This window comes from Ahaetulla prasina, chromosome 2 (genome assembly GCF_028640845.1).
Source record: "Ahaetulla prasina isolate Xishuangbanna chromosome 2, ASM2864084v1, whole genome shotgun sequence".
Taxonomy (NCBI): Eukaryota; Metazoa; Chordata; class Lepidosauria; order Squamata; family Colubridae; genus Ahaetulla; species Ahaetulla prasina.
This window is the reverse complement of record NC_080540.1, coordinates 103,411,063-103,483,151: the sequence shown is the minus strand read 5'-3', so window position 1 is coordinate 103,483,151 and position 72,089 is coordinate 103,411,063. Positions and strand designations below refer to the sequence as shown.

The 72,089-nt window shown below is 40.9% G+C and overlaps 1 protein-coding gene across 1 annotated transcript; it reads right to left on the bottom strand.

Annotated features, from left to right (window-relative positions):
- Positions 1-32,382: 32,382 nt before the first annotated feature.
- Positions 32,383-70,330, bottom strand: LOC131190533 (uncharacterized protein K02A2.6-like; the record flags this gene model as incomplete). Its single annotated transcript, XM_058167869.1, has 4 exons — positions 32,383-32,501; positions 35,777-35,805; positions 67,755-67,998; positions 68,608-70,330. Coding segments are annotated over 4 exons (2,115 nt in total), but the record flags the coding sequence as incomplete, so codon positions are not given.
- Between the last annotated feature and the right edge of the window lie 1,759 nt (positions 70,331-72,089).

The window sequence follows — 72,089 nt, the reverse complement described above, 5'->3', positions numbered from 1 at the left end:
CAGCGATGTCACGTGGGAGCCACGAGCGGCTCCCGTTACTACTCGCGCAGCCGCATTCTGGACTAACTGCAGCCTCCGGGTGCACCTCAAGGGCAGCCCCATGTAGAGAGCATTGCAATAATCCAGCCTAGACGTAACCAGAGCGTGAGTGACCGTGCATAAGGCATCCCGGTCAAGGAAGGGATGCAACTGGCGAACCAAGCGAACTTGGTAAAAGGCCCTCCTGGCGACGGCCGCCAGGTGTTCATCAAAAGACAGCCCTCCATCCAGGAGGACGCCCAAGTTGCGAACCACCTCCTTTGGGGCCACTAACTTGCCCCCAACAGTCAGCTGTGGGTGCAGCTGACTGTACCGGGATGCCGGCATCCACAGCCACTCCGTCTTGGAGGGATTGAGCTCGAGTCTGTTTCTCCCCATCCAGACCCGTACAGCTTCCAGGCACCGGGACAGCACTTCGACCGCTTCGTTGGGGTGGTCCGGGGTGGAAAAGTACAGCTGAGTATCATCAGCGTACAGATGATAACTCACCCCGAAACCACTGATGACCTCACCCAACGGCTTCATATAGATGTTGAACAGGGTAGGCGAGAGAATCGACCCCTGAGGCACCCCACAAGTGAGGCGCCTCGAGGACGACCTCTGCCCCCCTGTCAACACCGTCTGCGACCGGTCAGAGAGATAGGAGGAGAACCACCGATAAACGGTGCCCCCCACTCCCAATCCCTCCAACCGGCGCAGCAGGATACCATGGTCGATGGTATCGAAGGCCGCTGAGAGATCTAATAGGACCAAGGCAGAGGAACAATTGAATCATGTTAATTGAATTATGCTTAATAATAACCTGGTTAAATTGGTTAGAAAAATATTTATTTATTTATTTATTATTTAAATTTGTATACCGCCCTTCTCCCGAAGGACTCAGGGCGGTTCACAGCCAAGTAAAAAATGAACATACATTATAGATACAATTAAAATACTAGTAAAAAACTTACCGTATATACTCGAATATAAGCCGAGTTTTTCAGCACGTTTTTTGTGCTGAAAAACGTCCCCTCGGCTTATACTCGGGTCTATACGGCTTATACTCGAGTTTTTTTTTTTTTTAAAGCCCCTCGGCTTATACTCGAGTATATACGGCTTATACTCGAGTTTTTTTTTTCTTTTTTTCACATTTTACCGGACGGCTGGGAAGCCCTGCGGTGCAGTGAGAGGCGGGCGGGGAGCCGCCAGCCTTCTCAGCTGAGGGAGGGAGGGTTTCCCCAACCGGTAGGTGCCTCATTTCCCACCCTCGGCTTATACTCGAGTCCCCAGTTTACCCCAGTTTTTGGGGTAAAATTGGGGACCTCGGCTTATACTCGGATCGGCTTATATTCGAGTATATACGGTATTCGAATTGGCCACAATTAAAATTTAGAGATAAAACCCATTAAAAACCCATAACTTAAAAAAAACTAACCCAGTCCAGCGCAGATAAATAAGTAAGTTTTGAGCTCGCGGCGAAAGGTTCGGAGGTCCGGAAGTTGACGAAGTCCTGGGGGGAGTTCGTTCCAGAGGGCGGGAGCCCCCACAGAGAAGGCCCTTCCCCTGGGTGTCGCCAGACGACACTGTCGCTACCGACGGCACCCTGAGGAGTCCCTCTGTGAGAGCGCACGGTCGGTGAGAGGTATTCGGTAGCAGCAGGTGGTCCCGTAAGTAACCCGGCCCTATGCTATGGAGCGCTTTAAAGACGTTCACCAACACCTTGAAGCGCACCCGGAAGGCCACAGGTAGCCAGTGGAGCCTGCGAGGATAGGGGTCACTCGGGAGCCACGAGGGCTCCTCTATCACCAGCGCAGCTGCATTCTGACCAACTGCAGCCTCCGGATGCCCTTCAAGGGAGCCCCATGTAGAGAGCATTGCAGTAGTCCAGACGAGACGTCACAAGGGCGTGAGTGACTGTGCACAAGGCATCCCGGTCTAGAAAGGCGCAACTGGCGCACCAGGCGAACCTGGTGGAAAGCTCTCCTGAGACGGCCACAAATGATCTTCAAAAGACAGCCGCATCCAGGAGAACACCCAAATTGCGCACCCTCTCCATCGGGGCCAATGACTCGCTCCGACAGTCAGCCGCGGACTCAGCTGACTGTACCGGGATGCCGCATCCACAGCCACTCTGTCTTGGAGGGATTGAGCTTGAGCCTGTTTCTCCCCATCCAGACCAGACGGCTTCCAAACACCGGGACAGCACTCGATAGCTTCATTGGGGTGGCCCGGTGTGGAAAAGTACAGCTGGGTGTCATTAGCGTACAGCTGGTACCTCACACCGAAGCCACTGATGATCTCACCCAGCGGCTTCATATAGATGTTGAACAGAAGGGGCGAGAGAATCGACCCCTGCGGCACCCCACAAGTGAGGCGCCGCGGGGTCGACCTCTGCCCCCCCGTCAACACCGTCTGCGACCGGTCGGAGAGATAGGAGGAGAACCACCGATAAACGGTGCCTCCCACTCCCAATCCCTCCAACCGGCGCAGCAGGATACCATGGTCGATGGTATCAAAAGCCGCTGAGAGGTCTAATAGGACCAGGGCAGAGGAATAACCCCTATCCCTGGCCCTCCAGAGATCATCCACCAACGCGACCAAAGCCGTCTCAGTGCTGTAACCGGGTCGGAAGCCGGACTGGAACGGGTCCAGATAGACAGTTTCCTCCAGGTGCAGGGGGAACTGAAATGCCACCATACTCTCTACAACCTTCGCCGCGAAGCGAAGGTTGGAGACCGGACGATAATTACCTAAAACAGCCGGGTCCAGGGAAGGCTTCTTGAGGAGGGGCCTCACCACCGCCTCTTTCAAGGCGGCAGGGAAAACCCCTTCCAACAAAGAAGCACTCGTAATCCCCTGGAGCCAGCCTCGTGTCACCTCCTGAGTGGCCAGCACCAGCCAGGAGGGGCACGGGTCCAGTAAACACGTGGTGGCATTCAATCTACCCAGCAACCTGTCCATGTCCTCGGGAGTCACAGGGTCAAACTCATCCCAAACAACATCACCAAGACCGCCCTCAGATACCCCGTCTGGATCGCCACAATTTTGGTCCAGGCCGTCCCTAAGCTGAACGATTTTATCGTATAGATAACCGTTAAACTCCTCAGCACGTCCCCGCAACGGGTCATCCCGCTCCCCCTGGTGAAGGAGGGAGCGGGCCACCCGGAACAGGGCAGCTGGGCGGTTATCTGCCGACGCAATGAGGGAGGAGGCGTAGGAACGCCTCGCTTCCCTCAGTGCCACTAGGTAGGTCCTAGTATAGGATCTAACTAGTGTCCGATCAGCCTCTGAACGGCTGGACCTCCAGGAACTCTCTAGGCGTCTTCTCCGGCGTTTCATCCCCCTCAGCTCCTCGGAGAACCAAGGAGCCGGTTGGGATCTGCGCCGGGTCAGAGGCCGCAAAGGCACGACACGGTCTAAAGCCCCAGCCGCAGCCCGTTCCCAGGCTGCAGCTAGTTCCTCTGCCGTGCCGTGAGCCAGACCCTCAGGTAGTGGCCCAAGCTCCGTCCGAAACCTCTCTGGGTCCATCAGGCGCCTGGGACGGTACCATCGTAATGGTTCCGTCTCCCTGCAGTGTTGGGTAGCGGTCAGAAAGTCCAGGCGAAGGAGAGAGTGATCTGACCATGACAAAGGTTCAATGACTATTTCCTTTAAGTCCAGATCTCTCAACCACTGACCAGAGACAAAAATCAGGTCCAGTGTGCCTCCCCCGATGTGAGTGGGGCCATCCACTACTTGAGTCAGGTCCAAGGCCGTCATGGAGGCCAAGAACTCCCGAGCTACCGTCGATGACGAGCCGGCAGATGGCAAGTTAAAGTCCCCCATGACTAACAGTCTGGGGGTCTCCACTGCCACCCCGGCAAGCACCTCCAGGAGCTCGGGCAGGGCAGCTGTCACGCAGCAAGGAGCCAGGTACGCGACCAGCAAGCCCATCTGACATCTATGACCCCACCTCACAAAGAGGGATTCACACCCGGCGATCTGAGGTACAGTGGTCTCCCTAGACTCTCTTTAATAGCAACCGCCACCCCTCCACCCCTACCCTGGGCCCTCGGCTGATGGAATGCATGGAAACCCGGTGGGCACATCTCGACCAGGGGCACACCCCCTTCAGTGCCCAACCAGGTCTCCGTAACGCCTATAATATCCGCGGCACCCCCCTGAATCAGATCATGTATTAGGGGGGCCTTATTGGCCACGGACCGTGCGTTGCATAACATCAGACGCAGGCCCAGGCTCTGAGGGTCTTGACCATCCGGGGAACGGGAGAAGTCAGATCGGGCACGCAATCGCCTGCATACATCGAACGCGTGACCCCCTATGTCGATACGATCCCCCCCTTCCGCCATATCTGCCCCTCCCACTTACCATGCAAATAGACTCACCTCACACAAAGGAACACACTTCCATAACCTCCGAACCCATTTGATAGTCGCCACGAGCATGCGCTGGGAGTGGTTTCCCTCCCGACGGGCTAGCCCCCTCTCCCACCCTAACCCTCCCACCCCACCCGACACTATCCTCCCCCCCCTCCAACCCAGACCCGTCAGTTCCCACCCTCCCCTTAAAATTCCCATTAAAATTCCCTTTAAAAACCCTATTAAAATAATTAATTAAAAATCCCCTAAGTCTCCTATTTTTGGCATGCCATCTCTCGGGGTTGTATCATATGATCATAAAGGTAATATAGGCACATCTGTTGCATTTATTTTTATCATATTTTCCTACATTTTATATTGTGCTTCCCAGACTCAAACTTTTTCTCTTTCTCTCCCTGCCTCTTTCGTTCATAACCACAGCCATTCTATTTGTACTTCCAGAATTTCCACATGCTGGACTCTAGACTCAGACAGCCTTATTAAAACCACTCATATTTTTTATCTTTTACAATTAACATCAGTCAGCAATTAATATTACTTATGAATGTACTTTCATTCTTACAATTTTAAATCAAATTCATTCTAGTCTTCATTTAAACAAAATGTATAGAAGAAACATAGATTAAGAGAACGATGCATGAAAACGCATACATGATTTCTGAAAACCTTTTTTTAAGTTGCAAAGCAAATTGGAAATAGGATTGTATAGAACTATCAGTTTTGGTTTTGCCTTGAGCAAAAAAAGGCACGTGTTTCGTATGCATAACATTCATTTTCTGCAAGCTGCTTTTCACTGTATAATTGTTATGCTCTTAAACATTAATGCATGCTTATCGATGTATAGTTTTTCTTCCCTTAACCTGTGCATTTTCTATCCATTTAAAATTCAGGTTCCTGTACGACAAAGTTCAAAGATGTTAAAGCATATTGACTCAGGAAGTGCAAATCGGGTAAACTTTTACCAAAAAGCAACTGAATCAAAATTCTTTCATCCTTATGCATAAAGAGGGAAATGAAAGCAAGAAAAAAAGAAGAGAAAAAACCCAAGTTGAGACCGAGTCCATTCTTATTTATTAAACATAAAAAGTAATTTTTAAATTATTACCATTCTTCCTTATAATAGGACAGTGAACTGGAAATCTCCTACTGAGTTTTATTTTCCTTCTACTCTACCACATCTATCTCCCAAATCTCCTAAAGACAATTAAAGGACTGACTGGAATTCTGGCCAGATGTATTTAAGGATGAATGCTGCATGAAAAACTTTCATTTGCTTTGTCTTGCATGTATTTCAAATAAACTGCTTTATGCTTCAGTAAAGTGGAGTGGTGGAAAAGGGTTGAACAACCAAGCTGTAGGCTATTGTGGTCCGCCAGTGGCCTGAAGAGCTGGCAGCAGTCAGACAGTAAGGAGGCTGGGGAGAAGATGGGCCAGTCCTGGAGTCTGGGGAAGGCTCGGACGATGGCTCTGCAGCGGAGCCCTTATGTTTAAGGGCTCTGTTTATCACCCTTATGGCTCTGTTTATCACCCTTATCCCAAAGAACTGTGGCAATTTCTGTCAGACTCTTTACTTATTTGGGACTCCTCTGTGAATGAGCAGATTGGGAATGAACAGGCTCTGAATGAGCAGAATTCAGAACCGTGGAAATAAAAAGAGGGCTTTTTGGACTCATTGTGTGCTTTTATTGTATCAGGAAGCCTAGGTCAGAACATAGGCTGTCTTATAAGGTAAGATAACCACTAACACAGAGTTCAGAAGTTCATATACTAAAGGTAAAGGTTCCCCTCATCCATATGTGCTAGTCGTTCCCGACTTTAGGGGGCAGTGCTCATCTCCGTTTCAAAGCCGAAGAGCCAGCGCCATCCAAAGACGTCTCTGTGGTCATGTGGCTGGCATGACTAAATGCCAAAGGTGCACAGAACGCTGTTACCTTCCCACCAAAGGTGGTCCCTATTTTTCTACTTGCATTTTTTACATTCTTTGGAACTGCTAGGTTGGAAAGCACGTTAGAAGCTGGGACAAGTAATAGTAACTTACCCCATTACGTGGCACTAGGGATTCGAACTGCTGACCTTTCGATTGACAAGCTCAGCATCTTAGCCACTGAAGCCATACTGCATAATATAGGGTTATTTGAGGGTTTCAAATAACACAGTTTTTTCCCCACAGGCACTTTTAGACATTTGGCATGCGAACCAATGTGGATGGAGAAATGAGATTCCCATCAAAAACGGAGTTTTTCCTGATTTTTGAACACTGAAATCAACTGAAGTAATTCATACTTCCAGTAAGTACACTTCTAAAAATTGTACAACTGTGTACATTTATTTTCAAACGTTGTGACAGGGCAGTTGATATTTATGACACTTTACACAATAAGAATGATTCTGATAATAGAAAGTTTCACGTGTTCAATGTTCTACAGTCTGCAGAACATTACAACATGTTGCTTCATGGGACTGGGACTGGTAGTCAGTGATAAACAACAGGTAGCTGATGCCTTGAGGAAACAATGAAAAGCAATCTCTTTAGTAACAACTGATGCAAATTATTTCTATGTTTTGTTTTTTCTATTAAGAATATTATATTATTAATTTATTATTATTAAACTTATTTGGTGTCCATCTTGCACTTTGAATAACAGAGTTTGAAGGAATCTTGGAGGTCTTCAAATCCAATCTCTTGCTCAGGCAGGAAACCCTATACTATTTCAGAGAAATGGTTGTCCCATTTCTTCTCAAAACCCTCCAATGATGAAGCATCTATAATTTCTGAAGGCAAGCTGTTCCACTGAGTAATTGTTCTCACTGTTAGGAAATTTCTCCGTAGTTGTAGGTTGTTTCTCTCCTTGATTAATTTCCACCCATTGCTTCTTGTTTTGCCTGCAGGTGGTTTGGAGAATAAGTTGACCCCGTCTTCTTTGTGGCAGCCCCTTCAGATATTGAAACATCGGGTGCTTCTTTTCATTAAACTAGATATACTCAATTCCTATTATGCAACCATTATACATATGCTTCAGCCTCCAGTCCCCTAATCATCTTTGTTACTCTTCCTTGCACTCTTTCCAGAGTCTCAACATCTCTTTTTAATATTGTGACAACCAAAACTGGATGCAATATTCCAAATGTGGTCTTACAAAAGTTATTATAAAGTGGAATTAACATTTCACATGATCTTGATTCTATTTGTCTGTTAATACAGCCTAGAACTGTATTGGATTTTTTTGGCAGCTGCAGCACACTGCTGGATCATATCTAAGTGATTGTCCACTAAGACTCCAAGATTTCTTTTACAGTTACAACTATTGAGCCAGGTACTATCTCTTTTATACCTGTGCATTTGGGGTTTTTTGCCTAAATATAGAACTTTACTTTTTTTTTAGCATTGAATTTCATTGGTTAAAAAACATGATCATAACAGAGACATTTTACCGTGACTTATTTTTAAGAGGACTTGAAGTTGACATGCATTTCTGCATCCAGTTTGCATTACCATATTTATTTAAATTTCTGTAGCCTAAATCTATTTATAACTTGCCCTGTCTGGGCTCAAAAGCTAAACAAGGTCAGGACTGAATAATATTTGTATAGAAGTCCTAGGATTGTAGACTAAACTATAAAAGATATCTGTCTACCCATCTCCTGAAACACAGTAATTTATTTAAGTGATTCTAAGAAGTTGAAATATTAGTGTTTTTTTCTGGGGTGCAGAAGTATAGAAATATAATAATCTTGACCATGAGTAGCAACTGGTAGTCTGTGCAGGTTCACATTTTGAAGTCTAAGAATCACCAAGCTTTGTGCAGAAGAGTCTCCAAACATTGTAAAAGAAATAGTAAATCAAACAAGCACCAGCCTCAGATTAATATAGTAGATTATTATATATTGTAACGGGCCAGGCACACTACTATTTGGACAATTATTCTGGTAGAGTTTTTTGAAATTTAAATCACAGACATTGTTAAACAGCAGCAATCTGAGAAATCTTTCAAAAGAGAATCTCACTTTGAAGGAAAAATAAATGTCAGCTGGGAAAAAATGTGTGTCATAGACGTGTTTACTCATTTATATATATAAAAAAACCCCTTTAAATCCATCTTTCAGTTTTCAGAAAATGTTTAAAGCAACTAACATTTAATCTAAAAACAATTAAAACGCTTAAAGAACAACAACACTCTTTAAAATCTATCAGTAATTAAGTTAAAATAATACCTAGAGGGCATTCAGGAATAAGACCCTAGCCTTTGCATCTAAAATATATAACTGCTGGAGGAATGACATCTTCAGCAAATGACCAAAAAGTTTTAGGAAAGAGGATCTTAAGATACTTCCGATGTAGGGAATTCTATAACTCTAGAGGTTAGAGAATGCCTTCATATTGACTGATTGTAACTGCACATCAGGTAAAGATGAAATTCTCAAATAAATTCTCAGACAGTCTCAGGACTCAGAAAAGATAACGAGGACAACAATTCTCAAGTTGGGAACTAAATTCAGTGCTGTTTGAAGCTCGTGGTTCTCCCACTTATGCATGCTTCTGATTACACTCAGAATTATTATCAAGTTTGACACAGCTACACCAGTATATAGATTTACCTACAGAGCATTTAGCAATCTGGTCACTATATTTTGGAGGAACACTTCACTTAGAAGATTCAAAGTCAGTGAAAACAGGGGAAAACAAACAAACAAACATGGCTAAATTTCAAGAACATTAGCTATATTATTTTCTTGCCAAGGCTAAACTACTTACACACAAAGTACAGAATAAGTAAATAATTCAGGACATGTGACTTTCCATCCTTGTGCCTTCAGGTGCTTTGGAGAATAGGTTGACCACTTCTTCTTTGTGGCATGTGTCAGCCCCTTAAATATTAGAACAATTGGAGTAAAATTAATTTTGTGAAGTATCCCCTGTAATAAAGAGGGGCAAAATCTGGAGAGGATAACCTTTATAGGTTGCAACTAAAATAAGAGTATAGAACTACCATTAAAAAAATTGCTTGTTATAATAGAACCCTTTTAATTGACAGCATCCTCTTAGTACACATATACTTTAGTTATCTGAACATCCTGAATTTTTTTTCAAGTTTATAAATTCAATGGGATTTCACTGTTCTTAGAATACGGAAGCAACATTATGAACCTTATACAATTTCCACAGTGGTACAATACTCTATTAAGCTAGAATAAAATGTTTGTGATTATGGGGAAAAATAAATACTTACCTTAGTAGAAATCTCATATCAGTCAAAAACTAATATCCTGGAACATTAATTCACACCTCTTAGTTGAGTTGAGTCTTGCAGAAGCCAGCTTGAAGATAGTGAGCAGGTCCTTAATATTGTCGACCAAGAGTTATTTCTGGTTTAGCAGCATTGAAAAGCAATTCCCCATAGCACTTTTTAAAAAATACTTCCCATTAAGAAACATGCTACATTGGCAGCACATCATTTAGATAAACCTTATTGAAACTTCTGTGGAGCAGCAGAAATTAACATTTTACTATTGAAATACTATGCTGCGATATTACCCATCCGCACAAGAATTGAGGTAGGTCCGGATTTATGAAGTATTGACCATAACCTGTACATAAAATGTAAAAACAATATTTAAATGTGACTAACATAATTCTGTATGAAGCTACCCTTTTTACTTTATTCATTCAGTGAAAACAAAAATAATATTATATTTAAAAACACAGAGAGAATGAAATCCATGTATTCCCTTCTATCTGCAGGATTCAACCCTATGTTGGAGGGTCAACACTTACACCAACATTTTACAGTAAGAATTCTAAACTATGTATAGATATGAAATGAAAAGTATTTTACAGATAATTGTGGAGACAGAGAAAGAGAGAGAGAGAGAGGCAGGCAGGCAGAAATTCATAAATCAGACTTCCTTGTCTTTTCTGCAGTTAGATAAAATGCACTTTTTGGGATTCGAAGGATTTTAGAAAGTTTTTAACAGTGAAGCATTTAGTTACGTTCCATGTACTTTAACATTAATATTAATAACGCTTTTCCACATTCTAAATATTATGACCAACAATATGAGGTAAATTTATAATCTATTCCTTTGACTCTTACTGGCAATGAACTGATTCACACATGCAGACCAAGCTCAACCTGAATAAGAATTTTTGCTTAAAGATTTAGTGCCTTACTGAATCATTACACAAAAGTAAATATATTATTTAATAGATTTCATATATTTATTTATTTATTTGTTTGTTTGTTTGTTTATTTGTTTATTTATTTATTTATAATTTAATTTCTATACCGCCCTTCTCCCAAAGGACTCAAGGCGGTTTACAGCCATATTAAAATACAGGATATAAATAACAAATTTAAAAAGAATTAAAAACAAATATTTAGTGGGCCAAATCAACTAAAACGGTCATAGACCGACATAAAACCCCTTTAAAATTACAATTAAAATATACTTAGGCTAGTCCCGCACGATGAAATAAAAAAGTCTTCAGTTCACGTTTGAAGGTCCGTAGGTCGGGGAGTTGGCTAACCCCAGAGGCAGCTCATTCCAAAGGGCCGGTGCTGCCACAGAGAAGACTCTCCCCCTGGGGGCTGCCAACCGACATTGTTTGGTCGATGGCACCCTGAGAAGGCCCACTCTGTGGGAGCGCACAGGTCGTTGGGAGGCTATCAGTGGCAGAAGGCGGTCTCGTAGATATCCCGGTCCTAAGCCATGGAGCGCTTTAAAGATGGTCACTAACACCTTGAATTGCACCTGGAAGGCTACCGGCAGCCAGTGCAGGCCACACAGGATAGGTGTTATAGGGGAGCAACGCGGTGCTCCCTCTATCACCCACGCGGCCGCATTCTGGACTAGCTGGAGCCTCCTGGTGCTTTTCAAGGGGAGTCCCATGTAGAGAGCATTGCAATAGTCCTGGCGGGAAGTAAGAGGGCGTGAGTGACCGTGTGTAAGGAGTCCTGGTCAAGGAAGGGGCGCAACTGGCGAATCAGGCGAACCTGATAAAATGCTCCCCTGGCGACAGCCGTCAAATGTTCTTCTAAGGATAGCCGATCGTCCAGGAGAATGCCCAAGTTGCGCACCCTCCCCCTGGGGGCCAATACTTCACCCCCAACAGTCAGCGAAGGCATAAGCTGACTGTACTGGGACGCTGGAACCCACAGCCACTCCGTCTTGGAGGGGCTGAGCTGGAGCCTGTTCCTCTCCATCCAGACCCGCACAGCTTCAAGACACCGGACTATCACCTCGACGGCTTCGTTGGGGTGGTTCGGGGTGGAAATGTACAGCTGAGTATCATCAGCGTACAGATGGTATTCCACCCCGAAACCACGGATAACCTCACCCAGCGGCTTCATGTAGCTTCATGCAAGTGAGGCACCTTGAGGTCGATCTCTGCCCCCCTGCCAACACCGTCTACAAATGGTCAGAGAGATAGGAGGAGAACCACCGATAAACAGTGCCCCCCACCCCCAATCCCTCCAACCGCCGCAGCAGGATACCATGGTTGATGGTATCAAAAACCGCCGAGAGATCTAAAAGAACCAGGGCAGAGGAACATCCCCTGTCCCGAGCCCTCCAGAGGTCATCCACCAACGCGACCAAAGTCGTCTCAGTGCTATATCCAGGTCTGAAGCCGGACTGGAATGGGTCTAGATCAGGGGTGTCCAAACTTTTTTGAGTGAGGGCCAAATACAGAAAAATAAGCAAAGGCCCGGGCCACCGGGGGGGGGGGGGGAATGGGCGTGGCTTATTTTGGGGTGTGGCTTGGTGGTCATGTGACTGGTGGGCGTGGCTAACTGCTCATGTGACTGAGTGGATGTGGCTATGGGCATAGAAACTACTCAGAGGGCTAAAAAAAGTAATTTTTGACCAGTCCTCACACTTATGACCATCCTCACATTTATGCCCATTGCAGCATTTTTAACAACCATATCACTCATTTCACAACTGCTTCTCTTCACCACGGTTACAAGATAGGGTGCAAAATGTAAAGATAGTTGTACGTGTGAGGACCAGTCAAAAGTGTGAGAACCTGTCAGAAATCACTTTTTTCAGCCGTCTGGGTAGTCCCTATGCACAGTTTAGGCTTAAGTATACTATATGTGTGTGAGTTATATATATGTGCATGTGTATCTCTATGTTTGTGTACGTGTGTGTTTGTGTTATGTTGATTTTTAATGTAATATTTTTAAATATAATTATTCAGAAAGGCATGCGGCCTGAAAACCTGGGACATTACAATACAGATGGATACAGTCAGTCTACTAAAAAGCAACAATATGTGGATATCATCTTCATTTAAGGGAGGAAAATGTTTCATATTCATTCATCTTGGCCAGGGGTGTCCAAACTTGGTCCCTTAAGACTTGTGGACTTCAACTCCTGAAGTCCACAAGTCTTAAAGAGACCAAGTTTGGACACCCCTGATCTTGGCTTTTGTTTTGTATTTGGTATGAACTTGAAACTCCCTTCGTTATTCCCTGCCCAAGGGGTGGAGGCGCGAGGAGCCTCACCAGGCGGCCCGAGGAAGGCGAGGATAGAACTGCTGGGCCGGGCACGGCCAGCAGCCTCTTCGCGCTTGCCGCCGCCTCCCCTCCCTTCGTTATTCTCTGCCCGAGGAAGGCGAGATAGAACTGCTGGGCGGGCACGGCCAGCAGCCTCTTCGCGCTTGCCGCCGCCTCCTCCCCTCCTTCATTATTCCCTGCCCGAGGAAGGCGAGGATAGAACTGCTGGGCCGGGCACGGCCAGCAGCCTCTTTCGCGCTTGCCGCCTCCTCACCTGTTTCTCGATGGCTGTCACTGCCGCCACGCGTGTCCGACATGGGGAGGCGCGAGGAGCCTCGCCAGGCGGCCCGAGGAAGGCGAGGGTAGAACTGCTGGGGGCAGGCACGGCCAGCAGCCTCTTTCCCGCTCGCCGCCTCCTCTGCCCCCTCCCTTCATTATTCCCCGCCCATGGGGAGGAGCCGCGAGCCTCGCAGCGCGAAAAGGGCCATATTAAATTATACTTCCAGAATTTGCTGCGGGCCAATAAAAACTGACCCGCGGGCCGCAGTTGGCCCGCGGGCCGTAGTTTGGACACCCCTGGTCTAGATAGACAGTTTCCTCCAGGTATTGGGGAAGCTGATATGCCACCACACTCTCAACAACCTTCGCCAAAAAGCGAAGGTTGGAGACTGGACGATAGTTCCCTTCCAGGGAAGGCTTCTTGAGGAGGGGCCTCACCACCACCTCTTTCAAGGCGGTGGGGAAGGTACCCCCCCAACAAGGAAGCGTTGGTAACTCCCAGGAGCCAGCCTCGTGTAACCTCCGTGTGGCCAGTACCATACATCAGAGTATCTTGAAAATATTTTCAGAAGAATTTAAAAGAGATATATTTTTGAAGTTATAATCAATGTTCTTTTTTCTGGAGGGTAGTATTTTTTGCACATTTTGGGATTACCTGCCAGCATATAGATGTATGTGTGTGAAAGATATAACAATATCTTGAACATATTATGTTTAAAATGATTAACATTCAATAGAAATCATAGGGCATTTGTCTTTTCTCATCTACCCCCCACATCTTTTTAAATTTTGCATAAAATCATGTTGTTGTTGTTTTATTTACATGCACAACAAAGACATCCCATCATTATAAGTTAAAATAATTACTCGGTAACATACAGCAGAAAACAGTATGGCTAATCCTGAGTTTACCATGCTATCTTTTGTTCCAGATCTACTCTAACAAAGCATAAGCAAATAATCTCATAGCAATCTTTCCCAGTAGAGATGGAAGTCTTGTTACTTCCAGGAGTACTTCACAATACAAGCTGGCTATATGACATACTATTAGGATTTCTTGGGGGGGACAGGTGGCAGGGAAGCTGAAACTTCAAAGAATACCTTTAAACTGGACTAATTTAATATCTTTCTTTCTGCATTAACTGTGGGAGGCAACATAACATTCCACTTTTGGCAACACAAATTTAGCTTTGCGATTTGAATCCATTATTTATTTTCTTCTTTTGTTCTTTGTATAGTGACTCAGTAAAAACTCTTTGATTACCACATTTTCTGATAGTTTACCAGCTTCCATTGTGTTGCATTTATTAAATGATACAAATCAGATTACTACTTTAAATGTGATAAAATTTACTGATCAAGCCAAATAACACGTGGTAGTGCTGCATTAAATTGCTTAAATAATCTACAGGCAATTATAAATCCAAATTATGATAAATCAGTATTTAATCTGATTTATCTCAGTAATTTAAATTTTAGATCTAGCCTGGTTAAGGCACCAGGCTAGAAACTGGGAGTCTATGAGTTCTAGCCCTGCCTTAATACACAAAGCCATCTGGGTGGAATTGGGCCAATCATTTTGTCTCGGCCCTAGGAAGGATACAATGGCAAATTACTTCTGAAAAACCTTGCCAAGAAAACTGCAGGGACTTCTCCAGGCAGTCTCCAGAAATTGGGCATGCTTGAATGGAAGAACAAAAAAACCTCACCAGAATCCTAGAATTAGCTTTTTTAGGTTATTAACACCAGCTGCAATGAAAATTAAAGCATCTCAGGCTAACATTTATCCCTCGTTTCTTTGAAGGAATTTACAGAAATTTACAGTTTACAAAATCCTCCAAAATATTTCATTTCATATTGCTAGGAGCATAATTTTTCTTTATATAATCCTAGATGTCACGGTCTTGTTCACACAATGTTCTTACTTCAGTCAATGGAAAGGAAATGATGTTATAAATGCCATAACTCTAACATAAATGCCATTATCCCCTTTTCATATTCGGCACTCTAAATGTATGAGGGGTTTTTTTTAAAAAAAAACTGTAAGATACTTTTTGGTACTATTAGCAAAGGGGAGCATACCTTGAAAAGCAAAATTAAACCAACTTAATCCTCAAGGCAAAATTATAGTTAGCACTAATGATGCATAATAGCTTATAAGATGTGCTAGCTCAAGACATGGCATTAATTCAGCAGAATATGTTCCAATTTCTATGCAATGGTCTGATTCACTTTGGCTGAAATTCTGCCCTCTCTCCTAGGATAGTCCAGCTTGTTCTCCACATGTTGTTCACCATTCCTTCTCTCCAATAGTCATTCCACATATCCTGCATGCACCCTCTCTCAGTGTTTGCTTAGCATCTCTCCCCATTTTCACCACAATCTATAATCTTTTTTTCTGAAGGATAGTATTTTTGCACATTTTTGGATTACCTGCCAGCACATACTTGGATGATTTTCAAATGTATGGTTACATATGTCTATGGAGATTCTCAGTCATCCAGGTCATGGTTGTCCCAAAAGTGCTTTTTCAAGAGGCAACTGAACTTTCTGTTTTTTTTCTTTGAAGATGTTCTCATCCAAGAGAAGTGAAACGTCTTCAAAGAAAAAACCAGAAAGTCCAGTTGCCTCTTTCCCCCCCTAGAAATACCAATTTTTGAATTTTATTTATACATTTTTAGTTGCATCTTGAAAAAGCACCTTTGGGACATATGGTTACATATGGTACATAATAGTCCAACAAACTACAGTATTTGAGGATTTCAAAAATGATAATATACACCTGGGCCACAAGCTGCTGAGAAACAAAGATGCAGGCAGTAGCAGAATAATACTCACTGGTGCCCTAAACACAAGATGTTTTACTTTAATTTTATCATTTTTTTTACAAATCTTCATTGTTTTTTTTTCTTTCTTAACTTTGTGGCGCTCCCTTTGGGCCTGGTGCCCTAAGCACATGTTTAGCCTGCTTAATGGTTAATATACCACTGGATGCAGGACATTTATGCAGATACTATCTCCTTGCAACCTTCTCAGAGGCATAATAACCCACTGGAACTCTTCAGAAGGATTCTATAACTCCCAGAGGCCATATAGTTAATCCTCAACTCACGACCACAATTGAGCCCAAAATTTATGCTATTAAGTGAGAAATTTGTTAAGTGAGTTTTGCCCTATTTTACGGTTTTTCTTGCCACTTTTGTTAAGTGAATCACTGCAGTTGTTAAATTAGTAACATGGTTATTAAGTGAATTTGGTTTCCCCATTGATTTGCTTGTCAGAAGGTCCCAAAAGGCGATCATATGACTCTGGGACACTGCATCCATTATAAATGTGAGTCAGTTGTCAAGCATCCAAATGCAAATCACGTGATCATGGGGATGTCATAAGTGTGAAAAAGGTCATAAGTCACTTTGTTCTGCAGTTGTAACTTTGAATGGTGTATGCAGTTGTAACTAAATGAACTGTTGTAAACCGAGGACTACCTGTACTGGCTAGAAATTTGGCCATTCTGGATTGGAAATCTTGACCAGTATGGTTCCCCACTCATCCAAAAGGAAAATGGTAGAGGGCGATTGCCTTTATTGGATCCAGCCAGGCACCTGCATAATTTCTCCCCATTTCTATTTTGTTGAATGATCATTACCATACGGATAAATTTTAAAAGCTTTAATTCTTTGAAGCACAATGTGTAATGACAGAAATTAACTGGAAAAAGTGAGGAATAAAATTTTTCATTTTCTAAAATTGCAAGAATTTTTTTTTAGTATTGAAACACCTAATGATTCATGCGGTAGTTACTTTGATTTAAAGCTAAAAGCAAAAAAAAAAAAAAAGAGGTTTAAAATACCGTTCTTTTAGAAAAGCAATTACTTGTGATTTAATCAGCTTGGGTTTTTGCAAAGTGGGGGAGGGGAGAAGCAACTTCTTTACGTAGGAGAGCAAAAATGACTCATAAAATTAACCTGCACATAGTGAGGGGGATTGGCAAGAGAAAGCTCCTATTACCATCAAAATGGTGTATCTAAGATTCCAAGAAATAGGCAATAAGAGTTGACAGTGAAGACGTGCAAGCAGCAAGTCACTTAAGTTTGTTACACGGCCTTTGGCCATTGAAGTCTTGGGCTTTGTGAGGTTGTCAGAAGAGAAGATTACTCAGCAGTATGTGGGGACACGATGACCTGCAGAGTAAGCAACTGAAGAACCAGATCTCTGCTTAGAGATAAATAAGGCAAGTTATTTGGTTCTCCCTTCGGTGAAATTTGGACAATGGCATTCTGTATGAGTCAAGCGCATATCCGGCCTCCTTTCACCTTCAATTTCTTCACTGATTATAGGACATTGTAGAGTAGGGTTATATTTTGAAGGGTTATATATTGAATCCATTCTTTCTTCCAGGCACACATATTTCCTTTGTCATTGGCTACAGCACAAGTCTGAAATACTATAAAGCTGCTTCAAATGTTCATAAAGTGTGCCTCAGTTGCACTCACCTTATTTCTCCAAATGTTAACTTGAGTGGTTGCAACCGAACAATTCATTTTTTTTAAATGTGCTATTCCAAAAAAATGTTTGAAAATGTTTCAAGCTTATCCAGATAGTGATTGTCGTGTCCCACTCCTCCGCTGACGGCCGGGTCAGGGAAATCTGAATCAGGCTTGCCTCTGCAGCTCTGCCCAAAGTCCTAGCAAAGTCCTCAGAGCAGGCAGGAGACCAGTACGTGACTTCAGCAAGATAAGTTCGACTTTGCCTGACTCAGAGACTGCCAGAAAGCAGATCCTTTATATAGGCCATGGGGTGTGGCTCCATGACTCAGCACTCATTAAGGCCTGCCCCTCCCTTCCGTCTGTTGCCTCCGCCTATCCAGTCTTCTGATGCGAGGGTCACTCCAATCAGCAGCTGTTGGAAATAAACTTTCCTCAGGCTCACATGCTGTGGAGGAGGGGGAGGAGTCTAGCTGCTCCGTTTGCCTGGGCATGGAGCCAGGGCTGGGGCCGGGGGGTGCTCCCTCCTCTGCAGCCTGCTTGGGCATGGAGCCAGGGCTGGGGCCGGGAGATGCCCCCTCCTCAACCTGTCTGGGCATGGAGCCAGGGCTGGGGCCGGGAGGACATTCTTCAGCGTTCGGAAGCAGATAAGCAGACCCCGACTGCGGTGAGAGCGGGCAAGACACAACAGTGATATTGAGGGCAGGGGCAAGGTATATCTTTGAAAATGACTATTGTGATGAGGTTGGAGAAAACGTTTTACTGTTGACATCCCTACCAGTGCAAATCACTGCTGTAAAAGCAACTCTAAACTGAACTTAAATTGTGATTCCATGCTGCAGATCTGACTTTAAAAAAACCTGTCATCGCAGAGATTTTTCTTGGTCTCTATGTGAACTTCCCAGTGAGTGAAGAAACTGAAGCTGAAAAAAGCATTGATATTTTAGCAAAGCAACTACCCAAAATGTATCTCCATATCATCTGCAAGGGGGGAAAAAGATAGTCTCCTTTGCACTCTCTAGACTTGAATTTATTGAAGACTAGGGGGAGATTTTGAACTTCCCATGCATGCAAGGAGATCTTAGCATGTTTCTGAGCTAGAAGAGTCCTGCTGGAAGAGATGGGGGGAAAAATTAAAAGCAAATATAAAAATACTCTTATTTCTACATTTCAGGCTAATGAACGATTTGAAAGCTGTTATTTTATCTGTGGTATACTATTTATATAATACCCAAAGGAGGTATCATAAAGTACTGACTGAAAAGATGTCCAACTGTTAGATATTCAGTTTTCTAGTTATGAATCACCTTAACCATTAAAATCTGCAGAAAGATGTGTTTACCTTTGAACCAAGCTGTCAGCCTCTGCTCACTAGGATATATTGAAATGTTCAATTAGTACAGGGGTGCCTAGCCTGTACTGATGCACTAAGTTTGAAGGATGACTTCCCATCTTCTACAAACCCCACTGCTTCTTCTGTAGATTGAACTATGCATATCTACAATGGGTGAGAGTGGGGTAAAGAGGACATGGTGAGCACAGTTGTGGAAGAAATCCCCACTGCTTTGTATAACATAGGATCTTCAATGTACCTGCCATTTTGGCCCCGTTGGTCCACCTGTTAGGGATGGCTTTGCATTGATCGCTATATATAATGGACCAATGGAAGTATTCATTTCAACAAATAAGTTAAAATTAAATGAAGTATGTGTTATTGACCAGACTCCTGAATTAAAGGGATCTTTCACAATTCTTTGTAACCAAAAGAGTCAGACATTCTATCTTTCAAATTCGCATTCACTTTTCAAGGCTAAGTTGCTTATGTCTGCTATGTTGGTAACAGAGATTTCTTGAAAAATTCAAGTAGACTCATCCTAGAGAAGCTGATTCTTAAATTATTCTTATCTTAGTTAGCACCAACAGTTTGCACCAAGTCTGGAAGCAATCAGATAATCTATTAAAAAAATATAATCAGATCTCTATGATCAGGTTAGAATCCACTCACTCTCTCTCTCTCTCTCTCTCTCTCTCTCTCTCTCTCTCTCTCTCCTCCCCGCTCCCCCTCCTTCTCCCTCCCCCCCATCTCTTAGGGTCTCTTGTGACTTTAGACTCTCTATATAACTTGGCATGAATAATGAGCTCAGTCCTACATTTTTGGTTATTATTCATAATCTTAGTAATATTAGCTATTAGTAACTTTCTTGGAGTAAAAGGAAAGGATCTGGTATTTTTCCTTGCTATCTATTCACATGATACATATTACTGTGATTTTTATTAGAAGATTTCCACCATTCTAGCACTTATGTGAGAGATCCCTTGCTTTTGGACAGCATATGGCTAAGTAAATAAATGGCTTTCGGTGAAGTGCTGCCATTCCTTTCATATTAACCATTTTCGAAAAAGATAATGGAGGAAGAGGAGGAGAATGTTCCTACTAATATATGCATGCATATTTACATGCATTTATCCAATGCACAAAGGCCTAGTTTAGGTCTTGCTTGCAACAATTTAATTGATTTTGAAGCCAAATCTTTTCTACCTATTTTCCAGCTATTGTTAATTCAGGTTTACATTCATACCATAGTACAGCAGTCTTTTCTGTCTCCTTACAAATTGGAGATGCATTAATTTTACAAATATCTTACCCTTCTCAGCAACTGCATCACACTTAGGTATCATGCTGTGTCAAGAAAAGTAAATATATGTATAGAGAGAATGAGTGAATGAAAGAAAGGGAAAGAGAGTCTCAGATTTTTCTGTGACAATGTATTTTTAGAGTTCTCCTTTTGCCTAAGAAGTTGTGTTTTTAATTTTCTCCACCACAGGAAATCTAGCTTTACAAGAAAAATAATTTCCACTTGAAATGTTAATGTCAAACTTCTTTGCCTTCCTGGTATAGCTCATAAAGGTGTGATATCTAGTATAATTCTCAGTATTTCTAGATGGAATTGACTCTTCTTAAGGGAACATGAAAAGCAAATCTATTGGATCATCTGCAGCAATAACCAAAGGTGAAATTATATAATTGTTTTCAAATGAACCTCAGTTCTGTATCTGTATGTCTTTAGTATATACTGTATAAATGAGTGTTTATTTATGTATCTATATTTGTATTTCAATAATAAAATAAATAAAGCAAAATAATTAGACCAAATCAATAGGCAAAATGCAATGTAATAAAAGATCCAGACATTCTTCACAGCTGAACAAAAGTGTTTTTACTAGGACTTTTTTTTTCTTTTCCTACGGAAGGTAGATCTACTGACTATAGGCAGGAAAATTACTAAAGTGTTGTTGTTGTAGTAGTAGTTATTATTGTGATCTTTATTATTAATTTATTCCAACTCAGGATACTATACAGCAAAGATGTAAAAGCTAATCATGGGTTCTTAGGGCAACCAGCAGTCCCTAATAGGTGGGAGAATAATCTCTACCAAATTGTAATTTCAGAAATGACCGAAGATTGAAATTAATAAATATATGGGAAAGAGCTCTAAGGATGTTCATTAACTAAATTTACATTGAATTGAAATGAAATAAAAATCAGTTGGGATCCTGGTCCCAACTACTTCTTTATTTCAACCCCACTATTTTGGAGAGTGTTGTTTCAACTGAACATCTCATCTATAGTAAAATGACTTCTTCTCACTTTCAGTTCAGTACAGTAGTAATATTACTGCATTATCCCAAAAGTGCTTTTTTTTCAAGAGGCAACTGTACTTTCTGGTTTTTCTTTGAAGATGTCACTTCTCATCCAAGAAGCTTCTCATTTAATGAGAAGCAAAACGTCTTCAAAGAAAAACTAGAAAGTACAGTTGCCTCTTGAAAAAAGCACCTTTGGGACAACTATGACCTGGATGACTGAGAATATCCATATCTGTATTACTATATTAATTTATTTATTTCACCTTTATTATTAGTTTTATAAATAATTCAAGGAAATGAACATGCCTCTTATTCTTTCTTTCTCCTATTTCCCCCACAACAACAACCCTGTGAAATAGGTTGGGCTGAGAAAGAGAGTGATTGGCCCTATGTCACAGAGTTGGCTTTCATACTTAAGGATGGATTAGAACTCATGGTCTCCCACTTTCTAGCGTGGTGCCTTACCCGTTAAACCAAACTGATCTCCACTGGTAAATTTCTCAATATCAAGACAGCTTATTTATAAAAGCTGATTCCTTAAAACCACAATCAGAAAGGAATACAATACAACATACAACCACAATTGGAAAGGAATACAATACAACATAAATACAGTTTTGAATTCTTACCAGTAAGATGTTAATGAATTAATTTCCGAACCGAAATATATAGGACTCTATAAATTATCCTAATGTTATTTTTCCAATTGATCTGTAAGATACTATTGATGAATTTTGTTCTTCATCATGCAGATATCAAGTCTTTTGAGAACAAAGAATTTTAAATGCTGCTGGATTTAAATTCAGCCAGGATTATAAGTTTCCTATAATCACTGAAACAGTACAATTACATGGAATGTCTTGAAGCCATTCTTGCCTCGTAAACTTTAGCAATAAAAGTAAAGATTTTCTAGCTGCAACCATGAGAATGTTGATTTCTAGAGTAACAGCATGTGATTGGAAAGATTGATGGATGTAGTGCCTTCTTAGTATACTGACACTGAGAAGCTGAAAAGCAATATAAAAAAGGTTTACAGTTAAATTACCGACATCAGGGCATTCATTTGGAAAGCTGCTTTATGAACATTTCCTCTTGTCCATGGATAGTTGCATATATTTATTATTCATTTAGATTCATTGCTCTTTTATAAAATAAAAAACTGAAAGCAAGAAAAAATAAAAGTGGGGAGGGATTCATTAAGGTGAAATACTTGTGAAGATATACTTTGCAGAAGATATACAAATATCGAATGATTGCCTTAGACTCTGGAACTTTTCAAAGAGCAATTAAAGGTTTCATGTCATTATGAGGTTCTTATGAATGCTCAACCTTGAGTCTTTCAATGAAGAAATGCATTAATAACCAAGCTCAGAGCCTTAACAGTAAGCTAAAACTGAGGCATAATGGAAAAGTACTGGGCTGTGCTAAAAACTGGGCTGTGCTAAAAACAGGAAGAGAGATGGAGGGTGAGGGAGGAAGAAAAATGATAAGAAAATATTCCCTATGAGCTGAGACTGTGTCCACATAGACAAAGAATTATCAAAAGTACAGCTCAGGTCCTATTTATTTATTTATTTATTTATTTATTTATTTATTAAACTTCTATACCGTACCATCTCCCGCAGGACTCAGGGCAGTTCACAGCCATATTAAAATACAACAATACCAATATAATAAATAACAATATAAAAACAATTAAAACCAAATATTTGATGGCCAAATCACTAAAACGGTAAAAACCGATTTAAAACCCATTTAAAATTTCACTAAAATATTTCTTAGGCTAGTCCAGCTCGCTGGAATAATAAGGTCTTCAGTCCTACTATACTAATTCCAAGATGGCGCCGACGAAGGCTGCCTCGGTGAAATGCTCTCTAATTGTTTCTTTATTTCTAATTGTTCTCTGTGACTCACTACGGATTTCCTACTCACGAGACCATCTGCTAAAAATTAAGGAACATTTCTTTAAGGAGCAGCTTTCTTTAATCTCACCCCCGCCTGTCTTTACAAACACGGAGGAGATTCTAACACAGGAGGAGGCAATTCCCACGGAGCCATGGATTACTAAAAAAACCAAACGACGGAAACGAAGGAAAAGAGGTAAACGATCTGGGATCTTAATCAAGCTAAGAACTCGCACTAAAACTCCTCTGCCTTCAATTTTCCTAACAAATATACGCTCACTTGCAAATAAGATGGATGAAATACTCCTCTTAAACAAATACTATTCTGATTTTCGCAATTCAGCAGTCCTATGCTTCTCTGAAACCTGGTTAAATGAATCAATTGAAAATAGCAGCCTGAACATTCCAGGATTTCAAATTGAACGATCAGACAGGATTCCAGAAACATCTGGTAAAAAGAAAGGAGGAGGCTTATGCCTATATATTAGCAGAAACTGGTGTCAAGATTTTAACATAATTTACAAATTCTGTGACAACAATTTAGAGACTCTAATTATCAACTGCAAACCTTACTATTCGCCTCGTGAATTTTCCTCATTTCTTCTAATTGCTGTTTATGTCCCACCACAAGCCTGTGTAAACAAGGCATTACGAACTCTAGCTGACCAAATCATGGAGGCTGAAGCCAAACACCCTGATTCACTGGCCATTGTTTTGGGAGATCTAAACAAGGCAAACTTAAGGAAAGAACTACCAAAATACTTTCAGCATGTCAATTGTCCCACCAGAGGCAAGAATACTCTAGACCACTGCTACACAACACTAAAAGATGCCTATCGGTCTTTACCACGTGCAGCTGTAGGACACTCTGATCATTGCATGATTCACCTTGTACCTGCTTACAGGCAAAGACTTAAAGCCACAAAACCAATAATTAAATCAGTGAAAACCTGGACGGAGGAATCAGAATTAAAGCTACAGGCATGTTTTGACTGCACTGATTGGAATATTTTAAAGATACCTCTGCAGACCTGGATGAACTCACAGATACTGTAACATCATATGTCAGCTTCTGTGAAGACCTATGTGTACCTACAAGGAACTTGCGAATACACAGTAACAACAAACCTTGGTTTACACCTAAACTTAAGCAGCTACGACATTCCAAAGAGGAAGCCTACAGAAAAGGTGATAAAATGCTGTACAATCAGGCCAGAAATGCACTAACAAGGGAGATAAGAGCAGCAAAAAGAAGCTACTCTGAAAAGCTAAAGAATCAATTTTCAGCAAATGAACCAGCAAACATGTGGAAAACTCTTAAAATATCACCGGCTATGGCAAACCTCCTTCCCAGGCTGAAGGTAATCAACAACTGGCAGATGACCTGAATGAGTTTTACTGCAGGTTTGAAAGGAAACTACAGCCACCTATCTCCACAACCCCCATCTCAGACACACCAACAACAGCCAAGCCTCCTACAACTGACCCCATTTCATTGGGTTCACAACCCCTAGTGATCACAGAAAAGGAAGTGCAGGACCTATTTCACAGACAAAAGCCAGGAAAAGCTCCAGGCCCAGACAAGATAACTCCTTCTTGCTTAAAAGTCTGTGCTGACCAATTGGCCCCCATCTTCACCCATATTTTCAATAAATCACTAGAGATGTGTTATGTTCCTTCTTGCTTCAAACGCTCTACCATCATCCCAGTGCCAAGAAGCCCACCATCAAGGAACTGAATGACTACAGACCAGTTGCTCTAACATCTGTAGTCATGAAAACCTTTGAAAGGCTAGTGCTTTCCTACCTGAAAACCATCACGGATCCGCTGTTAGACCCCTTGCAATTTGCATACCGAGCAAATAGATCAACAGATGATGCTGTTAATATGGCTCTGCACTACATCCTACAACATCTTGAGTCTCCAAAGACCTATGCAAGGGTCCTTTTTGTAGACTTTAGTTCAGCATTCAATACCATCATTCCAGACATTCTTCTAACTAAGCTAAACCAGCTACAGGTACCGGAACAGACTTGTAAGTGGATCACAAGCTTCCTAACAAACAGGAAGCAGCAGGTGAAGCTAAGCAAGATCACATCAAATACCTGTACAATTAGCACAGGGCCCCCCCAAGGCTGTGTGCTCTCCCCACTTCTCTTCTCTCTGTATACCAATGACTGCATCTCCAATGATCCATCTGTTAAGCTACTGAAGTTCGCAGATGACACAACAGTGATTGGTCTCATTCGAGACAATGACGAATCCGCATATAGACGAGAGGTCGAACGACTAGCCTTGTGGTGCAACCAAAACAATCTGGAACTGAACACACTCAAAACCGTAGAAATGGTGGTAGACTTTAGGAAAACCCTTCCATACTTCCACCTCTCACAATACTTGACAACACAGTATCAACAGTAGAAACCTTCAAATTTCTGGGTTCTATCATATCGCAAGATCTCAAATGGACAGCTAACATCAAAACATCATTAAAAAGGACAACAAAGAATGTTCTTTCTGCGCCAACTCAGTAAGCTCAAACTGCCCAAGGAGCTGCTGATCCAATTCTACAGAGGAATTATTGAGTCTGTCATTTGCACCTCTATAACTGTCTGGTTCGGTTCTGCAACCCAACAAGAAAAACACAGACTTCAGAGGATAATTAGAACTGCAGAAAAAATAATTGCTACCAACCTGCCTTCCATTGAGGACCTGTATACTGCACGAATCAAGAAGAGGGCCGTGAAAATATTTGCAGATCCCTCGCATCCTGGACATAAACTGTTTCAACTCCTACCCTCAAAACGACGCTATAGAGCACTGCACACCAGAACAACTAGACACAAGAACAGTTTTTTCCCGAAGGCCATCACTCTGCTAAACAAATAATTCCCTCAACACTGTCAGACTATTTACTGAATCTGCACTACTATTAATCGTTTCATAGTTCCCATCACCAATCTCTTTCCACTTATGACTGTATGACTATAACTTTTTGATGGCAATCCTTATGATTTATATTGATATATTGACCATCAATTGTGTTGTAAATGTTGTACCTTGATGAACGTATCTTTTCTTTTATGTACACTGAGAACATATGCACCAAGACAAATTCCTTGTGTGTCCAATCACACTTGGCCAATAAAATTCTATTCTATTCTATAGCTTTTATAAGGACTCTGTTGTGTCTGTGCTCCCCAAGCTGGGCCCCCTGCCAGAAAGTGACTTGGAGAGTGAGGGGGAAGGGCCATCAGGACTTACCTCCGGAGCACCGCTTCCCTGGCTTAGCCAGGTGGTGGAGATAACGAGGCCTCCATCCCCTGACTCTTTCCCCCCAGGCCACGCCTCCAGACCCGGCTGATGGCAATCAGGCCTGGCTGGACCCTAGGTTTCGTAGGCAAGAGAGGCAGGAACAACAGAAGTAGGGGTGGGGCAGGCCTAAGAAGTGCTGAGTCATGGAGCCACACCCCACAGGATATAAAAGCAGCAAGGGCTGCTGTACCTCTTCCTAGCAAGCAAATCAACTGCTTAACTAGAGCTGAAGTACTGTTTGTTCCTGGTTGACACTTGGCAGACGCTCGCTAGTTTGCGGCCAGAGTTGATAGTGCCGGCTAATTAAGTCATCGCTCGGACTGAGGCGAGGGGGACAGAACAGACTCATCGACCTGTCTCAGAAAATCTCACCTGATACAATACTGGGAAAACACTGATGCTTTTTATGTACAATTGCTGTTATTGGATCAGTTTGATGTAGTCTCTTTGAATTTAGCTAAATTTTGTTATACTGTCTACAAAATTTGGCAGAGTTTGACTGCCTATTTTGATTGACAATCCACACTAATTGTAATATAATACTTTGTCTTTCTTAAAATTTTGTTTTAATGCTTCTTATTTGTAATGCTGGTCGGTGACAGTAATAAAAATTATTATTATAAGAGGAAAATAAAATAGAAAACAGGGAAAGCATTGGACTGCTTGTATCTTTCAATTTTTATTGTTTTTATTTATTTCCTAGTATGATTTTATAGCTTATTAGTAACCTTGACTATCACTAAGTGTGTATCTTTTTATTCTTGATGAATGTACTTTATTCTCCTTATATACACTGAAAGCATATACACCTAAGACAATTCCTTGTGTGTCCAATCACACTTGGCCAATAAAATTCTATTCTATTCTATAGCTTTTATAAGGACTCTGTTGTGTCTGTGCTCCCCAAGCTGGGCCCCCTGCCAGAAAGTGACTTGGAAAGTGAGGGGGAAGGGCCATCAGGACTTACCTCCGGAGCACCGCTTCCCTGGCTTAGCCAGGTGGTGGAGATAACGAGGCCTCCATCCCCTGACTCTTTCCCCCCAGGCCACGCCTCCAGACCCGGCTGATGGCAATCAGGCCTGGCTGGACCCTAGGTTTCGTAGGCAGGAGAGGCAGGAACAACAGAAGTAGGGGTGGGGCAGGCCTAAGAAGTGCTGAGTCATGGAGCCACACCCCACAGGATATAAAAGCAGCAAGGGCTGCTGTACCTCTTCCTAGCAAGCAAATCAACTGCTTAACTAGAGCTGAAGTACTGTTTGTTCCTGGTTGACACTTGGCAGACGCTCGCTAGTTTGCGGCCAGAGTTGATAGTGCCGGCTAATTAAGTCATCGCTCGGACTGAGGCGAGGGGAACAGAACAGACTCATCGACCTGTCTCAGAAAATCTCACCTGATACAATACTGGGAAAACACTGATGCTTTTTATGTACAATTGCTGTTATTGGATCAGTTTGATGTAGTCTCTTTGAATTTAGCTAAATTTTGTTATACTGTCTACAAAATTTGGCAGAGTTTGACTGCCTATTTTGATTGACAATCCACACTAATTGTAATATAATACTTTGTCTTTCTTAAAATTTTGTTTTAATGCTTCTTATTTGTAATGCTGGTCGGTGACAGTAATAAAAATTATTATTATAAGAGGAAAATAAAATAGAAAACAGGGAAAGCATTGGACTGCTTGTATCTTTCAATTTTTATTGTTTTTATTTATTTCCTAGTATGATTTTATAGCTTATTAGTAACCTTGACTATCACTAAGTGTGTATCTTTTTATTCTTGATGAATGTACTTTATTCTCCTTATATACACTGAAAGCATATACACCTAAGACAATTCCTTGTGTGTCCAATCACACTTGGCCAATAAAGAATTCGATTCTGTTCTTTAAAAAAAAACCCGTAACTAAAGCAGAAAGTAAAAATATTTGTTAAGATGATTTTTTTGAAAGCTATTTGGTTAAATAACAATATGTGTTTATCCTATTATACAATATAGGATATAAGATATAGGTTTCCGATATTATAGTTAATAAATAAATTTCTGAAAGGAAATACAGCTTTCTGAATTCAGGCCATTATTGCTACGTTATTGCAAACAACAAGAAAAAAAACAGAAGCCACAACAGAGAATATACATTACAGAATAAGCAAAAAAACATAAAAGTTATATTTGCATTGAGTTAGGAAGTTGATTCATCCAAGTGTTAGTTTATGAATCATGTCTTGAACGGTTTTGGAGAAGGCCTCTTTTGGTGTCCAAGGTGTCCTACGCCTTTATATGAAGAGCCTTAGTTCAAATTGTTCAGTAATTAAAGTAATCATAATGATAACTTATATTTAATGTTTTGGGGTTCTCAGAAGTGGGTTTCAGCAGGTTCTGACCAGTTTAACTGAGAGTTAAACCAGTAGTGGAAATTTTGAGTAGTTTGGAGAACTGGTAGTAAAAATTCTGACTGCCCCTCCCCCATCTATTCCCTGCTTCCCAAGTCCCAGCTGATCGGGAGGAAATGGGGATTTTGCAGCAACCTTCCCCTGGAGTGGGGTGGGAATGGAGATTTTACAGTATCCGTCCCCTGCCATGCCCACTAAGCCACACCCACCAAGCCATGCCACACCCACCAAGCCAAGCCACGCCCACAGAACCATTAGTAAAAAAATTTGAAACCCACCACTATTCTAATCACCCTATCTAAAAAGTTACCATCTTAAAAAATAAGCAATCAAAATATTCAAAAGATGCCAGTTATACTAAAAATTAGGTTTTGAGATTAAACAGCAAAGGCAGATTTTATATTCAGCTCTAAATATGCATGGTAATATTAAATGCATTTATATTTCTTTTAAAGTTTTCACTTTCCCCTATAATATTGTATATTAGCTCACAGAAAATAAATTGGTTGTCAAATGGAACTAATTTTAAGCATATTAAAAGCAAATTGAATGTAATTTCTGAGAAATCTTGAGTATTATTTCAATCATGACCTGAAATTCAGCTTTACATAACTCATCAGCCACTTCTCATATTTTGTGCTCCTGTCAGGGAAAATTTTGTCAAGAAATAATGAGAAGTCAGCAAGAACACATAATGAGAAAATGAGCAACATCTGGGCATACCCAAGGAAATATTCAAGGATCTCCAAGAAAAGGCCTCCCCAAACGTTTTTGGCCAGTGGCAAAGAATAAAATGAAGCATCCACTTTTATTCCATAAAGAAACTTACTAGCTTTGCAGTTGAATCTGATTAACCAAGGTCACTTTCCTCTCCCAAAACTCAGGGGGATGTTTGCTTAAGAGATGCTTGCTTTTGTCTGATCAGTCAAAAAACTGACAGAAGTTTCTGCAAAATACTGCTTCCTCTGATAGTTGTAGGATTTCACGCTGCCCAGGATAGCACTGGCCCCCAATCTATAAATAACTGAAAGATAAAGTAATTCACTTTCTATGGTTTAAAACCATAGTTTGCAGTTTACAGTTCACAGTAAACATCGTTTACAGTTGCAATGTATGGCTGTGAAAGTTGGACCATAAGAAAGGCTTAGTGCCAAAGAATTGAGGCTTTTGAACTCTGGTGCTGGAGAAGACTCCTGCGAGTCCCTTGGATTGCAAGGCAATCAAACCGGTCAGTCCTAGAGGCGATCAACCCTCACTGCTCTTTTGAAGGCCAGATCCTGAAGATGGAACTCAAATACTTTGGCCACCTAATGAGAAGGAAGGACTCACTGGAGAAGAGCCTAATGCTGGGAAAGACTGAGGGTAAAAGAAGAATGGGACAACAGAGAATATGGTGGCTGGATGGAGTCACTGAAGCAGTCAATGTGAGCTTAAATAGATTCCAGAGGATAGTAGAGGACAGGAAAGCCTGGAGGAATGTTGTCCATGGGGTCACGATAGGCCAGACACAACTTCGCGACTCACAACAATAATCACAACAATGGTTTAAAACAAACAAGTCTAGTTTTCACCAGAAATTTATCAAGGTCTAATTCAACCATTCTCACTGCTATTTATGCACTTATGGAAAAAAATTCTGCAGGAATCCCCAGCTTACTAGGAAGTGGTACTATGTTCCTCTTTGTCAGTTGTATACTTGAGAGAGTTCCTTGCACTCTTTATTATTGCACTAAATGCCTAATCTAGAAAGTTCACATATGTGGGAGGAAAGAAGGAATTGTGTAAGAAAACTTCTAGCTAACTAAAAACAAATATATGCCTCACATACAACTTCTTCGTCAGTTTTACAAGCTGTGTCTCTGTGTGACAGAAATTAGTTAACAAGAGAGGAGCCTGTGGAGAAGATTAATATCCCTGACAAGAAATCATAATAACAATTTATAAAATCAAACATAACTCAAATTTAAAAAAAACCAAAATTGTCTCATTTTATTAATGAGATCATTTATTTACTTAATACAATTCTATACTCCCCTTCTCCCAGAACAATTTCTAGAAAAATTATAACCCCTTGCTCCAAACAGCTTTAAAGAAAATATGACTTCCTCAACATTTTTTTAAAATCAAAACTTTAAAAGCCTGACAGAACAAAAACAAGCCTTCACTTTCTGCCTGAAATATAGCAAACTCGATGATTAGACGTGCAGATCTAAAATGAATGGCAGAAATGTACACCCCAAGAAATAGAGCATAAGGCAAAAAGATCCCTGAGGTACTGAAAGGCACTATGTTGGAGGTCGGAAAAAAATTTCTTTGTGTTTGAATGTCCTTGAGAGCAAGAATCTGATCTGAGCAGAGAGGAGCAAAACAAGTTTCATAAATATCATAGAAAGGAGATTTCTTTACAGGAGAATATAATGGTGGGCTAGGCAAAAAAAAAAAAAAGCAACTAGTTAAGTACGTCAAACCAGGAGAGTCAAAGAGCACATATTGGGGGAAAAAAGGCAAAAGGAAGTGATTTGAGATTAATAATCCTAAAACAAAAAACAACAAAGAAGGGACACAAAGTAAATCCTCAGATCTATGTAACACTATTCTGCCCCTTGCATGCCATTGGAATCACAGTTCCTACACACAAGAGGTAATTATTTCATTTGCATTTGCTAGCCAACTGTAAGGAAAAAGAAGAAGAAGCACAAATATCCAGAATGCATAGGAAAAAGTGTATATGTTTATTAGCTTTATGAGACACCAACAGGCATATTTTAAGTTTGCTGGTGGCATGAGAATGGCCAACAATGGAGTAGTGCAGTGGCCCAGAGATGGAGCTCTTGCCTCATTATCAGGAGGCTGTGAGTTTGATCCTAGGCAGACGCAGATATTTCTGTCTCTGGGCACACTGAGAATATATCTGTTGAACAAAACTCTGCATTGGTGACAGGAAGAGCATCTGGCCATTAAAATACTCTACTAGCTCAATTCAGTTGCCCAGACTCCATCCCGCAAGGGATTACGGGGTCATTAAAAGATGATGATGATGATGATGATGATGATGATGAGAATAGCCAACAGTGAACAGAAAAATACATTCTTGTGATTATAGAGAATACAGTGAACATAAGAGCTGGCATATTTCATATAGGCAGATTGCAACTTTCTTTTGATTAACATAGGATCATTTTTAAAATGCCATGGATCTTCCACCTTCCAGACTCAGAGAACTAGCTGTGCATCACTCAAATATTAGAAAGGTGACGGTGGGGGAAAGGGTATACTTCACAAAGAGGAAGAATAAAAAAGGCCCACAGCACTAATGAAGGATCAACAGAATCAGACTAAGCCACAAACTGGACAAAAGGATACAGATCTATCAAATGAGAAAGAAGCACAGTTACTGAAAGGAAACAGTAGTTCCTTTAAGTAGAACTTAAAATACTCCACTTTTTTGAAGCAAGTGCCAGTAGCTAGAGATATTTAGATCTCCCACTCAAATCATTATCATCATCACTACCATTGTCATCTTTATCATCATTACTGTCATTATCACCACCAGCTGCAGTAGCAGCAGCAGCAGCATCCAGTGCTGGAAAAGAAAAGTAGAAAAAATACTGAATTCTGGGATCCTTATACTTTAAATAACAACATTTTGCCTCTCCTGTGCTTTCTGATCCTTTTTGATGCCTTCCCCTGGCATTGAATTGTAGTATCAAAAACTGTGGAATAGGTAAGCCCCTGTAGATGTGATAACATTTGAAGAACGACTGACATCCATCAGAGACAGAGACTGTGTAATTAAGGTAAGCCTATCAAATGAGACTTTAACTCTACATTACTTTTCCTCCAGTAAAAGTAGAGTCAACCCTATTTTCTTTCCTAGCCTATTTGAGAGAGAGAGAATAGGGCAATATGGTAATGTTAGGCCTTTGTGCGGTTTCTAAGAGGGTGCTTCCTTCCTTCAACAGTTCTGACAACTGAAAAAGGCTACACAAATTCTCTGTGCTGAAGTCTTTTCCAATCAGTTGCAGACTGTCCCAAACTAGATTTCCAGTGGAGTCTCTGGATCAGCCTTTATATTGTGAAATTCTTCAGTGGAGCACATTGGGCCCCTTTACCTCTCAGAGGAGACAATGGTGTTGCTTATCTGCCCAAAGTGCATCATCAAAGCAAATTGTACTTGCCTCACAAAGCTCCGTGTAACTCTCAGTTCCACATAATGAGATAATATAAGTTCTTTATGGGAAATATATGTACTCACTCTGCTCTTTGGGACAGTTAAACACTCTTATCTTTTTCCACATTGTAACAGGAGTCATTTAAAAAAAAATACTAAGCTCAAGGCTACTCCCTCAACAAATTTAAACTGTATGATTTCTGGTGGGAAAATTACTGCAGCAAAAAAGTGTGACAATTTGTATTTCATATTATTCGAATATCTTCCAATAGCACTTGGGTTTAGCATCAGATTAAAATACATATTTGCCAGATAAAGAGATTCACTTATGTACTAAGACAATAAAATCTGTAGCTTTATACATGTAGTCCTTGAATTATGACCAGAATTTCCATCCCTGAGTAAAAGTTATTGTTAAGTGAGTCATACCTGATTGTGCAACTTTTTTTGCAGTGAATCTACAGCAGCTGTTAACCATGTGGACGTTACATGAATCCAGCTTCCGCCATTGACTTTACTTGTCAGAAGCTGTCTAGGAAAGTCACAAGTAACGATCACATAATCTAGGGTGCTGCAACCATCATAAATACATGCCACTTCTCATGGGCCCAAATTTAAATCAAATGACTGTGAGGGTGCTGCCCCGATTTTAAGTGTGAGGACTGGTTGTAAATTTATTTTTTTTTAGTCCCATTGTAACTGTGAACAGCTGCTAAATGAATGCTTGTAAATCAAGGATTACCCATATTCTACTTTTATGTGTTGCTTTCACCACATCATAGAAGGTTCATCATTTAAAAATCATGCATTTTCTAGCCCTCCTTTTATCTGAGTGAAGTGCAGAAGAAGTTCAAATTATCTACAAAGAATTTGCATCTGTCCTGATCAAAGGTCTGTTTTTCACACTTCTACCACTCAAAACTTCAAAATGTTTCCTGCAGTTTCAGCCAGAGGCTGATGTCATGTTTTCCAAAGGAACTACAATTTCTGTTGCACATAAAAATCTAAGCAGTGGAGTTTCCTTTCATGTGAAACATAATCCATTCACGTAGCTGTAGCAGGTATTTGGAGATGGACAATTGCTATAAAAGATGTGGGGCAGGGCAGAGGAGGGGACATTTTATCAGAAACAGACAAAAAAACTTGCTTGACGTGGGTGGAAAAATATAAAATCCAGAAGTTTCAAATACAGGGTGCCTGTTTCTTTTTAAATAATCTATAAAGATACCCCACAGAATAATATGCACTAAACAAAAATTGAGCTGTTCAGTTTGTATTCTTCAAGTCTGCATCAAAGCAACAACAGCAGAATATGGATATCATAAATAAACTGAGTGCATCTCCCCCCAAAAAAATCTGCTTCACAGAGGACAAGAGCCAACATTTCGTTGTTGAAACCTGTGAAGAATAGTAGTTATATTTTCAGAAAATAACCTTGCTCAGCCATCTTCTTCGTTCACTTTGGTGATTTGTTTTTCTACCAAGGTTACAGTCAATTTGGCAATTCAAAAAAACAGAGTGATTCATTGTAAATTGATCTGGAAATAATTTTAGTTGGACTCCAGGCCAACAAATCGAAAACCATGAAAATCCCCCAAATGCTGTTTACTGTTAACTGAAAATCAACAAACAACCACAAACATTAAAATGCTTTTTTTTTCTTTTCTGTCTTGAAGCCAATCAAATTTGAGAATATTAGACATATCTGTAGACGTTGTTTCTTACATGGAGGCAAAGCCTATTTAGCCTGAAACTGGAGCAAAGTTTTCAAGTGATTTTTTTTTCCTTTCTGTTTATTATGTTGTTATAAGTCTTGGTACACTGTGCTATTTCCATAATTGATGTTGTTAGAACATGTTTAAAATTATTAACGTTCTATTATTTAACTAGCTTAGAATATTGAGAACAGAAAAGAGAAAGAAAAAATATTCTGTGTGAATTACAATTTAAAATATTGATAATATTACAAGCATTTTTTTTCATCCAGCATTGAAAAAGCAAATGTAATCTCCTTTTTTGTTTGTTTCCTGTGAAAAAAGCATGTACTTTAGAGATGCCTCTTCATAAAAAAGCCATCTAAACTATAGAAGAATATGTTTGAGATTGAAGCACCCTCAGCCTGTACGTAAACATCTCAGGAAGCTGATTTAAGCAGGATTGTAAAGGAGAATTCATAATAAGAAAAAGATTTATCTATAGAAACGCATTATAAGGATAGGCAAAATATAGCTCCCACATAACTATGATCAAAAGCAAAGCCAAAGAACACGTTTCCTTAATTATCTGGGAAGAAAAGAAAAAAGAAATGACTTCAGATTAACATCCTTTTAGACAAAGAGGCATCTTTAACTCTCTAATTGCACCAAACTGCCTCCTTGGGATCCATAGGTCTCGAGATACCAGAGTCTCTTCCATTGGATTTGCATTTTCAACAAAACATTCGGGGAAGGAGGGGCAGTCAGTGCTTTTGTGTTAGATACCAGTTGGTGGCTTGGGAAGAAAGAAAAATCAGACTTCACTTGGGGGTCCTTGGTGCTCTCTGACCGTGGTGGTTTTCTTGCAGACATTTTATTACCAAACTAGGTAACATCATCATTGCACTGCAAGAAAACCATCAAGCTCAGAGAACACCAAGGGCCCCACAGTTCAACCCTGAGCTACAAATATTCTCTTCTATTGAGACTTACCTTTCTCACAGCTAGTCTTGCAGGGACAGCTAATGGTTAGAAAAAAATCAGCCTGCTTCTCTGCAGGCCTCTGAAATCCTAAAATTTGCATTTTGGCACTTTGGAAGGAATCCTGCCTTACTTTGGAATATATTTTTTCTTAATAATGTTAACTGAAATTGGCTAAATCTGATACATATAGGTAATATTGAGTCTTTCTATATGCTTCAAAATTTGTACTGTTAAAGTCAGTGCATATATTTTGGAAGATAGTTTGCTGAAATAGATCAGTAAAATGTATTAATGATAATGCAAAATAGCATTTTAGAAGCAATTGCAACTAAATACTGATTTTCCTAATACATGCTTTTCTTTCTCAATAAATAAATTTGATTAAATGTAACACATTTCAACTTTTATGAATTAATAACTCAATAAGAAGCAAGTTCCATTTCGATTACCAAAACACATGTTATTGACAAGCCAAAGAAAGCTTTTCTATATTTTTTATTTTATTATTAAATGTGTTTTTAACAATAAAGACCTATTATTATTTTAATAACTCTAAGGCAGGGGTAGTCAACCTTTTTATATCTACCGCCCACTTTTGTATCTCTGTTAGTAGTAAAATTTTCTAACCACCCACCGGTTCCACAGTAATGCGCCATGTATCGTCATCTGCACATGCCTCTCACGCATCGTGGATTGGGTTTGGGAAGGCGCGGGCTATCAGCTCTGCTTGTCTGTTACAACTGGGTGGTGGTGTGGGGAGATGTGCAAGCTATTCTTGGATGAGGCTCTTTTGTTTGCAGTCACACTATAGTGCCATTTAGTTTCACTTATGTAACGTGAACTAAACTTACGTTCGGGCAATACAAATAGTATATTTTCAGAAATTTAAATTGTCACGGGGAACTTTATGAAAACTTAATGAAAGTGTTTTTAAATAATGCTATGATTTTTTTTTAAAAGTCAATTAATTTTTTAAAAAAAGAAAAGTGCTTCAGTATCAGACAAAACCCCTACTACCCACCATGAAAGCTGGAACGCCCATTAGTGTGGGGTAGGGACCAGGTTGACTACCACTGCTCTAAGGGCTTAATTACTTAGGATGATATTTTAAAAAATAAACACAATAACATTTGTTGGGAAGTTTTTGTTAATGTATTTCTATTTATTTTTAAATGGAATAATAAATAGAATATTAACTTTCTAGCAGATTGTTCTGCTGGGAGGGACAATCAGTTAATGCTGATTTGATAATTTTTTAAATTTTCTCAACCATAACTTTTAAACCGCTAGTTTCACTTCAATTAGTAAATTCAATAAAACTGTCTATTCAATAAAATTAATAAAAAATAATTTACATTTTATGACTCTGATATATGCATTTTTAATATTTTTCTTAGTATATTCACTTTCTACATGTAATTTTTCCTTTCTCTTGCACATGTGTTCCTCCAAAAATTTGTGTCATCTGTGTTTGAGTTGCAGATGAAGATTGCCACTCTGTGTATAGATTCAAAATATTTCAACTGGATACTTTTACATAAAATTAGGTAGAAAATCTACACAGGGAAAAAGGTGCAAAATGAATCTATAACTGTCATAACTGACATTTGGAGGGAATTATAAAGAAAGTAAAACAGTATATTGATAACTCTCATTCCTTTGGATATTAAATGAAAATCTTGGAAAATTTTACTTAAGTTGATCCCTTCTTCTTTGTGGCAGCCCCTCAAATATTGGAATAGTGCTAGTCCTTTTTTCTAAACTAGCTGTTTATATTACGCAGGTAGATTTATTTAAAGGAGCTATTGTTAATCAACATTGTTGTACATCTATCTTCATCTTCAATCAATCAATCGATCAATCAATCAGAATAGTGCTGTAAGGGACTTTGCAGGTCTTCTACTCCAACCCTCTGCTCAAGCAGGAGACCCTATACCATTTCATACAGGTAACTTTCTTACCAATCTTTTGGTAAGATTGGTACCAAAGATTCTTACCAATCTTTTCTTAAAAACCTCCAGTGATGAAGGACCTACAATTAACCAATGGAAGGCAACCTGTTCCACCGGTTGTTCTCACAGTTAGAAAGTCTCTTCTTAATTCCAGGTTGCTTCTCTCCTTGATTAATTTCCATCCATTGTTTCTTGTCCTGCCATCTGGTGCTTTGGAAAATAAATTGACCCTCTCCTCTTTGTGGAGTATCAAATATTGGAATACTGCTATCATGTCCCATCAGTCCTCCTTTTTTCTAGATTAGCCATACCCAGTCCCAGTTCTAGATCAGCCATACCCATACCATTCTTCATATGTTTTAGTTGCTCTTTGCACTTTTTCCAAAGTCTCAACATCTTTTTTGTAATATAGTGACCAAAACTGGATGCAATATTCCAGGTGTGGTCTTACTAAGGCTTTATAAAGCAGTACTAATACTTCACGTGATCTTGATTCTATGCCTCTGTTTATACAACCAAGGATTGTATTAGCTTTTTGAATCAAACTCACTGCACAGAAGAACTTTGAAAAACATACCTCCTCTTGACTATACAATTAGATTTTTTTTTCTTGAGCTCACTAAAAGAAGAGGCCATGTAGAAAAAACAACAGCTGAGAAATGAGGTTCTTAAAAATTCCAAGCTTCTTAAGTGAAAAAAAGGACCTCCCCTCCCCAAAAAAGAAGGAATTTTGAAAGTGTTATGAGTTCCTTTAACTATTGTTCTCTGACTATTGTTCTCTGGTGAACTGCCTTTTATGTGGATGTCCTAACTGTAAACAAGGTGCTGAATCTACAGAGTTTCTTTTTTTCATTCATTTGTGAATGACAGAGTTCACAATGCAAAATAATCATAATAGGATTCTTCCATTAATTGGGAGGGGAGTGTTAATATCACTGTGTGAAATTAATTAATTAGAAAATTAAGTCCAGCTTTCTCTGTATAAAGTGTAGCTTTCTGGGTTTCAGGGTTAATTGTACTGCAGTGATAAGAACGTTCAGGTTGTTATCTCATACATGCGTCTCCATTTATCCTAAAGACAGCAGAACAAATGTAGCTGTCACAAGCCAGTATGTAAACAGGAAGATAAAAGTGGCTGACAAATAATTAATGTTTTTAATGGAAAAATCTGGTTATAACTATCTCCTGATAAAAACAGTTTGCCAGATCAATAACAACAGATCAGGCATTTAACTAATGCCTAAAATGAAGACAATTCAATTGTCAATTGTTTTTACAATGAAAGTGTTATCTGTGATATATTAGAGTTTCTTGTTCCTAAAATTCTGCTCCTGGGTTTGGCAGCTTCGACTTGACTCCAAAGTATTTCTAAACCTTTGTTTTTCTTTTTAAAATGAAGTTTGTGTTTATACCACCAACCATGAACATTATGGCAATAACTCAACAGAGGATTCTACAACTTTCGGAAGGATTTTTCTTTTTTAAAAGAATGAATATTTGAAATCAAAAGTCAGCTTTTAATTATTACTGAAATGTTCTGGGAACCATGTAATTCTGTCCCTGATAATCATGCCTCACTTCATTTAAAAAAAAAACACATGGGTACTCTGGCTTATATTCCTGCATACAGTGAAAATGCCTATGGGGAATGGAAAAACAGGAATTTATAACTGATTACTCTCGACATTACTGGCTGTAATCTTTAGTTTTAGACATTAGCTTTTCCCGTTCTATTTGAAGATGCCAAGAATTGACCTGGAAACCAATTTACAAAGCATGCTGCTGAAGTGGGACAGGGTAAAAGAGTACATGAGTCTATTTTTAATGTGATCTATATTTGTTTTCACCATGCCCACACCCCCTTGTCTGTACAATTTTATGAGTGTTCTTGACATTTTTTTTTCTATAGTTCACATGCAAGCCATTAAAAGGTTGGGTTTCTATGGAAACATACATTATCAAAAGTTGGTTTTTAAAAAAGGTGAATGTGAATGAAATAACTAAGTATTAAAGTTGAGGTAACTGAAGAATAATGCATCATAGCTAAATCGGGAGCTATTATACAATATTGGCATTCTCTGTGGCTCTCTGTGCTTCTACCATGAATTTTTCCAGCTTATCTGAAAGCTGGGAATTGGGAATTGAACCGGAGACCTTTTATAGGCAAAGAGAAATTAAATTGGCGAACATTTTTAAAGTATATGGAGGAATTCGGAACAATTGCAGCATCTGAGTAACAAGGACTTCCAAGAATGTTAATTATGTGATTGGGATTTTTGCCAGGTGCATATTTGGCAAAAGGGATTAACAACCATACGAAAGAGGCTCCACTATAATGTTGTTTTCATCTTTGTGAATTATATTTCAATTATGCATAAGACATTTCAAGCCTCACAATTCATGAGTAAAGCATTAAGGTCCTTGTTGATCCCTCATGTTTATGAGCTGTGTAACTAGGCAAACTCTGATACTTAATATGGTTCTCTTATTCTTTATGAGTTGAATTGTATTATGACCTTGGGCATTTGGCTTTTGTTAAATATTATCAAATGGTGGTAGTTTTAACCCCTATATGATTTCCAGAGACACTTTTGGGAGATATTTAAATTGTTTAAATAAATAAATAAGCAAACACTACTTCTGAAATCCACTACCTTAGATTCAAACAACTGAGTTTACTATTCAGAAATTGTAATGTATCTTTAAATGTTTTGGCGGGAAACAAGCACGTTGCTGATTGGTTGAAGCCGCCGGCTAAACTGTATTTAAGGAGAGGTTTTTCCCCAGCCCGGTCGCTGGGTTCATCATATATTAAAGAGCTGTTGTCACTACCCTGGTCTCCTGCCTCGTTACTGCCCAGACTTAACACTGGCGACGAAGGTGGGATCCCGAGGCTAAAAGCACCAGGAAAGAGCTGAACGCACTACGAGGACCGAACCCAGCAAAATTCAGGGCGGAACACAGCGATGGCCAGCTACACACCGCCCGCGCCATTTGACCCGTCCAAGGAGAAATGGGGGACATACATGACCCGTTTCGAGAGTTTCCTCGAGGCGAACGAACTGCAAGGAGTTCCAGACAACCGAAAAAGGGCGTATTTCTTGAGCCACTGCGGTCCCGAGGTCATCGACATCGCGGAAGCCCTGGCAGAGCCAACGCCGGTACAATCGGTATCGTGGCAAACGCTGCAGAATCTATTGAAGAACCATTTCGCGCCAACACCGTCCAAATATGTACGGCGTTTTGAATTTGGAGAGCGCAGACAGCAAGAGGGCGAATCCATCAGCGATTACATGGCCGCCCTGAGGAAAGCCTCCAAGGATTGTGGGTACCGAGATTTGGATGAGGAACTGTTAGAGCAACTCATCCGTGGGGTTAGAGACATTCGTTTGCGGAGGCGGCTGCTATCAAAAAGCAATCTAACGCTGGCAAACGCTCTGGACGAAGCCAGAGCTCATGAGATGTCCACCCAAGCAGCGGAAACCCTACAAAAGCCGCTCACACCAATGGCGAGCGCGAAATCAACCCCGGTCCACAACGAAGAAATCCAGACCGAATCAGACGGCGAGGATGAGGAAGGAGTTTTCCACACCGGGAGAATGAGCAAAGAAGACCGGGATGAATGCGGAAGTTGCGGAGGGCAACACCAGCGTCAACAATGCAAGTTCAAGGACGCTACATGTCGGCGGTGCGAGAAGAAGGGGCACCTGGCTCAAGTCTGTCGAGCACCCCAACCTTCCCGCCGAAAATTCAGCAGGGACGACTCAGCAAATAATCCAGGGCCGGATGGCCTAGAGGAGGAGCTGAGAGGAGCAAACAGCCCCTCCGGTCAGCTCGACCCACTCCCAGGGAATGAATTGCGCAGGTCCGAAAGAGTCAGGAGACGCCCAGTCTATTTGCGTGATTACGTTGAAAAATAATATGTAAATATCATGTAAATATTGGTAAAGTGTTTTCTGGGAGGGAAGGAGTGTAATGTATCTTTAAATGTTTTGGCAGGAAACAAGCACGTTGCTGATTGGTTGAAGCCGCCGGCTAAACTGTATTTAAGGAGAGGTTTTTCCCCAGCCCGGTCGCTGGGTTCACCATATATTAAAGAGCTGTTGTCACTACCCAGGTCTCCTGCCTCGTTACTGCCCAGACTTAACAGAAATCCATTGAACTAATATTCCATGTGGAAAGAATCATTCTGTTGAAGTACAGGTATTAAAGATTGAGTTGTATTGTTTATTAGTAAAGCTGTAATAATTCTAGGCATCTGATGACATATACATTGACATATACATTGAAAGTACATCATTTATTTCCCACATGAATGCTCTTAGCAGTCATATTTCCCCTATTCGCCATACTTCAGATTTGCGCTTTAGAGCAGTAATATGTGACTTAGATTAATCTTTCAGGTGATTCTCCTGTGTGCTGAAATCACTCTTCTTTAACACAAATTGCTGACCAAACAAAGCCATGTGTCGGTTCCTTTGACAGAAGGATGTAAGCATGCAACAAAATACAGAATTTCCTAAAGTTCATTGCATAGCAGCTTTTATCAAGATGGCTGGTTTGATTTTATCTATTAATTGTTATTTTTTTCTCCACAAATAAAGAAGAACCTAGTTCATTTACTAAGACAGTCCCATCCAAGGAAGTGCTCCCAATCTGTTTACAAGAGCAAATGTTATAGAAGTCTACTTAAATTCATAAAAACATTTCCATCAAATACAAAATGATTATAAATTTGATATAATAAAGATTTCTTTTCCAAAATGCAATCTTGCCAGTTAAAAATATGCACATTTTAAAACTGTATCAGCGGCATTTTACAATGTATGAACCACATGTTTTGTCATTTTTTTCTCCCACGAGTATTAAAACAAATGTGCCTGAGTGCTGAATAATTTTTTGAGGGCATGCTTTCATTTATATTATTTCTTTTTCCTTGCCTCTGGAGGCATTTTCTTCTTTTCATATAAGTGATAACTGGAACAGACTAATTGAAAATACAGTAAATAAAAATTGCCTTTTTCTTTCCTAGAGTTTCTATCGCTCAGGACTAGACAGTTTGGTATCCATTACTTCAGTAGGCTTTACTCAAGGCCTGATTTTATGCTAAGGTGCTTAATCTCTTTAACAAAATACTTGAAATTAAACTAGTCTTCTATGCTAACATACTTAGGGTAAAAGAGTGTTTTATAAGATTTCTTGACAAGCTTGTACTTAAGTTTCAAATTACAGGTAGGCCTCAACATACAACCATTCATTTAATGACCGTTCAAAGTTACAACGGTACTGAAAAAAGTGTCTTAAGACCGTTTTTCACAGTTATGACCATTGAAGCATCCCTATGGTCACCTGATCAAAATTCAGATGATTGGCAACTGAGCCGTATTTATGACAGTGACAGTGTCCCAGGGTCATTACAGCCTTCTGACAAGCGAAGTCAAGCGAAGTCAATGGGGAAGCCAGATTCACTTAACAACCATGTTATTAACTTAACAACTGCTATGATTCACTTAACAACTGTGGCAAGAAAAGTCATAAAATGGGGCAAAACTCACCTAACAAATGTCTTGCTTAGCAACAGATATTTTGGACTCAATTGTGTCAAGGACCAGGGAAATCAGGAGATCCAGCCAGTTTAAATGAGTATGAAGATTTATGACAAGCTTAAGCTTTCTATAAGAATCTGAACAATTTTTTATATTTTATCTTTCTTCCTATCCCTATTATAATTTTAATTCGATTTCTCATTTTCATAGCATCTGAGACCTTCATGGGTGAGAAGCGAAATGTCTTCAAAGAAAAACAAGAAAGTCCAGTTGCCTCTTGAAAAAACATCTTTGGGACATCCATGATCTGGATGACTGAGAATCTCTATAGACATCTGAGGCCACCTATTTCCCTTTCCATCATGCTGTATGAACAGGGACTAGCAGACCATCAATTTTCTTCCTAGGTAAGTAAAAAAGGTTGAATACAAGTGGAAATGGGCTTCTCTGACCTCAATGGCACTTAAAGCTGAGAAAATCTGTAGACCATTGTGCTGTTCGGCCATCAATGTTTGGCATTTTTCTGCCATTTCTCTTTCTTTTGCTTTCTCTGCGTGGTTCACAAAATCATTGATGTGTGTGAAGAAGTTACTTAGATTCTCTTAACCAGATCTGGACAAAGTATATAACAATCTGCAATATTTAAGCTGGTTTGGTTGAACAAAAAACACTGGTCACATAACATGTCAGTACTAAAAGAAAACATTCCCCTGGGTTGATTTTTGAAAATGCCTGTTATGATTCTGACTGAAACATATTTTAATTGCAGTAATGGAATTCCCTCTAACCCCTGTTTATTTTGGAAGAAAGGCACTGGACTGTACATGATGGCTCCAGACACAGAACTGGGGACAGGCAGTTCACAAAGCATTCCACCACTACTCATTTCCATGGCAAAAAAAAGATTGATTTTTAAACTACAGGGTTTGATTTCAACATTTGAATTTGGATGAACCCAATTGTACTGTGGTTAAAACAAAACAAACAACAAAACACACTGAAATCAGGCTTCCTCCTGCTAGGTTATCATCAAATAGAAATAAAGGCTTGGGATTTAATTTTTGTGTCTTTAATCCCACCCCCTTCAAAGTGAAAGCTCACATCCAATCAATAGAAAGGATGTCAGAGCTGTCTCTTTAAGATTACATCTGGAAAATTAATCCCTTCAGAGGAGAGTGATGACACTTCCAGTCTTTATATCACAAACTTTCACCTAAATGTGATAGTTAGGACAGAAATACTTATGCAAGAGTCACTATCCGCTTAGAAACCAAACATGCAGCTAAAAATAGTGCCATGTCCTTGCTACCAAAGCTAGTGACCCAGGGCAAATCTGTTCCAAAGATTCCTGCTTATCAGAGCAGAAAGAAAACCAGTAGTGGCTCCGAGCTACCACTGACGAATTTAATCAAGTTGATTTATACTACGGCGGAAGTAGAGCGCTGCTACAAAGCTGAGCACAAATACAGGATTAAAATCCCATCTTCATTTTAGCATATTTCATCTAGGGTCCTGTACCACAGAGCAGAGATTTGAAATAGCCTCTGCTTATTTATATCTGAAATCAGCCAAAGACAGCATCCCTAATAATTTAAGTATTAATCCTTGCCAACATTCTGGGTCTGTATTTATTAGATTACTATTCTACCTTCCCTTAGGAGCTCAAGTTATTTTACGTGGGATTCTCTATTCATTTTACCCCCACAAAAATAATTTTGTGGAATAGGCTGAGCTGAGAAAGTATCACTGCTGCATCGTGACCCAGTCAACTTTGATGATTGAAGTTGGGACTGAACCTAGTTCTCAAGGGTGCATCATTCTACAATAAATAGACAAAACACATGCAATTCTTTCTGTGCACAAGGCCCTCAAACTGCAGGTATTTTTATGTAAGTCTGCCTGGCATATTTTCCCTTACATTCTGAACTAAGAAACATTTTGAAACAGATGTTAACAGTATCTATTTATTTTTCACCTGTTTCTGCAGTGGACAATTCAGTTTGGACATTTTGAGCTTAATAGATCACAGGATTTCAAAATAAAAGAAATCCAGAGTAGCATTCTCCAAAATAGCTTCTTTCAGTATACAACAATACTGGATTTCTGACTGTTACTTTCACATGTTATATTGGTTGTTGCATGAATGATTAGCCTTATGTAATTGGAAAGGCTACCAGGGGGGATAGTTACCCCCCCCAAAAAAAAATCATTTCTGTGATCGTAAAGACCAATCTGTATGCATAGAGATGTCATTTGATTCAATCTTCCACTAAACCGTAACATGTGAAGAGCAATGATCTCCCTGAAGAAATTATCACCCTGAAAGGCAGCACATCAAGATAGAGGCTACTACACAGCCCTTATCCCCCAGATGCTACTTTTAAAGTTCTATTTTCTTGTGATCTGTACAGATACCATTCTAAGAAGTTATTGATTGCCATGCATAGATTATACCTGGCACCATGTGGCAACCTGGCAACTACTTCCAATAATGATGAGAAAATACAATGTGAATTCCAGGTTATCTTCTAGGCCTATTAAACCCAATATGCTTCTTCTTTAGCTCTTGGTGTGTCTTGCAGTCACAGGTTTGTGTGTGTGTGTGTGTGTGTGTGTGTGTGTGTGTGTGTGAAATTGTGATAAGGAATTGATTTTATTTATCGATTTCCTTGATCTGGAATTCTGACAGCAAAAAAAGGGCCTGGAGTTCGACCATGGAGAAGCAATGCACAAATAGCTCCTGCAGCTCAGTGTGGCATTTTTGCAACTCCAGCGTTCACTTGTGGCAAATGGGATCTGACTTGACTTGAGGCTATTATGCCTTGCTTTTTGTTCATCATATTTTCCCAGATAATGCAATAAACTGTCAGGCCCATCCATTCTGTTCGGCTTCTGTATAGCCTACAGTGCAGTAGTCAGGGGAGATCATGTTGGGCTCAGATTTTGACTCAAATAGAAGCTGTCACACAATCAGGACCGAGGACTAAATAGAAAAGTTAGTAAAACAATCCAGTGATTATGGATGGGGACATTTTGCAGACTTGGGTCAGGAAATTTTCTTAGTTCTCTTTCTATAATTCTATATAATTCTATAATATAATATTATATATATATAATAATAATAACTATATAATATCTCTATGAGCTTAGATGAGAAATGGTTCAAGAGGAACTTCTTGTTACTCTTCTCTGAGGAAATCTCCCCATGAAAGGCTCCTCATCATGTTCAGTTCCATCTCCTAGGGTCCCACATGTGCCACTGGGAGTTTGAGCTTAAACTGCAACCCTATTTTGAAATGGCATCGCCCTACAACCCATACCTACTCCTTGTGAAAGACTATGAGAAAGCTATGAATGAGTGGAATTGGGAGCAAATGTAATCAAGAGACAGAAGATGAGTCAGTTGACAGCTCATGCCAGGTAGAGAGAAGTCTGGGAAGAAACATTCCAAATCACTCAGAGTCTCCACCTTAACCAATAAAGTAGTGTTTCACAACTTGAAGATTTCCTTGCCTGGGGAATTCTGAGAATTGAAGCCCAAGCTTCTTAAAATTGTTGTAGTTGTATACTACTATACATGTAGTCTTTGACTTACAATCTTTTGTTTAGTGGATGTGGTACTTACCAGTGGAATATAAAGCGATATTATCATTTCTCATAATCTTGATATATCCCTCTTTGATGCAGCCAAAGCAGTCCTGATAGGAAGCAATTCAATTCATGGATTGTATCCAGTGGTCAGTTTCAAAAAATTTTATTACCAATTCTGTGGGTGTGGCTTGGTGGGCGTGGCATAGCTTGGTGAGCGTGGCTTGGTGGGCATGGCAGGGGAAGGATACTGTAAAATTTCCATTCCCACCCCACTCCAGGGGAAGGTTACTGCAAAATCCCAATTTTCTCCCCATCAGCTGGGACTCGGGAAGCAGAGAATAGATGGGGGCAGGGCCAGTCAGAGGTGGTATTTACCAGTTCTTCCAACTACTCAAAATTTCCACTACCGGTTCTCCAGAACTGGTCAGAACTTGCTGAAACCCACCTCTGATTGTATCTGGCAAAGGTTCATTGTTCTTTGGAAGAGGTCTGCATATCTCCAAAGCAACTTGCTTGGGTTTTATATTTAATGAACCAAATGAATGCACATCCCCTGTTGAAATACTTTGGCTGAAGCATTGACTGCATTTACTGCTAAATAAAACCAAAGAGCAGGCCTTGTTGCCATCATTCATGCTTCAATAACCTTAAGGTTTAACTAGTATAATTTATTCTTTGTGTGTCTCTAAAAACAGCTCAGATATCCAGCTTGTTGATTTTCTATATTTTCAGTTACTGCACTAACAATTTGCTTCTTACCCTAAGTGCTGCATTTGGCTCTAAAACAAAAGTTTTAAGTGCACCTAACATCTCAAGATAATTGTCTGCCCCACCCTCAAAACTTAGATGGCTTTTATTTTATAGAAATTTTTCATTCTCTATATTTATAAAATCTATATTTATTCATGCCTGCATTTATTCAATTTATATTGCTGCTTTTTTCGTTCATGACTCTAGGCAGCTTACAATTACAATATAAACAATATCAAAAGAAATCCAGTGAATAAAACAACCATGCAAGCAATACGATACGTTAAAACAATTCAAAATGATTAAAGCCATTCAACACAGTCATCAGCACAACACAGTAATTCACAAATGGTACAATCATTTTATGGGGTATACATCACACTCTGTTCCCCAGGCCAGATAGCAAAGCCAAGTTTTCAAGCTACAAAGGAAAGAGTCTTTTTCAAAGAGACTTATCCCACTATTTTTTAAAAAAAGTTAAAGACCTTATTTTAGAGTTTCTTCAAATTCAATTGATACATGAAACAAGGACAAATGGGATTTATGGGGTGGGCCCAACTCATTTTCTTTGCTTTGCATGCCCAGAAGTTCACTTCTTTCCTCAAAGTGTTGGTCTATAGTTAATGTGGGAGGGAGAAAGAGATTGTTTTACAAAACTACTTCAGTGGGATTATTTTCTAAAGAAGAGTTCTTTAGTGGCTTCCAAGACCCTTGGATTCTATTGGCATGACAAGCTTACTTAGCCATCATTTATTGCGCACTTAGGCTGGAAACAATCCTCAAGCAACAAAGACATGAATTCAAACGAACTTGGCTAATTTGTTGTCAGGTGTGTCACGTGGTCTAAATGGATTAACATGAAAGAAAGGCAGCCTATCCAAGTTCAATTACATGTTCTTTTATCATTTTTTCCCTCCAAATTCCAACTCCTGCCACTGAAAACAGCTTCCATGACAAGTTTACTGCTGGTGGGATGGGATAGGATTGGATGAACAGCATGTGATTAAGAAAGAAACCCCTTCATTGAACTGGGTTGGATTAAACCATTAAAGAAAATGTTTCAAAAAATTAAAAGGCTATTTGGTTTAAACTATAACTTTGGAAGGCTATTTCTGCCCAAATAATTGGCTTTTATGCCTGCAATGCAGTTTTCTGAACTCTACACTTGAAGAGAAAGCACATTTTAAAAGCAGGTGGGTGGATGACTGTGGAGGAGGCAGAGTAGAAAGACAAAGAAAGTGAGAGCAAAGGAAAATGCAAGAGCTCTTGGGAATCTGTTCATGAGAAACATTTTTTGAAAGATAATATATGTTAAGTTAATATCTGTTCTAATTGCTAGGCAATAAACACCATCCACAGGCTGAATAAATGTCAGGAACAAATTTATTCTGAAAGTCAGCTGAAGATATATCAGCTATGGTCTTATAAGAAATGTACTGAAACTTTCTTCTGCTCGTCTTAGGAAACAGATTGTGTGTGAAAGTCCATTGGACTGCCAATACATTTAAATAGAATAATGATGATAGTGATGACTATATAATTTAATTTAATTATAATCTTAAAGATTTTTTTTTTAATAAAACGATGTGTCGTTGGTACATGACACCAGGTAAATGATCAAAAATGTATAAGGGAATTTCAAATATGCATTGAAAATGTAATCAAACTGAGAGAACAACTTTTTTTTTATCTTTGATCAGCATGTAACAAAGCAATAAATACTGGATCAAGTATGTATTTTGATGCAAAAGATTTTAATGTACAATTGAAACCAGAGGCATTTCTTGGGGGCTTGACAGATGAACAAATGGAAACATCTTATGGAATTTTGCTTTTACATATGATAATGGCAGTGACATTTTTATTTGCTGAAGCATAGAAGGACTTATCTACAATGGAAGAATGATTGGTGAAGCTGGTGAAATTGATAGTTTTGATTAAAGAACAGACATTGACAGATTTTACTTCTACTTGAAAACCACTTTTGGACTTTTCTAAAATCGAAAGAAATGACATGCTGATTTTTGGGATTTGATAATTAAAATTATATGGGACTATAGAAATAAGTAGATATTAATCTTTGAATAAGAATTTGATGTATTTTTATTCATATATTTATCAAAGAAAGTTTGATACTTTTCTATTTGTTTACTCTGTCTTTTTTTTTTTTTACATTTATATCCCGCCCTTCTCCGAAGACTCAGGGCGGCTTACAGTGTGTAAGGCAATAGTCTCATCCTATTTGTATATTTATATATAAAGTCAACTTATTGCCCCCCCAACAATCTGGGTCCTCATTTTACCTACCTTATAAAGGATGGAAGGCTGAGTCAACCTTGGACCTGGTGGGACTAGAACCTGCAGTAATTGCAGGCAGCTGTGTTTTAATAACAGGCTTCTTACAGCCTGAGCCACACCGCGGCCCGTCTTATTCATACTTTCATTCTTTCTTTCCTGAGCTTTTTCTTTTTCCAAATCTTCTTTTTCTGTTTGTTTATCTTTTAACTTTGATAGTAGGTAATAATAATAGGGGTCTTGGGTGCAATCACAGAACAACTGGAGCATCACTTGAACACCATTGGCATTGACAAAATCAACATCAATTGCAAAAGGCAGCTTTACCTGGAACAGCTTATATCCTATGATGAAGTAACCACATCTGCCTATCTTAGGTCCTTGGGAAGAACATGATAATGTGGGCAAAATGATAAATCTAGTCTAACATCTGGCTTATTGCGTGACCAACTATATTAATAATAAGTAATAGTAGTATCAGTTTACAATTTGCCCACATGATACATGATTTATGTAATTTCATTTCATATTTGATAATTCTCTCTCTCTCTCTCTCTCTCTCCATCTCTCTCTTTTTCTCATATTCTAGACCCCTCCTCACTAACATGGATCCTTCCAGGTCTATTAGGATTATCAATACAGGAATAAAACTCCTGAGGATAGGTTGTTGAGAGTTATTGTATATACAAATATATTCCTCTGTATCCACTTATAAATGAGGAGAGATATATATAACCTAAAGCTACATAATAATGAGAACATTTTAGCTGAAATAGATGTATCTTCTGTGTTATATAATGAAAGCAGATGCCAACCTACCTAAATCAGGGATAAAGAATTACTCCCACCACAGCAGCTAAAGGTCTATTTCTCACTAACCTGGTAAGCCAGTGTTGGGTACTATTACTACCTTATCTGGTGGGGGGGAGAGATATCTGAAGGCTCAAGAATAAAATAAATAGCCCCACCAAATCCTTCCTAATACATTTTAGAGAAGAAAGATCTCCTCATTACCTCTTTTTTTTAATAAAATCAGCTTTTTAAAAATGAAGTATTTCATCAACTGAGTGTTTTTCATGAAACTATATACAGTATGATGCACATCTACTTCCCAAATTAATTTTTAAAAATTCTATAGTATAAAACTTTGAAGCACAGGACAAACTCATGAACTTAGCTTTGGTATCACAAAAATGCTATCTCGATCCGTTTTGCCAAATTGTTATCCATTAGCAAGTTTAAATCTTTAACTGCTAACGTAATGTCTATATGGATAACTTATTTGTTATTTTGCTTTTTTTGGAGGTAGAAGGGCTCAGTGTGTGACGTGTGAAAGAAGGAACCTGAGCAAAGATTAGAAAAACAGGTTTCAAAACTAAACTAGAAAGGAGATTTATTTAAAGGTAATGCATTTCAGGGATAGGCAAATCACCAAGCTGCCTTGGTTAATTCTGTTCAGAAGATCTGAATAAATCTGGAATTCAAAGGGGCATATTCTCAATTTAAACATATTTATGGGACCACATATACATTAATCATTTGGCATACAGAAGAAGCTCGTCCAAAATGATATCAAACATTTCTGAAGATTGAACTGCAATAAAAAAGAAAATAATAAAATCATCCTTTAAAAAAAATGAAGGTCTTAATTTCTTTTTTAAAAAACCCTTTATAAGTGTCTTTTATCCATTAAGGTTCTAAGGAGAAGGTATCTGTTGTGCAGCACAAGAATCCTGATGCACAAAAACTCACCTTCACTTAACAGAAGGACAACTACACATCACTTACACATCCCAGACATCATATTGGAAAGAACCCGGCACATCTCCCACAGGCATGCATACAGCTCCCACTTTTCTTTTGAAGAGACAAATTGGAACAGCATCAATTTCACAGAGGGGAAAAAATGGCTTAAGAGTAACCCTTTCATTTCACTGAAATTAAAAGTAATCTGAAATAGCCATGCCTTGTAAGATTTGTGAGTCAATTTCAATTTTGTTTTGGCAAATCATCAAGAATTTACCTTAAAATAATTTACAAGTATCCTTATTAGTTTTCTTTATGTCAAGTGAGACGTTTCTAGGCTGCATTGGACGGCTTGCAACCAAGTTGGTGCCTATTACCATTTCTAGACTTCGGAGCTGAAGAAGCATTCCAGAAGAAGGCAATGGAAATGACTGGACTGTTGCCAAAAAATGTCCATGAAGTTGCTAGGAATCTAAAGCAACTCAAGATAGTACTTAGATTTACCTAGAGGGAACCATCCTTTATTATTTATTTATTTAAAGGTAATGCATTTCAGGGATAGGCAAATCACCAAGCTGCCTTGGTTAATTCTGTTCAGAAGATCTGAATAAATCTGGAATTCAAAGGGGCATATTCTCAATTTAAACATATTTATGGGACCACATATACATTAATCATTTGGCATACAGAAGAAGCTCGTCCAAAATGATATCAAACATTTCTGAAGATTGAACTGCAATAAAAAAGAAAATAATAAAATCATCCTTTAAAAAAAATGAAGGTCTTAATTTCTTTTTTAAAAAACCCTTTATAAGTGTCTTTTATCCATTAAGGTTCTAAGGAGAAGGTATCTGTTGTGCAGCACAAGAATCCTGATGCACAAAAACTCACCTTCACTTAACAGAAGGACAACTACACATCACTTACACATCCCAGACATCATATTGGAAAGAACCCGGCACATCTCCCACAGGCATGCATACAGCTCCCACTTTTCTTTTGAAGAGACAAATTGGAACAGCATCAATTTCACAGAGGGGAAAAAATGGCTTAAGAGTAACCCTTTCATTTCACTGAAATTAAAAGTAATCTGAAATAGCCATGCCTTGTAAGATTTGTGAGTCAATTTCAATTTTGTTTTGGCAAATCATCAAGAATTTACCTTAAAATAATTTACAAGTATCCTTATTAGTTTTCTTTATGTCAAGTGAGACGTTTCTAGGCTGCATTGGACGGCTTGCAACCAAGTTGGTGCCTATTACCATTTCTAGACTTCGGAGCTGAAGAAGCATTCCAGAAGAAGGCAATGGAAATGACTGGACTGTTGCCAAAAAATGTCCATGAAGTTGCTAGGAATCTAAAGCAACTCAAGATAGTACTTAGATTTACCTAGAGGGAACCATCCTTTATTATTTATTTATTTATTTATTTAAAGGTAATGCATTTCAGGGATAGGCAAATCACCAAGCTGCCTTGGTTAATTCTGTTCAGAAGATCTGAATAAATCTGGAATTCAAAGGGGCATATTCTCAATTTAAACATATTTATGGGACCACATATACATTAATCATTTGGCATACAGAAGAAGCTCGTCCAAAATGATATCAAACATTTCTGAAGATTGAACTGCAATAAAAAAGAAAATAATAAAATCATCCTTTAAAAAAAATGAAGGTCTTAATTTCTTTTTTAAAAAACCCTTTATAAGTGTCTTTTATCCATTAAGGTTCTAAGGAGAAGGTATCTGTTGTGCAGCACAAGAATCCTGATGCACAAAAACTCACCTTCACTTAACAGAAGGACAACTACACATCACTTACACATCCCAGACATCATATTGGAAAGAACCCGGCACATCTCCCACAGGCATGCATACAGCTCCCACTTTTCTTTTGAAGAGACAAATTGGAACAGCATCAATTTCACAGAGGGGAAAAAATGGCTTAAGAGTAACCCTTTCATTTCACTGAAATTAAAAGTAATCTGAAATAGCCATGCCTTGTAAGATTTGTGAGTCAATTTCAATTTTGTTTTGGCAAATCATCAAGAATTTACCTTAAAATAATTTACAAGTATCCTTATTAGTTTTCTTTATGTCAAGTGAGACGTTTCTAGGCTGCATTGGACGGCTTGCAACCAAGTTGGTGCCTATTACCATTTCTAGACTTCGGAGCTGAAGAAGCATTCCAGAAGAAGGCAATGGAAATGACTGGACTGTTGCCAAAAAATGTCCATGAAGTTGCTAGGAATCTAAAGCAACTCAAGATAGTACTTAGATTTACCTAGAGGGAACCATCCTTTATTATTTATTTGGGTTAAACATTGCTAAGTATTTGGGGAAAAGAATTGGTAATTATAACAGAGTAACAGAATTGGAAGAGACCTTGGAGGTCTTCTAGTCCAACTTCTGTTCAAGCAGGAAACCCTATGCCATTTGTCCAGAATGTGCAGGGGTAGGACTAGAAGACCTCCAAGGTCCCTTCCAGCTCTGTTATTCTGTTTGCTGTTAATATGAAGGGCATCAGGTTGAAGATAGCTATTTATGCCTTTGATAATGATCAGAGACATTCGCCATCAGCTGGTATAACAAAAGGGAGAAAATATTTCAATATTAGTTCAGATTTTTTTAAACCTGGGAACAGAGTGCTTGAGTGGAGTTTTTGGAAGAGAGATCAAGAGTATACTCAGTGATTTTCTGCAGAATCATTACAGTACAAATTTTAAGGCCTGTAATGTGCATCTTAAGATGCTGTGATTTCATGCAAGAGGAAGTAGGCCTTCAGAGCTTCTGAGTCAAAATAAAGAAAGGTCACCATCAGCACTTTTAAAACAAATTAGACATGAAGTTAGTCGCATAATTTTTATATATAGATATATACATAAATACACATACACACAGAGACACACACATATATATGAATCAAAATTCTGTATAGGTGAATCAGTTAAAACTGCTGCCAAAAATCATGGTACAGCTAGGAGCTCCCAAAGCTTCTTTAATTATAATTATTTTTTTATCCATGTACTGTTTTATGGACAGACAAACTTTGTTAAACTAATCCTGAATGAAAATGGTCTGAGCAAAACAAGGATAAGGGATAATAGGACATTACTACGTTTCTATCTGGACAAAACGACCTTTACGTAGAATTTGTTTTTTTAAAGCTTCCCATATCTACCATACAATTTTGCCACTTTTCTTAGAAACAATCCATTTTTGGACCAAAAATTCTATGAAAGGTCATGGTTGAAATAACTTCATAAGCTACATCATAAACCTTTATACCAGGGGTCTCCAACCTTAGCAACTTGAAGACTTGTGGACTTCAACTCCCAGAATCCCTCAGCCAGCAAAGCTGGGAATTCTGGGAGTTGAAGTCCACAAGTCTTCAAGTTGCCAAGGTTGGAGACCCCTGCTTTATACAATATGGTAAGCTGTGATAGCTAAGCCTCACCACTGTGGTTTTTAAACCATGTTTTATGGGAGTACAGCTAATTGTGATCTACTTAGCAATTCACATTAAGTAATGTGTACATTCAGTCACTAAGATGCTTTATCCTAAAATACATTGTTCATGAAAAGCAGAGAATGGAGTAGAAAGGAGATGAGGGTCTAATCTTGCTCTATTTATTCAATGACAGAGGGTCAAAATGTGTATACTCTTATTAAACTGGCGAAGTAATCCTAGTACATATACTTTTGTCTTCAGTTTTTTCACAATTTGGTCATTCGTAATCTCCTGGAAAAACTTATTTTGGCTATAGCATACTACAAGAAAAGAGCTATTGAAAAATGTTTCATAAAATGGGATTTACTTAGCCCTCATGTAGTTTATACCTAGCAGTTGCCTATAATCTTTGAATAAATTCATCTGTTCAATCAGTTGCAAACAAATTTTGCACTATAAAGTTGTTGTTTTATTCTTGTCCCTAAATACTTTTAAATCATCCATATATTATAAATACAAAAAGTTTGCTCCTTTTTTGCAGGAGATGTTTAGTGCATTCTATAAAATAAACTTTGTACATTATAATTAACTATGGTCTCTTTCTAAAGTGTTAATTACTTGGAGCAGCAAATCATAGAACATAGAATAATAGAGTTGGAAGTCTTCGTACAACTGCCTGCTCAAGCAGGAGACCCTATACAATTTCAGATAAATGATTGCCCCATCTCTTTTTGAAAGTCTCCAGTGATGGAGCACCCAACATCCGATTGGGTGATTGTTCTCACCGTTAGACAATTTCTCCTTAGTTTTATATTGCTTCTCTCCTTGGTTAGTTTCCATCCATTGTTCCTCATCTTGTCTTTTTTTGTGCTTTGGAAAATAGTTTGACCCCCTCATCTTTGTAGGAGCCCCTCAAATATTGGACCACTGCTATCGTGTCTCCCTTAGTCCCTCTTTTCATTAGGCTAGACATACCCAATTCCTGTAACTGTTCTTCATAAGTTTTAACCTTCAGTCCCAATATATTTTGTTACTATTCTCTGCACTCTTTCCAAAATCTCAACATCTTTTTAAAATTGTGGTGACCAAAACTGGATGTAGTATTCCAAGTGTGGCCTCACTTTTTCAAATTCTCCTTGAGTTGTAACATTCTCTTACATCTCCCAGGCTTGAAAGTTACATTCTTTTTTTCAAAATGTAAGAATTTCTATCAGGTTCTTGTGCAATCCAATTATACACAAGATGAAGGAACTATTTGTTGCTGTTTATACTATGCATGTAGATTTATTTAAAGGAGGCTATTGTTAAACAACATTGTTGTACACCTATCTTCATCCTCAATCAATTAATCAATCAATCAAAATAGTGCTGGAAGGGATCTTGCAGGTCTTCTACTCCAACCCTCAAGCAGGAGACCCTACCATTTCAGAAAAGTGACTGTCTAGTCTCTTCTAAAAAAACTCTGGTGATGAAGCACCCACAACTTCCAAAAGTAAGCTTTTCCACTGGTTAACTTCTCTCCTTGATTAATTTCTATTCACTGTTTCTTGTCCTGTTTTGGTGCTTTGGAAAATAAATTGACCCTCTCCTCTTTGTGAAGTATCAAATATTGGAATACTGCTATTATCTCCCCCGCCCCCAGTGGTCCTTTTTTCTAGATTAGCCATACCCAATTCCTGCAACCATTCTTCATATGTTTTAGTCTCCAGGCCTTTAATTGTTTTAGTTGCTCTTCTTTGCATTTTTTCCAAAGTCTCAACATCTGTTTGTAATGTGGTAGCCAAGATTGGATGCAGTATTCCAGGTGGTCTTACTAAGGATTTATAAAGTGGTAATAATACTTCATGTGATTTTGATTCTATGCTTCTGTTTATACAACCAAGGATTTTATTAACTTTTTGGCTGCTGCTGTACACTGCTGGCTCATGTTTAATTGAATGTCCACTGGACTCCAAGGTCCCTCTCACAGTTAATTTTTTGAGCCAGGTTTTACATAATCTGTACTTGTACCATTGCTTTTTCCTGCCTAGGTTTAAAACCTTGCTTTTCTCCACATTACATTTCATGTTGTTGGATAGGACCCATTGTTCAACTCTTTCAAATGTATTTGGATCCTAAGCTTGTCTTCTGGGATATTGGCTATTCCTGCCAGTTTAGTGTCATCTGCAAATTTGATAAGTTCCCCTTCTATTCCTCATCTAAGTCATTTATGAAGATATTGAAGAGTACTGGGCCTAGGACAGATCCTTGTAGTACCCACTGCTTACTTCCCTCCATGTAGATGTAGTACCATTAAGGACTATTCACTGAATACAGTTTGTCAGCCACTTAAAAATCCATCTGGCGTTGATGCTGTCTATCCCACATTTTTCTAGCTTACCAAGAAGTAGGTTGTGGTCTACTTTGTCAAATGTGTTGCTGAAGTCTAAATATACTATGTCCACAGCATTTCATTGGTCTACTAATTTAGTAATTTAACTAATTTAATTTATTTATTAAACTAAGGTGTAACAAGGAAGGATGGTAGTTTAGCGGAACTGTACATGCATATTTTTGTTTCCAAAGGTTATCAATTCAGTTCCAAATATTTCTAGGGACAACTGGAAAATGATCTCCTCTTAGAGGCATGGTGGTGCATGGTTAGAATGCAATACTGCAGGTTACTTCAGCTGACTGCTGGCTGGCTCCAATTTGGCCGTTCAAATCTCATCAGGCTCAAGGTTGACTTAGCCTTCCATCCTTCCAAGGTTAGTTAAATGATTGTTGGGGGCAATATGCTGACTCTGTGAACCCCTTAGAGAGGGCTGAAAAGCACTGTGAAGTGGTATATAAGCCTAAGTGCTATTGATATTGCTAGATAGATCTAGTGGCCTGATTCAATAAAGAACAGTTTTTAGAGTTTTTCCTGCAAATGACTGGACTGTTAGCTTAACCTAGACAACCAGAGGAACAGTAAAAAAACAAAAACAAAAAACCCCCACATTCTTATAACTAATTCCACAGCCTCAAAAATAAAACCACATCAGTGGAAAATTTTTGTTTGGAATTATTGTGTTTCCTATAAACAATAGAGCAGACAATCTGATTAAGAAATAATATAGATGGAACTTCCCTTGATTCCCATTGCCCCTACCCCACTCAGATTTTCATTGGAAACAAACACTTGACAATGCTATAGCTTTTAGCAGTCAGTAGAGGATGTTGAAGAATAGGAAATCTCTGCATTCTCCATGTTATGCTTTTATACGTGCTGCACAAAGTCCAAGCGTTCTATCAGACAGATGGTGGTGTCATATGTAATTCCCTCAAGGATCATCACTTTCCTAAATAGAAAACTTGTCTTTGTTTATTAGTGCTTCCTTGTCATACCTATCTAAACAATGTTGTTTCACTTGACCACCCATAGATGCAAAGCTAGCAAATTAAAATGGTTTTGGAACAGAAGAAATCTGGGTGGGCGTTGTTTTATATTGGATTTCTATGAGTGAATTTTAATAAAAACATCTTTTACATGAATCACATGTCCTCCAAATAGATAACGTCTCTATTTTGTGTGTAAGAAAAAGGCTTTATCAGTGGAATGGAAAAATATATTTTATTTCTGAGTCCAGCAGAATGGATTGAATCCTCCCTAGTTTTGAAATAGAAGCAACAAGAACCTGATCCAATGAATGATTTCACTTCAAAACTAAAAAGATTATAATGATCAGCAAACCACTTCAATATTATAGGTAAGAAAAATATATTGATCTATCCATGAATTCACCTGGAACAAAGCTCAACACAAAAGAGATTTTACATGTGGTACAAAAGTATATAAAACTGTGTCCTGATAATCCATTTTAGTTCAGACATTACTTCTCACAACAACCTGGCAGATATCTCTGAACTCTTCTCAAGCAAGAGATGGATCAATATCCCTCTTTTACTATTGCTCTCCTGCAATTGGTATCTGCTGAATGTTACCTGCAGATAATGTTGAGTCATGAAGGCTGTTGGCCTTAATAGACGTGTCATTGATAATTCATCTACACCTCTTTTACATCCATTCAAATTATGGCTGTATCTTGTAGACATTAATTCCCTAGGATAATTTTTACACTGTGTGAAGTATTTTTTTTTGCATGCTCTAAACTGTATTTCAAATTTTATTGCATTTATGCATTGATTTCATTTCAATATGTTTCACTAAGATATCTCTGATACTGTGTTTTTCAAGATGGAAAAAAACATGTCAATTTCTGCATACCATGCATGTTTCTAAACATCTTAGTTATGAAGCCCTGGATAAATGGATGGATGGATGGATGGATGTGATAGATATATAACAGATAAGTTGATATGATGGTAGGTAGACAGACTCTCATTTTATGTTGTCGTTGGGCCCTCAGAGATTCAGTTTTAATGTTGTTAGTTGCAAAGTCGTGTCCGACACATCGTGACCCCATGGACAATGTTCCTCCAGGCTTTCCTGTCCTTTACCATCCTCTGGAGTCTATTTAAGCTCATGCCTACTGCTTCAGTGACTCCATCCAGCCACCTTGTTCTTTGTCATCCCATTCTTCTTTTGCCCTCAATCCTGCCCAGCATTAGGCTCTTCTCCAGTAAGTCCTTCCTTCTCATTAAGTGGCCAAGGTATTTGAGTTTCATCTTCAGGATCTTGCCTTCTAAAGAGCAGTCAGGGTTGATTTCCTCTAGGACTGACGGATCAATTTTAATAGTAAGGCCAAAAAAAAAAGAGAGAAGAATCTAAGAATCTAAATCAAAAATATCAATTGAGTCTTAATAGTAAAATGCAAAATAATTCTGACCCTCAGAATTCCACCACCTACTGTATTCTATATTCTATAAATGCTTTTGGAATTCAGAGATATTCCTGAAAGTAAAATTGATGGCTGGAAGGTAGTCCAGGCAGTCCAATGTTTCAATACACTAACCTTCCATATTTTTACTTATAAAATTGCAAAAAAATAAAATAAAATAGGAGAGACTGAAAATCTCCCAAAAGTAGTCTAGAGTTCCATTACAGAAACACATTTGGGGTCCCAGGCAATGTTGGAACTATTAAGATCAGATAAATAAACTCCACTACAAGTTATTGAATATTTTCCACTTCCCCTCCCCCAAATGCTATAATAGCTTCAAGCCAACCAACATAAACCTTTGGATTAACAAGGTAAAAAACCTCAGTCCAAAACTTTCAACTGACATCCTTTTTCATTAGGAAAAGCACATCGTTTTTATTAACATTTCACAAACAGCATTTCCAGTGAATATAAATATTCTGAGAAGACCTAACGGGAATGCTATAGTAGAGAAAGGGTCACAGCAAGCAATTTAAGTGAATCACATTCTTTCAAGTCACTGCCATTCAAGGGGAGCCAATCTATAATTTAGCTCTTAGTACATTATTGAAGACTACATACAAATTTGCTTGCATTTTTATGCAACAATACTTTCTTTAAAAGGGAGAAAGCATAATGGTTTTTTTTATGTGTTTAACTTTGTTTCAATGATATAACCCATTCATTCTTTCCCAATTAACATTTGAACAGGTATTAAGTGCACATTGTTCCAATTCAATGGCTTTGATTTCTATCATGGCTTAGCGTGGCAAATCTAAAAGCAGTTGACTCTGGATCTATGTGTACTGTAGGAGAGAAATGTAAAGTGCTGCACCCTGAATAGCATTGCCTTCTTGCACCTAATAATCAAGTATTTATCTTCAACGCGTTAATCAAGAAGATGAAAGGAGCTCTTGGAGGTTTTGCTCTTTCTTCCTCCATCTTTCTTTCTGATACCATTTCTTTTTTATTTATTTTATTTGTCACAACATTATATATAAGCATAAGCATGAAATAACTATACAATATATAAGCATATATATAACCAAAGGGGATCCTGAAAGAGAATACTTTAGGGAGAATCCTTACAACTGAAAGCAGCTCTTACTTCAGATAATGAAGACTTGACATAATAGGCTTCTACGATGAGACTTATTATTTACAGAAAAGGAAGAAGGAAGGGCCTGAATTTAAGATATCCCTTCAAAAATGAAGAACAGTTAGAAAAAAACTATTATCATTACAAAAATCTTATGTACTGTCCAGCTTCCATGCTTTGTCAACCTAGAATTGAAAACACCAGTGGAAGTCACCCCTGGAGGACAACAAGCGTGTTAAGTTCGGGAAGTAACGAGGCTGGAGACCAGGGTAGTGACAACAGCTCTTTAATATAGGGTGAACCCAGCAACCTGGCTGGGGAATAACCTCTCTTTATATCCTGTTTCACCGGCGGCTTCAACCAATCAGCAACGTGCTTGATTCCCGCCAAAATATTTAAAGATACATAACACTCCTCCCCTCCCAGAAAACACTTTACCTCTATTTACATATTATTTACATGTTATTTTTCGACGTAGTCACGCAAATAACCTGGGCGTCTCCTGATTCTGTCAGACCTGCGCGGTTCAGTTCTTGGTAGTGGGTTGAGCTGGTCGGAGGGGCTGTTTGCTCCTCCCAGCTCTTTTTCTAGGCCGTCCAGCCCTGGATTACTTGCAGACTCTTTTTCTAGGCCATCCGGCCTTGGATTACTTGCAGAGTTTTCCCTGCTGTTTCCATCGGGAACCTGATGGCGCCGCTGGACCTCCGGGACTCAGCTAAGTCTTGCGCCTCCCGGTTATGGTCAGCTGTGGGTTCAAAGAATGAGTGGTCATGATCTGTCTCATTTAGCTCGGGTTGTTCGCTATTCGCTTCTTATCTGATCTATGTGGCGCCCATACTCGGTTGTCTGTTAACTCAACCAAGTATGATTTTGGACCGGTTGCTTTTATGATTTGCCCTGCTAGCCAACTTGGGCCGTCCCCATAGTTGCGGGCCCACACTCGGTCGCCTATGCCCATTTCTCTCGTTTTTTCTAGTTCCCCCTTGTAACCCTCTGGTGGGTAATGGGGATTCAAACGGTCAAGTGGGCACCGGAGCGTCCGTCCCATCAATAATTCGCTGGGCTTCTGCCTGTAGCAGTGCTTGGGGTTCTATGCTGAACGGCCAGAAAGAAATCTATCTTTGTTTGCCAGTCACCTGGCTTGAGCCTGACAATGCCTCCTTAGCGCCCGGACGGAACGCTCTGCAAGGCCATTCGACGCAGGGTGGAAAGGCGCAGAGAGGGCATGTCGGATGCCCTCATCTGCCAAGTATTCCTCAAACTGGGCTGCCGTGAATTGCGGGCCGTTGTCGGATACCAGCGTGTCAGGCAACCCGTGGGTTGCGAATAGGTGGCGCAGGGCTGCGATTACTGCCTCGGCTGTCATGGATTTCATGAGTATGATCTCCAACCATTTAGAGAAAGCGTCGACAACCACTAGGAAGGTTTGGCCGTGGAAAGGGCCAGCAAAATCAATGTGGATTCTTGACCAGGGCCCTTGGGGTTTTTCCCATTCCCTGACTGGGGCCGTTGGGGGTAGAGGTCTGGACTCTTGGCAAGCCTGGCATTTTCCTACCCTCTCAGCAATTTCTGAGTCCATGAGTGGCCACCACACATAGCTTCTTGCTAGCCCCTTCATCCTTACGATCCCTGGGTGACCCTCGTGGAGGAGGTCCAATACCCTTTCCCTCAATTTCTCCGGGATCACCACTCGATCGCCCCATAGCAGGCACCCCCCTTGAGCCGAGAGCTCCTCACGTTTTTTTACAAATTCCTTAAACCGTTCGCCCGGCGCAGCGGGCCACCCTCTTTGTACCCAACCGAGTACAGTCCTCAACGTAATGTCCCGGTATGATGCCCGAGCCACCTCCTTAGATGTGACTGGGCCAGAGTCCAAAGAGTCAATTAGCAGGATGGGCGTCCCCGGAGTGGGGTCTTCGATCGCCCCTGGTAGTGGGCATCTGCTTAACGCGTCCGCATGCCCCACTTCTTTTCCCGGTCGATGCTGCAGCTTGTAGGAATAAGCGGCTAAGAAAATAGTCCATCGAGTCAATCGTGGCGAAAGTGCCACAGGCGTTGGGCGGTCGCCAGCCAGTATTCCTAACAGCGGTCTGTGGTCAGTCACAATTTCAAAGTCTCGCCCAAAAACATATTCGTGAAACTTTTTTACCCCTGACACAATTGCTAGCGCTTCCTTATCTAACTGGCTATAGTTCCTCTCTGTGGAGGACATCGTTCTGGAGTAGAAGGCTATAGGGGCTTCTGTGCCGTTTGGAAGTCTGTGGCTGAGCACAGCCCCCACCCCGTAAGGGGAGGCATCGCAAACCAGTAATAATGGCAATGAGCTATGATACTGGATCAGCAGGCTATCGCTCGAGAGTAGGTTTTTTACTGCTTCGAAAGCCCTAGCTTCCGACTTTCCCCAAGACCAAACAGTATTCTTTCCCAGAAGCTTATGCAGCGGTTCAGCAACGGTCGCCTTGTTTTTTAAAAAAACCGCGTAAAAATTCACTAGCCCCAGGAATGCCTGTAGCTCTGTTTTGTTTTTGGGCGCTGGAGCCTTTCTGATTGCCTTGACCTTGCTCTCAGTGGGGTGAATTCCTTTCTTGTCTATTCGGTAGCCCAAGAATTCGACGGATTCTACCCCTATCTGGCATTTGTTCACTTTAACCTTTAGTCCGGCTGACCGGAAAATGCCCAGAACTTTTCTCAAACGCTCCCCCAATTCCTCTACGTTTTCTGCTGATATCAATACATCATCGAAGTAGGGAACTACCCCTGGGAGCCCTTGCAGAAGTCGTTCCATTAAGTTTTGGAACAGCCCCGGTGCCACACTCACCCCAAATTGTAATCGGGTACACTTGAAGGCACCCCTGTGAGTTACAATCGCTTGGGCTTCGCTGTGTGGGCGCCTACGGGCAGTTGTTGGTAGGCTTGAGCCAAGTCTAACTTTGCAAAGACTTGCCCTTGCCCCAAAGAGTGCAGCAAGTGTTGCACCACGGGAACCGGGTAAGCGCTTTTCTGTAAGGCTTTGTTTAACGTCGCCTTGTAGTCAGCGCAGATTCTAATTGACCCATCTGGTTTTACTGGGTGACGATTGGCGTCTCCCACTTTGCGTGATCGACTGGCACCAGAATCCCTGATTTATGAGCTTATCTAGCTCCTTGTCAATTTTAGGTTTAAGGGCAAAGGGACCTCCTTGCCTTTAACCTAATGGGGCTACCTGGGGTCTAAGTTGAAGGAAATAGGGGTCCCTTGTACTTGCCCAGGCAGTCCTTGAAGACATCTTCGAACTCGCTCATGAGTATGTCTTTCAGGTTACAGTCACTTCTGTAGATGCCAGTCACCCCATGCCCAGTGCACGAAACCAGTCTAGTCCCAACAAACTAGGCAGGGTCCCTTCGACGATCGTGATGGGCAGGGTCTTCTTGTGTGGTCCGATTCGACTCGGACAGAGGTGGTCCTCTAACAGGGATGCGATTCCCTTGGTAGTCGTGGACTCGTAGCCGCTGTGTTTGCAGGTGGTGCTTCGCGACTGATGGCAACGACTTTGCCAAAGTGTCCCAGGACATGATGGTGATCGCTGACCCGTGTCCACTTCGAGTCGGCACCGTACTCCTTCTATTTTGGGTTTGGTGAAGATCTTCTTCTCCACCCGGGTTGAGGCGCGGCCTATGACCACAGTCGTTTGGTTCGAATTCGCGCTTTTTGTTTGAGCCAATCGCGGGTCGCCTTGCCGATCCCGCGCTCTGATTGGCCGATTTGAATTTTCGGCGGGAAGGTTGGGGAGCTCGACAGACTTGAGCTAGGTGCCCTTCTTCTCGCACCGACATGTAGCGCCCTTGAACTTGCAGTGTTGGCGCTGGTGTTGACCTCCGCAACTTCCGTGATTCGTCCCGGTCCTCTTTGCCGCTTTCGGTTCGACAAACCCTTCCTCATCCTCACCGCCAGATTCGGTTTGGATCTCTTCTTGGTGCACCGGGTTGACTTTGTGCTCGCCTTTGGTGTGAGAGGCTTTTGCAGGGTCTCCGCCGCTTGGGTGGACATTTCATGCGCCTGGCTTCGCCCAGGGCGCTTTGCCAGCGTTAGATTGCTTTTCGATAGCAGCCGCCCGCAAACGCATGTCTCTGACCCCCGGATGAGTTGCTCCAGCAGCGCCTCGCCCAGGTCTCGTACCCACAGTCTTTGGAGGCTTTCCGCAGGGCGCCATGTAGTCGCCGATGGATTCGCCTCAGCTGTCGGCGCCTCCAAATTCAAAACGCCGACGATTTGGACGGCGTTGGCGCGAAATGGTTTTTAGCAGGGTTTGCAGAGTTTGCCACGATACCGATTGTACCGGCGTTGGCTCTGCCAGGGCTTCCGCGATGTCGATGACCTCGGACCGCAGTGGCTCAAGAAGTATGCCCTTTGCGGTTGTCTGAACTCCTTGCAGTTCGTTCGCTTCTAGAAAGCTTTCGAAACGGGTCATGTACGTTCCCCATTTCTCTCTAGCTGGGTCAAACGGCGCGGGCGGAGTGTAACTGGCCATCTCCGCGTTTCTGCCCTGTATTTGCTGGGTTCGGTTCTTCCGTGCTTCAGCTCGGTTCTGGTGCTCCTTAGCCTCGAGATCCCATCCTCGTCGCCAGTGTTAAGTTCGGGAAGTAACGAGGCTGGAGACCAGGGTAGTGACAACAGCTCTTTAATATAGGGTGAACCCAGCAACCTGGCTGGGGAATAACCTCTCTTTATATCCTGTTTCACCGGCGGCTTCAACCAATCAGCAACGTGCTTGATTCCCGCCAAAATATTTAAAGATACATAACAAAGCGTACATGAGCATTTATTGTGCACAAGAGAGAAAGAGAAAGAAATCATGAATGTGTAAAAGATCTCCTGTATATGCATACGTGTAAACAGGGGTGTCAAACTTGATTTCATTGAGGGCCGCATCAGGATTGTGTCTGACATTGGGGGAGCGGGGTGGGCCTAGCTAGGGTGGGTGTGGCCAGTTTGACATCACTTTTGTCAGGGGCACCTGTGGTGGCCTGAGCACTCTGCCAGTGAAAACAGGCTCCCAAGCTCCATTTTTGGCTGCAAAGGCCTCCTGCAACCCTCTCCCAGTGAAAATGGAGCTTGAGAGAGTCAAGCATGGAGCTCACAAGGGTCATGCACAGCCCTCACGAGCTCCATTTTTGCTGGCAAAGGCACCATGGGCTGGTCCTTTGCTGTTTTCAGGGCAGCTTCGCAGGCTAGATCTAAGCACCCCCTGGGCCGAATATGGCCCCCAGGCCTTGAGTTTGACACCCCGGTGTAAAAGATATTATATGTGTATGAGAAAAATGTTTTGTGTGAGAGTCTCAAGAATTTACGGCTGTTGTTCTAGTGTTTTCCCCTCCAATTTCAGCCCTAATAATGTTGTCAGATAGGTTAGCCTATGAGATAGGTTGGGTTGAGAGGCTTGTGATTGGCTCAGTCACCTATTGAACTTCCATGGCTGAGGATAGATTTGAATCAGATTCTTCTCAGTTTAATGTAATATCTCAGTGGCAATACCACTTGCCCTCATTCCACCTGAATCTCATTTCACACAATATTCTCAAATCCTAGTGGCCTATTTTACAACCAAGAAATATTTTTTCTTATAATTAAACACTGGAAAAGTATACATCCTTTGTTTATATAAGATATAAATATGACATTTGACTCCATGCAAATACTCTGGCCATTACTTTTCTTTGCCTTTAAGAAATGTTATTTGTTTACTATACAGAAAAATAACTACGGTATAAGCAGCTTGGCCTAGCACTACAACTTTTTTTATTTATTTATTTACATTTATATCCCGCCCTTCTCCGAAGACTCAGGGCGGCTTACAGTGTGTAAGGCAATAGTCTCATTCTATTTGTATATATTTACAAAGTCAACTTATTGCCCCCCCCAACAATCTGGGTCCTCATTTTACCTACCTTATAAAGGATGGAAAGCTGAGTCAACCTTGGGCCTGGTGGGGCTTGAACCTGCAGTAATTGCAGGCTGGTGTGTTTTAATAACAGGCTTCTTACAGCCTGAGCCACCATGGCCCAAACTTATCAGGCAGGATCCAGGCTTCTTATGTCCTCTTTCCAACCTGCCTTTTCTTTAAGCTAAAAAAGAAGCCATAAATGTGGTAATCATCTCAAACCAGGTAATTGCCAGGATTGTGCAGGACTTTCGAATAATTTGAAAAAGGAGGCAAGAGTGTGAATATAGCACCATCTTGCAACTATGGCCACTGCAGAGGGCAGTTGCATGACTCCAAGAATCAAGGTTACACCTGTTAGATTCGGGCAATAACGAGGCAGGAGACCAGATGAGTAACAACAGCTCTTTACTATATGGTGAACCCAGCAACCGCAAACGGTAAAAACCCCTCCTTATATACAGTTCAGCTGGAGGCTATCAGCCAATTAGCAACGTGCTATTTCCCGCTCTATTTTCCCTCCAAAACCCTTAAAGATACATTACACTCCTCCCCTCCCAGAAAACTTTTTATCCCTATTTACATAAAATGAATAATTATTTTTCAACGTAGTCACGTAAGTACGCAGGGCGTCTCCTAACTCTTTCGGACCTGCGCAGTTCTTTATCTGGGAGTGAGTCGAGCTGGCTGGAGGGACTGTTCGTTCCTCTCAGCTCCTCCTCCAGGCCATCCGGCCTTGGATTACTTGCAGAGTCGTTCCTGCTTTCCTTCGGAGGGACCGGTTTGTGTCGCTGGAACTCAGATAAGTCCTGCGGTTTTCTCGGGTTTGAGTTAGCTGTGGATTCAATTATTGGATAGTCAGGGCCTGTTTCGTCTGTTTCTAGACTGGTGGCTATTCTTTTCCTTAACTGGTCTATGTGGCGTTTCCAAACCCGGCCATCCTCTATTTCTACGAGATATGATTTGGGCCCGGTTGTTTCTAGGATTGTTCCCTTTTGCCAGCTTGGGCCTTCACCATAATTGTGTGCCCATACGGAACTCCCTACTGTCAATTCTCTTGTTTTGCCCGGTGTTGTTTTGTACCCGTCTGGTGTGTAGTTCGGGTTTAACCGGTCTAACGGGCATCTAAGCTTTCTCCCCATCAGTAGCTCTGCTGGGCTGCGCCAGTCGCTACACAAGGGGTTCTGTGTTGTACCGCTAAGAAGGTGTCAATTTTAATTGCCAATCCCGGGTCTGATTCTGGACAATGCCTCTTTGCGCCCGGACGAAACGCTCTGCAAGGCCGTTCGTCACAGGGTGGAAAGGCGCCGAGAGGACATGTCGGATGCCCTCCTCCGCCAAGTACCCTCAAAAGGGTCGCCATGAACTGTGGCCCGTTGTCTGAAACGAGTGTGTCTGGTAACCCGTGTGTTACAAAAGGTGCCGAGGACTGAAATTACAGCCTCTGCGGTCATGGATTTCATTAGAATGATTTCCAGCCATTTGGAAAATGCGTCTACCACCACTAAGAATGTTTGGCCGTGGAAAGGGCCGGCAAAGTCGATATGGATTCGGGACCATGGGCCCTGGGGTTTCTCCCACTCTCGGATTGGGGCCGTTGGTGGTAGTGGTCTGGATTCCTGGCATGCTTGGCATTTCCCAACCCTATCGCTAATCTCCATGTCCATCAAGGGCCACCACACATAGCTCCTGGCTAAACCCTTCATTCTCACGATCCCAGGATGGCCTTCGTGCAGAAGTTCCAGAACTTTTTTCTGCAATTTCTCTGGGACTACCACCCTATCCCCCCAGAGCAGACACCCCCCTTGCACCGACAATTCCCCGCGCTTTTTTACAAATTCCCTAAAACGCTCACCCGGCGCAGCGGGCCATCCTCTTTGCACCCAACCCATTACAGTCCTTAATGTAATGTCCTTGTAAGAAGCCCGAGCCACCTCCTTGGAAGTGACTGGACCAGAGTCCAAAGAGTCAATTAACAAGACGGGTGTGCCCAGAGTGGGGTCTTCGATAGTCGCTGGTAAAGGGCATCTGCTCAAGGCGTCTGCATGCCCTAACTCCTTTCCTGGCCGATGTAGCAGTTTGTACGAATATGCAGCCAGAAAGATAGTCCATCGGCTTAATCTGGGCGAAAGTGCCACGGGCGCATGGTCGCCCGCCAGCAACCCTAGCAAGGGTCTATGGTCTGTGACGATTTCGAAGTCGCGACCGAAAACATATTCATGGAACTTCTTTACCCCGGAGACTATGGCCAAGGCTTCCCTATCCAACTGACTATAGTTCCTTTCAGCTGAGGACATTGTTCGGGAGTAAAACGCTATAGGGGCTTCTGTGCCATTTGGCAGCCTGTGGCTGAGCACAGCCCCCACCCCGTAGGGGGATGCATCACAAACTAGCACCAATGGTAGTGTGCTATTGTATTGTATCAATAGGCTATCGCTAGACAGGAGGTTTTTTATTGCTTCGAATGCTCTAGCTTCCGCCTTTCCCCAAGACCATGCAGCATTTTTTCCTAGTAATTTGTGTAGCGGCTCGGCTATGGTAGCCTTGTTTTTTAAAAAACCCGCGTAAAAATTTACCAGACCCAAAAACGCCTGCAACTCTGTTTTGTTTTGGGGTGCTGGGGCCTTTCTGATTGCCCTAACCTTGCTCTCAGTGGGGTGGATCCCCTCCCTGTCTATCCGGTAGCCCAGGAATTCTACGGATCCTACCCCGATCTGGCACTTGTTTAATTTGACTTTTAGACCGGCGGACCGGAAAATACTTAAAACTTTTCTCAGTCGCACCCCAAGTTCTTCCATATTGTCGGCGGATACCAGTACGTCATCAAAGTACGGTACCACCCCGGGGAGCCCCTGCAGAAGCCACTCCATTAAATTTTGAAATAATCCTGGTGCCACACTGACCCCAAATTGTAACCTGGTGCATTTGAAAGCACCCCTGTGCGTTACGATTGTTTGAGCTTCGGCCGTGCTGCTATCTACGGGTAACTGCTGATAGGCTTGGGCCAAATCTAGTTTAGCAAAAACCTGCCCCTGCCCTAACAAATGTAGCAAGTGTTGTACCACAGGGACGGGGTAAGCGCTTTTTTGCAAAGCTTTGTTTAGCGTCGCCTTGTAATCGGCGCAAATCCTGACTGACCCGTCTGGTTTCACTGGGGTGACTATTGGCGTCTCCCACTTCACATGATCGACTGGCACTAGTATCCCCTGGCTTACTAGTTTGTCCAGTTCCCGGTCAATCTTGGGCTTCAGGGCGAAAGGAACCCTCCTAGCCTTTAAATGGATAGGGACAACTTGAGGGTCTAGATTGAAGGAGATAGGGGTCCCCTTGTACTTGCCCAGGCAGTCTTTGAAAACGTCCTCGAACTCCTTCATGAGTTCCTCCTTGAGGTCGACTTCATTTCGGAAGACTCCGGTCACTCCCATGCCCAATGCCCGGAACCAGTCTAGTCCCAACAAACTCGGCAGAGTCCCATCGACGATGGTGATGGGCAGAGTTTTTTCGAACTGTCCATACTTGACGTGATGGTCGCCGCCTCGGACAGGGATCCTGTTCCTTGATAGTCCTGCACTCGTAGCTTCTGTGGCCGCAGTTTGCGTTTCGCGATAGCGGGCATGTTTTTTTCTAAGTTGCTCCAGGACATGATCGTAATTGAAGATCCAGTGTCCACTTCCATTCGGCACGGCACTCCTTCGATGAGTGTTTTAACAAAGATTTTTTTTTCTAGGCGTGTTGATGCCTGGCCCACTCTCACGGCGGTCTGATTCAACTTTGCGCCTTTTTTTCCTTGACCAATCCCGGGCCGTTTCGCGGTTCCCGCGCTTTGATTGGTCGGTTTGAAATTTTGGCGGAAGGTTGGGCGCCGGCAGGCTTTCGCGATGTGCCCTTTTTTTCACATCGCCGACACGTGGCATCCTTAAATTTGCAATGTTGCCGTTGGTGTTGGCCCCGCAACTCGCGATTCGCCCGGTCTTCCTCTCCGCCTCCCGTGTGGAAGACTTCTTCCTCTTCCTCCTCTTCCGACTCGGCCTGGACTTCCTCGTTGTGGACCGGGGTTGTTTTCGCTGCTGCCCCTGGCGCGACCGGCTTTTGTAGTGTTTCTGCCGCTTGGGTAGACATCTCGTGAGCCCTTGCCTCGTCCAGGGAGATTGCGAGCGTTAGGTTGCTTCTGGACAGCAGCCGCCGCAAACGGATGTCCCTGACCCCGCAAATTAGTTGGTCGAGCAACGCCTTCCAAGTCTCGGTACTCACAATGGTTCGCGGCTTTCCTCAGTGCTGCCATGTACACACTGATGGACTCGCCTCTTGCTGCATGCGCTGCCTTAATTCGAACCGTTGAACGAACTTGGAAGGCGCAGCATAGTGGGCTTTCAAAACAGTCTGCAGAGTTTGCCACGGTACCGCCTGTACCGGCGTTGGCTCAGAAAGCGATTCTGCGGTGTCGAAAACCTCGGGACCGCAGTGACTCAGGAAGTACGCCTGCTTCCTGTTGTCCGAGACTCCTTGAGCTCGTTGGCTTCGAGGAAACACTGCGAGCCATGTATGACCCCATTTTTCTTTGGCTGGGTCAAATGGCGCTGGCGGTGTATAGCTGGACATCGTTGCTAACCGCCCTTATTTTGCTGGGTTCGTTCCTGGTGCTCTTTTGCCTCGAGATCCCACCTTCGTCGCCAGTGTTAGATTCGGGCAATAACGAGGCAGGAGACCAGATGAGTAACAACAGCTCTTTACTATATGGTGAACCCAGCAACCGCAAACGGTAAAAACCCCTCCTTATATACAGTTCAGCTGGAGGCTATCAGCCAATTAGCAACGTGCTATTTCCCGCTCTATTTTCCCTCCAAAACCCTTAAAGATACATTACAACACCCACTCCACCCATCCGTACTCTAGAATAGGGGTGTCAACCAAAATTTCCACTGCTAAGCAAGGCAGTTCTTCAGTGAATCATGCCTGATGTTACAACCTTTTTGCTATGTTGTTAAGTGAATCACTGCAGTTGTTGAGTGAATCATTCAGTTACCATATTTTTCAGAGTATAAGATGCACCTTTTCCCCCAAAAAAAGAGGGTGAAAATCTGGGTGCATCTTGAGAAGCCCTGCCCAGCTTCTCAAATGGAAGTTTCAGAGGCT